We start from the raw sequence: 72,089 nt of genomic DNA on the forward strand, positions 1-72,089 counted from the left end.
TGTGGCACAAAAAAAAAAAAAAGAAAAAAAAAAAAAAAAAATCGATAATTTAATATTAATGTTAGGCCGTAAACTTAGTTTAAAAAAGACATTGAGATGCGTCACAGACTTATTTCTTGAACGCTCCCTGGTCCCATATTCCCATCCAAAGATGGAACGTTGAACTCTCCCATCTGGGAATGGACATTCCGCTTGGGTCTGTTTATTCCCCCTCTCCTTGTTACGGCGTCTCTTTTTTGGTATCTCTGGAGAGGGGTGGGCGGTTACCATCCATTGATGATGTGATTCATGTAGTCCTCGGTTGGCAGGCGTGCTGTACCCTCTCCTCCGGCTCCGTCCTCTCGGAACGGGCTGTGGAAAGACGCCTGTCCTCTCAGTAGTCTCTGCTCCCGGCGGTCCAGCATGTGCTTGTATTGGTAGCGCTGCTGAAACAGGTCTTTGGCATAGTCGTACAGCTTCATGTCCAGGTCGTTGAGCTCCTCGATGCGCTGTATTGTGTCGTTTTCCAAGTCCACGCCGGCCGCCCGCGTGCTGTTGTACTGCATGAAGGGCCGGATGAACTTGAGGTGGAAGGTGCGCTCAAACAAGTACTGCGTCTTCCGCTGGAACTCCGTCAGGCCGAAGAAAGCCATGTCTCGTAGGTTTTTCTTGGCCGATTCGAGCAGCAGCTGTGAGCGCCTCTTCTCAGGAACCGTGGAGAGGTTGTAGCATCCAACCAGGCTGAGGTCGGCCAGCATACGTACTTGGCGGTTATTGGCGAGGTTGTAGGGGCAATCCATGAACTGCTGCAAAGTGCACCCTGACCAGTCTGAGCCCTCGTAGCAGGGCGGCAACTCTTCAGGCGTTGGTGTCCGTCCGTCGCACATGTGCAGGGACGTCTTCCACGTCGCCCCCCGCTGGACGTGCCTCCATTCGCTAAGGTAGCGGGAAACAGGGTCTCTCAGTAGAGTGATGTAGTAGAATTTTCTGCAGGAAACAAGATAGGAGAACTATTTACGAAACAAGCCAATCATAGGCTATGATAATATTTACATTTAAGCATTTGGCAGACTCTTTTATCCAAAGTGACTTTCATAGCATGGGAATTGAACCCATGACCTTTGCTGTTGGAGCTACAGTAAACTGCTGTTGGAGCTACAGTAAACTGCTAATATCATCAACAAAACATTCACAGTGGGACAAAGGAAAATCATCACAATGCAACCTGTATTGAGGCAGTCTACATGTCTACAACTTTATCCTACACTTAATACTTTGTTTCAAAAGACAGGATGTAACAGGTGTAAACCATGACTCAATAAATGCCTTTGCTCAGAGTCTTCCCAGCATGCCCTGGGGCACCACTGTCTTAATCCTTTCCCACGACTTCACATCCTGTCTGTTTAGATATTCATTTGATTTATGGACCTTGAAACATCATTGTAGATGCACCAAAAAAAAAAAAAGGTGGACAGGAATACAAGGAACTAGGAACATTCCACAGTCACGTATACAGTGGATATTTGGATATTATTTTTTATAAAATACATTTAGTATAATATGTATTTAAAATGTATAATAGTTTATATTTATACGAAAAATAAATTGCACATTCTAATTAAAAAACAAACAAACAAAAAAAACAAGCACTTATTAGGTTTACCTAGCACATATCAGCTCATGTTGGATAAAAGCATCTGCTAAAATGCAATCAGATGAATCCGTTCCAATTAATGATTCAATATATTTTGTTAATGCATAGATGTAAAATGCATAAATTTAATAAATAGAAGTAGCAAAATACTTGGTCAATGGTAAGTTTCAACGAATCGATTAAAAACTCTGATTAAGTGATTATTTTGTCATCACTCAAAAATGTTCACAAAAGTGGGCTTTTTTACCACACACAATACAAAATCATGTATGCTCATGCACACTTCCCTATTTAACAAAAGAAGGAAAAAAATCCTTATACCGATACATCTGCAAAAATCTTTAACAACCATTATATGGAGCTGAACTAAGTGAAATAACAGGCATGGCTCAGAATCTTTTAGTGAAAGGCTGTATTGAAGTGAGAGCAGTCAGATAATGATGGTGATGAAACCACCTCAAGAAAAATGCGCAGTTCTTATGCTGCTTACATGCACACTAAAGGGACCTTTCCTGAAAATACACAAAAATAGTGTTCTGCCACTCTGAGAATGCTACAGAGACACAAGCCACAGGGAAAAGTGTGTTTTGTCGGAACCACTCTAAGGATTTGTGGAGTGGGAGGAAGACCAAGCATTGCCAACAAACTAGCAGGTGGTTTTCAACAGATTAATCTCAACCAAACGGACGACAGAGAGATTTAGCTCTCAGTTACAAATTCAACACCCTCCGTCACCACCCGCTCCAGCTGTGCTTCACCCTACATTACCTCTTCACACCCCTGTGACCAAACATGCCAAGGAGCCAGATTCCCTCCAAAGTGCCCGAGAGCTGGTTGCAAATTCGAAAACCGCATGAAATCACTTATTAGACAAAAACAGTGGGCGATGCTTAAATTCATTGCTAGTGACCCACATGGCACTTCCCAAGGTAACACTGGGTACTGAGATACACGGTGCAATCATCTTGCCTCTAGCCAAGAAGCGGCAATCCAGCCAACACTGTGCACTCAAATGCCCTTTCACTGTACATGCAGTGCCCTTACTGCCCACATGGTGGCAGTGTGCATGTATTAAATAGGCCCTTACAGAAAGCACAGGACAGTTATGAGCAGCATTTCAACACCTTAACAACAAGAAAACTCAGACATGTGAGATCAGAATTTGAGATTTTGAGCTCATTGCTAAAATGATTTTCTGACTTCTGACTTTTGTTGATCTTTTCTTTAATTCTCCATCTAAATTAATAGAATCATTTGAATTTTAATGCATTTTCTGTATCTTCAAATCGTTATATTCTCTCTTCCTTTCTCACTATTTGGTGACAAAGCTGCAGGCTTATAATCATTAGTGAGCCTGAGAGACATCCAAGATCCCTTTGCAGTGCCAAGTCTTCCCGTTTTAATAACTCTCATGTTTCCACAGTGATTAAACTCGGGGCCCCATCAACACATGGCAGATCCAAATCCCAGCCAATAACTGGCTGCCTGCTCTCTGCAAGGCCGGTCAATACTAATAACACACACCGAAATAACCACATTATTAATGAGAATGGACCCAGTACTGAGACTTGGGGCACCTCACAAAGTAACTGAGGGTCATACTACGAGCTTGGACTGCTGCAGTGTGGAGACTCATAAATTAAGCTATTGAACACAAGTCTCTTTTATAAAAGTCTTTCATAATTGAATTAAGACTCAGTTGAGGCCAGCTTGGGTAGAAGCATTTCAGTTTGTGTATGTGTGTGTTTGTGTGCAAGTCTGCTTTGGCAAAGTCAACGGGAAGCGTAGGAATCTGGCGCCTGTTGTTTGTAAGTATTTGTTTAATCCTCTTGTACTACAAAACTACAATGTCAGAAAGAGTATACATTTGTAAAAATATATATTTTCCGAAATCAACTAACAGGTGGTGTGCCAAAAAGACAGACTAATCCCAAGGCCCTGTAAAAATACAGAGCTGACCTTGACTGGATACATTCTTGCAATGAAACAATAAAATGTTTTTTTTGCAACTTCACACTGTCTTAGCTAGAGTCTGTTTGTTGAAAGAGTAACACAAAAATCCTGTACCAGGAATATAACTACAAATGTAATAGTCTAGGAACAGCGATTGAAAAACAATAATACTAATGTGAATATTGGGGGGATGCTACCCTGAATGTGGAGGTTCATTCCAAAGCACACTTAAAAACATTAAAACAATCCACAACTTCATTAAAAATCTCATTATTGAGGTTAAAACCCTGCTCTCTCCCACTGAGACATAGGAAAGGAAATGTGGCTCTTGAGAGAGACGCAATGAACGGCCCCGCTGGAGAGTCTGGAGTTCAAGGTCAGAGATGAAGACAGAGCATGCTGGAAGACTCCTCCTCAGGCTGACAGCTCACTATGGAGACGTCACAACTCTCTGTCTGACACGACTCCACATGCAAATCAGCCTCTCAAATATATGATGACTGCACAAAGACCAGTCACCCATTCTGACAGACCAAACACAAAACAGCTGTGGGGGCATTATTTCCTCTTTAAGATACACTCACAGAGAGGAAGTGGAAGAAAAATGGAGAAAACAACTACCAGTGGTTAGTTTGGATCAGTGTGTTAACCCCCATGTTGTTTGTCGATGCCAAGATGCTCTCATTCTCACACATGCACATAGAGAAAGCCATTTCAATCAAGATGTTGGCTACCTAAGACATTTCACTCCCAGTGCCACCCTCCAAATGGTGCGTTTAAACTAGGGAAGTGGAGCATTGCTGCATTATTGATGCAGGACTCTTTGCTGACTTGTTCCCTCACCTCACCAGAGCTTCCGACCTCCACCAGTTTGACGCACTAGTACCCCTGACAACCATCTAAAGGTGACATGACTAGAACAGGTCAGGTGAATAGGTTCCAGACTGGTTTAATTTCATCAGGGATGCTTGCTTGCTGCTTCTGAGTGTGGGTTGGGAAATTGAAGTCTCCTCATTTTTTTGTCAGCAAAAAGCACCAGACTGTGCAAAATGACTCTAGTCTGTCATCCTGGAGACGGTCCACTTGAAAATCCATTTCTTTGTAAGAGCTGAGTACAAAAAACTTGGACAAAGAAAAGCATTTTTGACAATTCAGTGTGGACATTTATGTACACACATAAAACTTTCTCTCACACACAAAGGAAAACATTACCTTTTCTGACCACACAAAGATGACACAATGACATATCGATGGCACTAGAATGGTTATGATTACAAGTACTTGATCCACAACATTAAAGTCATTTTGAACCTGCCCACTGTATGTGTAGTGACATAATTATAACTTGGATCAAAAGATGTAATTCTGCTGACATGCTATTCGAGGGTTGGTAGGCCTGGTTGTTTCTTTAACAAGTTGTTTTGCAGGACCATCTCAACTGTTAAGAAACAGCTAATAAACAAATAAATAAATAATTCTGTCATCAATTACTCACCCTCATGTTGTTCCAAAATCGTTAGACCTTTGTTCATCTTTGGAACACAAATTAAGATATTTGTGATGAAATCCGAGAGCTTGCTGACCCTGCATAAACAGTAACACAACCACCATGTTCAAGGCCAAGAAAGGTAGTAAGGATATCGTTAAAATGGTCCATGTAACATCAGTGGTGTCTATGGAGGGTCAAAGCTGTCGGATTACATCAAAAATATCTTAATTTGTGTCCTGAAGATGAACGAAGGTCTTTAGGATTTGGAACGACATTGAGGGTGAGCAATTAATGACTATTTTAATTTTTGGGTGAAACAAAAAACTTGTACTTAAAACATGAATAAAATGAAATTAAAATGGACACATAAATGAAAACATTTCTTTGGACTGTTTCACAATGTACACACACAAGATAAGCGAAAGCGAACCTCCACGGCTCAATACAAAACCCAAGTAAATTCTGCATTACAACACTGACCATTTATTTCACCAATGTACATAAATTATACCACAGTTAACTGAAGTGAGCCACTGAGAATCATTACAAACTCTGATTTGAAACTTCCTCATTAAATCTAATTTACACAAAGAGAGGTCCACAATTACCTCCTTATGGTAATGAATCTACACAAAATGAAACCCCAAAGCGTAGCTATAAACTTAACTCGTCTGGAGCGCCTTGTTGCAAAAAAACCAGAGTGAACCTGTTAATATGGCCTTTCATGTGTGGTGTTAAAAATGCCTTAGGTGAAGAAACAACAAGATCTAAACTTAGCAATCTGGCAGAGCCCCTTATAACAGAAAAGCTTAACTTTCATGCAATGGTGTCAGTGACTGTTTTTAATCTTGATTTAGAAGATTCTTGTCTTGGAAGTAGCTGGAAAGCTATTATAGTATTATGAGAGTTCTGTATGAATCACATTAGTTTAGTTTGTTCACCATGATAAAATGCCATTCAAAAGTTTGGAGTTGGTATGATTTTTTTCTCTGAAAGAAATGCTTACCAAGACTGTATTTATTTGGTCAAAAACAGTAATATTGTGAAATATTACAACTGAAAATAACTTTGAGTCATTCCTGTGATGCAAAGCAGAATTATGGCTTCAGTCACATGATCCTTCTGAAATCCTTCTAATATGCTGATTTGGTGCTTAAGAATAATTTGTTCTTATTAATCAATGTTAAATAAATGTGTGCTGCTTAATATTTTTGTGGAAACTTATACATTGTTGACAGTAAGCAGGCTAAAATGTGTGACCCTGGACCACAAAACCAGTCATAAGTAGCACAGGTATATTTGTAGCAATAGCCAACAATACAATGATTTTTATTTTATGCCAAACATCATTAGGATATTAAGTAAAGATCATATTCCATGAAGATATTTGGTAAATTTCCTACTATATCAAAACTTAATTTTTGATTAGTAATATGCATTGCTAAGGACTTAATTTGGACAACTTTAAAGGCGATTTTCTCAATATTTAGATTTTGTTGCACAGTCAGATTTCAGATATTCAAGTAGTTGTATCTCGGCCAAATATTGTCCTATCCTAACAAACAATACATCAATAGAAATCTTATTTTTTCACTTAAAAAATTAAAAACAAAAGGTTTTTACATTAAAATTATAATAAAATTCCATGAAAAGCCAAAGACATCTGATAAATGATCCTTTACAGTATTCTTTCAAACAAGACGACAAGCTATTTTTACTTTGATCTGTGAATATACACAAATGTGATGGAGTGCATTGGGACTAAGAAGTAAGAGGGTCTTCCCCATGTCTTTTTGAATGCGAGCGGAGGCAGCGTTCTGCCTAGAGTGCAGAGACAAGCAGTAGGTGGAAATTTCACCCGTGACAGCATCAAACCTGTTAAAGTACAAGTGAGGTGGAGGATTTCAACTAGATTTCTCTGACTATCAAAGGCGGCACAAGTGCTTTCACTAGGATGAATGTAAATTCCACCTTATTCCTGGCGCTCGCTGCCACGTGCTAGCTGTAACAGCTGAGGGAGCGTGACTAACAAGAGAGCGGCGATTCTTTCGTCTTGGGATGTGGGAGGAAGAGACACAGATAAAGACGGCAGTGTATGTGAGAGAGAGGGAGAGAGAGGAGGAAAGGAGGGAAAGGAGAGAAGTATAATGAAATAGATTTTTATAAGGAAAACGTGAGTAGTGCCTCAAGTAGATGAGGAACTGCAAGAATCTTGGAAATGTGGTAAATAAGTCAGCAAGGATGCGTCGACCCCCTGCAGGTCCTGGGATCTACCTGGGGGTCTCATAAACTAGCCATCTTAAACCCGCACAGGTGTTTCGCTTCAGAGTGGGTGATAAATAACATGTTGAGATGCTAGCAGGAGGAAAGACTCCTGGCAGGTTTAAGATCTGCCAAATGTGCAAGGGCAGAGCAAGCACTAAACCAACACACTGAAGGAACCATGCACGACCTCTTGGGTGTCATTAAAAAGCAGTGAGGATGTGAATTGTGACGGGTATCATGGGGAAATCAGTAGCCTGAAGATTACAACATCGGTGTTTTCACACACACCAAAACAAGCATCTTGTGTTACCACCTTATAATGCAACAATTCATTTGTTAAACAAGGTCTTAACAGATAATTACGTGTCAGAATGAAAGATTGAATCTGTGAAATATTAGTAGAAAGATAATCAATCCTAAATCTGACAAAGAATGACAGACAAACCTGAAATGAGCAGAGTTGCTGTGCAATTTAAAAAGGCGTGCATTAAGAAAAACACTGAAAATTGCAGATGAACTCCACAGGAAAGAGAGAGTTCTGGTTGGAGAGACAGCAGTGATACATGAGTTCAGATGGAGCAAAGGCTTTAATAAAGCTAGAGCTTACTGTTGCATGCATTTCTTTATGTTTATGTATGACTGAAGATCCAGGAGGGACTAAGGCAGGACCGGAGACTAGAGAGGGAATAATGCAGGATTTCATAAATCCTCCTCATAATGTGATGCCCTCTTGAGAGAGTCTAGGACGACCTGGCCTTTAACCTTTGATCTAGAATATTTACTTCTCGCTGATGTGCTGTGGGGGTGGAAAAGAAGTGCTTTATTATTTCAGGTCCAAGAAATTGAGTGATCAAACAAAAAAAACTGCAAAACAAAAACAAAAGCAAAGGAAATCAAAGCAAAACAAAACGAAAACAAAAACAAAACTAGCCAACCAGTCTTTATGTAAAATAAAAAAACATTACTATAAGATTAATTTTATATTTCCAACATATAACAACGTCAATGACTACTACTAACAATGATAAAGAATAATATTTTTGTGAAAACTATTTTATTAGGTTTCACTTTATTATTATTATTATTATTATTATTATTATTATTATTAATGTCATAAATATTCAATGTATCGCCCACGTGCAACCAAAATCTGATGAAACTACCATGTGCCCTGAAAAAACAGACCAAGAGACCAAATAGTAGCGCGTGAGAGAGAAGAAACAGACCACCATCCATGCAAGACTCTAAAAGCACAATAAAGGAGCTGTCCACCAGGAACTCCATGGTTCTGATCCAATTAGCAGCAGGAATGTGAGGAATGTTTATAGCAAAGAGACCCCCCCCCCCCCAACAGCCTGAGGAGGAGCTCCCTCAGTTTCACCTTCACTGACTTCTCACTGACACACACCGCAATTCTAACAACTCCACCATTCCTATAAAACTGCTTGAGATGAAATAGAAACGATCTCTTCCATCCTGGGTATATAATGCATACAGTCAGGACTAAAACTGAATTATTTTCAGCTATGCCTTTCCTGTCTGTTGTGTTTAACAAACTAATCATATATACATTTTTTTAGAACAAAGGTGTCTGTTCTAGAGCTGGATTCCTGAGTTAACAAGGTTAAAGTTTAAACAGTGAGTGTCTCTGGAAGAGGAGGACAGAATGTGTTTAACCCCAGGCTTTTAGACCACTTGTCTTATCAGACAGACAGAGAGAGAGCTTACAGAGAATGAGAACGAAACAGAGGGGGCTTGGAAGTGAAAGACAGAGACCTTTGTTCTGGTCCATCTCTCTGAGAGAGATCCCTCTCACTTTCAGTTTGAGCCTGCTTTGATTGCATGGTAAATAACACTACATTTGTGCTGCATGATAGCTGCAAGCAATAAAACAAATAATAATAAAATATCTTTAAAAAATGACCGCAAAAACATAATAGATAAATCATTAACTAAATAAGTAAATAACAAAAATAATGAAAATTAAATAATAAATTTGGTAGTAAAATTTGGATTAAATACAAAAGAATACATATGTAATTTTTTTTTTTAAATAAGAAAAACTAAATATAGACAAGACAAAAATCAATTAATGTGTTAAAACAATAACTGGAAATATACAAAGCATAAAATATGAAGCAGAAATATAAAAAGATAAAAATAATTAAACATTACCAATAAACATGGGTTAAAGACAAAAAATAAAACATAAGAATAATAAGGTCTTTGCGCCTGAGTAGCGAGCCAGACTACTACGTTCTGACGAAGTTTAAGCTCTCTAGGCCTTACGGTTTGTTCTGCACGATCAGTTTTAGGGAATAATAATAATAATAAAAATCTTAACAGTTACAATAGGGTTTCGGCACTGCGTGCTCGAACCCCTAAAAATGGCTTAAAAAGACAAGGTCTGGCTGTGTTGTGATGCTGACAGGTAAATCACCCCAGCTGAAGCGATCTTTCTGCAGTCTCGTTCTAATCTTCACCGCTGAACTGTTTTTGAGCTCCTGTCTGTGGCGTATCTAACCAGACCCTGCCTTCATCCTATTGCCCTTCTAATTAGGTTGCCATGGCGACACCCAGACAGGTGTACTCTCAGTCAAAGGCATCCAGCGTTTTTTCCCTCTGCTTGTTTTTTTAAAACTACTGAGGCGCGATGCAGATGCTGTTCCTCTCTCTGCTCCCCCCCATCCTCCCTCTCTCTGGCTTCTCTTTTTCAGGCCGTTTGGAAGGAGGCCAGGGGCTTTTCCTCCCTTTTTCCTGGCTAATGCACATCACTGCTGGTGTTGCACTTCCATCCATCCAAGCTAAACTGTCTATTTATTGTGCTTTACTTTATTTAATACTATTTGTTTATATTCAACCAAGCATTCATTTTACTGTCATGCTGAAAAATGAGACCAGAATGCATTGTGCTGCTAGTTTGGTTTGGTTAATGCTAATCACAATACATGCTGGTGATTTCAGCTGCCTAATAACCAGATAGATATCCAGAGAGGCTTGTTATGTGTTTTATATATTTAAACTACTAATAGTTAACAAATGAGAAATGCAAGAAATTAACATGAGTAAACATTTTTCTGCACAAATAAATAAAGAATGCCTTATTTAGCGTTCCTAGCTGCCACTGAACAAAGACAACAAACACAGAAGGCAGACGTGACGCACACTCACACAGTTTGAAGTTAATAATCGTTTTTGACCTCCTCAGGATGCCTGTCACACATGAGATACTCCTGGATAATTGCAGAGTCTATTTTCTCTCAGTGTAATGAAGATCGTGCTAATGGAGACATTTCTGAATTCTTTGAACACTTCTGTCATTTTAAAGCACCGAGAGCCTCTTTATCAGGGTGATGGCTGAGAGAAACCAACTGAAAGATAAAGAAAATAAATGAGGGCTCAAATGAAACACTGGCCTTGTTATAATGCATCGAGGGTCCTTGGTAAGAGGTCAGACAGAGACCTTCATATGACTGTAGGTTGATAAAAGCAGACGGGCCTTGGAGAGCCTTCAGGGCCAGTTGTCGATTGCTCACACTTGAACTAAAGCAAGACACTGATATTCTCTCTCTTTCTCATACACACACACACGCAATGCAAGCCAATACACAGTCAAAACCAAAGGAGCAGAACTCTTGAGAATATTAAAAGTTGGGAGTATATAATAACTAATAAAGAATATATTAATTCTCAATGCATAATGCTGTCAAAGGAAGAAAGGAGGACAGAAAGAACAAAAGAAGCAAAGAAAAAAAATGGAAAGATAAGGAAAAAAGAGAACTAAAAAGGACAAAAGAAAAGAAAGTAATGATTGAATAATATGAGTAAAAAAGAAAGAAAGTAAGGAAGCAGCAAAAGGAAAAGAAAGAAAAATTAGACCGAAAGAAAGGAAAGGAAAAAGAAAAGAATTAAATGGAAGAATAATAGGAGCTCAAAGAAAACGGTAAAAAAGAAAAGGAATAATAAAAAGGATGAAAGGAAGAAAACAAAACATGTAGAGGTAAGTAAAAATAAAAGAATGAATGGAATAATAATAGGATATAAAAAGGTAAAAAAGTAACAAATCAGGAAAGAAAGAAAGAAAGAAAGAAAGAAAGAAAGAAAGAAGAAAATGATGAAAAAGAGGAATAATAAAAGTAAAGGAAGAAAAATAAAAGAATGAATGGAATAATAGGATATAAAAGGTAAAAAAAGAAAGAAAGAAAGAAAGAAAGAAAGAAAGAAAGAAAGAAAGAAAGAAAGAGAAAGAAAGAAAGAAAGATGTAGATGGAGAAAGGTGGAAAGATGAGACAACAAGGGAATGTAATATTGTCCGATTTACAAATGAATCTTTCCATGATTCAGTTCTTTTCATTGAATCAGTCAAACTAGTTCAAAATTCAGTCTGGCCAATTCTTTCACTGATCTGTGATCTGAATCACAATCAAAGAATGCATTAATGAATTAAAAGAAAAGAATGGAAAGCGAATAAGACAAGTGGCCACTACATCTAAAATCCTGGTTTTCACACAGACAGAGTTCAGACTGTTGATCAGTAAATCAACTTGATTTTTGCGACTGGTAACTCAAGCAGAAAAAATGCCTATTAGTGCGGTTTAATCACTTCTGCATTAATGGTTTCCGCTGTGCTGACCGATGCACTGATGTCACAATGGCGCGGTCGATCCGGATCTAGACAGATACGGTCCACACTGATCAATATGGATCTGTCTGCAGGGAGCAGACCGAGTGTGAGAGAGTGATACACAGTGTTTAGAATGGCACCACCTTCATATCTGATTAATATTTGAACACTTTTCTATGCTACACCTGGCAACCAAACTTGTTTCCCTATCAGTATATTCTTCTCTACCACATAAAACTAAGGGGATTGAAACAAACAAGCCATATAGTCTCATTCACAAACTTTGTTAGTTGATGAGAGCGTTTTAATCAGCTTATTATTTGTCACAGTGACTGAGCTAATCCAGAAAACATATTTACTCTTGTGATGGTCACATTGCTCTCTGTAAATAAACGGGTTTGGTACATAGCCTAAATGTACATCAGAAGATACTTCTGCAAATGAATACTTCAGTGAGTCATATCCTAACAGTCTCTAGTTCTCCACCTCCAACTGTTCAAATGGGTTTTATACTCAAGTATGGCTATGTAATTTACAGAAAACTAATGCAGATTTTCTTCTGAAAAAGAAGTGACTTCCATATTAATGAAGATGTCTGAGAGGCTCTTGGTTCCGCTTCTCATCCGAGTTAATTATTTCAAACCTTTCAGAGAAATCTCGGTCTGTGTAATATGAGCATAATCTAACACCCGAGATACTAAATCCTGGAGTGAGTGAGTGAGTGTGTATTGGAATGGATAAGAATAAGAGTAGATATTGTGTAATCGGCATTCAGACGACACCTCTTCACCTCAGTCCAATTTGTGTTCCAGTGAATCTTGATTCAATCTTCTCAAAATCCCTCCATCAGCCAACCTTTTCTGCTAAAATGATGCTAGTTCTGCCGGGAGATATCTGAATCTTTAAGAATTGACCCACATTATCACATTTGATTTGACAGCCAAATGATGCAACTATGTTACTACATAAATGCTAAACAGAAATGCCAATTCAGTATCCTTACATAAAAATGTAACATCAAAAGCGATAAAATAAAAGTTTACAGCAATCAATTCACACATGCATATAGGGTTGGGTGATATACCGACTGACCGATAGAAATTTGTCAACTGGTAGAAATTTTGGTCCATCGTTTCTTATCGTGATTTCAAAAAAATAGTAATTTTAAGCCGTTGAAATGCAATCAGCAGCGAAAGAGAGCTTAATTCGCTGTGTGTGTGTGCTGTCTGAGAGATGTGCGCACGTGAAGAAGGTGCTCAGAGTGCTGGAGTAATGAATGGACTTTACAGGCCTTGAACAGTTAAATACACACTTGTATGTGTTAAAACGCCCGTCTTTGCAAGTATCCTCATAAAAACTGTAATTTAGGTCAAACAGCTGAGAAGGAAAACACATGTGTAACAGTATATTCTGTGTGTATATATACTGTGTGTGTGTGTATATATATATATATATATATATATATATATATATATATATATATATATATATATATATATATATATATATATATATACATACATATATACACACACACACAGACACTCTCACACACACACACGCATACATACATATACATGTGTTACTGTAAAATTAAATTATTTACATCGTGATTTTGGTCATATCACCCACCCCTACATACATACACATATATATATATATAAATAATCTCTCTCTGTATATTTTATACACGTAAATGTATATATACAGTATATGCAGTGTCACGCGCAACCTATACAGGAACAGGATACTTCCTGATTGAACTGAACATAGAATAGAGGCCAGAGAGGAAGTGGATTTAATGAACAATGTGATCAGGTTTCATCTGAGTCACTTTACAGTTTCAGTTCGGTCCCTCACTTCCACCTGTATGAGTATGAGTGCACCATTCAATCAATCCAGCTTTCAGCCAGACAGTTGTTCAGCACCAAGGACAGTGGTCAAACAGCGATTCTCCACTCTTAGCAGACTACAGCGAGACACGGCCACACCACTGAGCGAAGAGAAGACATATCGTCAAAGCACTCAAGAAACGTCACGGACATGCACCGATACACAGGCACACAGTATGGGAAGGCACCGTGCACGCCGTCCGTCTATGCCTCAGCGGGTCTGATAGCCGGTCGGGTTTTTCTGGCGAAGTGACAGGTGACATACGGCCTGCTCAGCGTTTTCTTCAAATCACAACACCTTGGAGAAGCAAGTGACATGTGAAGTGTGTTGGGTCCTCCTTGTGATCCATCAAAACAGCCAGTGGGCTTTAAAGTGAAGCTGAAATCACGACACACAGCTATTTGTCGGTTATAGTGCCAATACAACAAACATATCAAAAAGAAGGTCTCTTTACCACTTAAATTCAATAAACCAGTATCTTTTTAGAGCTGAAAATCATATTCACTCTCAGAAAATATGGTACAAAAGCTGTCATTGCTACAGTAAACTTTCAAAATCTACCTATTTTACCCTTAAATTGAACATATTAGTACTTTTTGAAAGAGTACAGTGACAGCTTTTTTAGCATTTTGTACCATTTTCTGTTTTAAATCAGTTATACTAGTGCGAAACAATATGGCGGTAGCATTTGAACATACATGGCACGGTTTAAAAAACTTGAACACAAAAGAAAAAATACAGTAATTTCTCACACAGACAGCTTCATGGTTATGTAATATATAAAATATCATACTGTGATAAGATTTAGGTCATTCCGCCCACCTTGTAATCAAATGTTTGGCAGAAAATACTAAATCTTATTCAAATCAAATTTACCGGTACACACAATAAAGTGTAAACAGGCTCTGCTGGTTTCATATAAAAGATTACAGATAAACAACAAAAGGCGAAACATAATGAAGCCAAAGACAGTAGATATATTGCACTGCTAATGACTCATTTCCATGTGCTAAAAGAGTAATGATACTATTAAAACTGAGTCATAATTTCAGCTAGAGCTCTTGGCAGCACACAATAAAAGGTAATCAAATTATATTCTCATTAGCTCTGTTGTAGCCAAAAGCATCTCAAATAGCATCTCTTTAGCTAATAATAAACAGAACTGTGTTAATGTTTATCACATTTTTTGACAATTTACCAAGTCATAATGTTAGTTTCTAGAATTAAAAAAGTGTGTTTGATAACAGAAAATGTGGAATGTTTTAACAACATGGTTTGAATTGTTAATATTATTTGATATTGAATTACAATGAACAATACTTCTAAAGCATTTCTATATAGGCTACTATTTGTAGTTTACATTAATTTCAACATTTACTAATACATAAAGTTGTATTTATGTGTTAACATTTCTGCATTGTGAACTAAAATGAATGAACAATGAACACATTTCAATGTATTCTTACCTAAACTAACATAAACAAGGATTTTAAAAAATGTTAAGTTTAAAGTTAAATTTATTATATAAAAAAGTAAAAAAATAAGATTTAGATTTTAAAATATTAAAACAAAAGTTGTTTTAAATGATAATTCAATATTTTTATGAACATGACAGATATCTTGCAAAAACATTGAATCTACTAAATGTGAATAGTTAGTTAATTTTTTTTAACACTTTACTTAAAGCCTTTATGTATAATGCATTATACAAGTAGTTTTAATGTATTAATTATGCTTTGCAATGCACCTTTTAATGCATTGTACAATCTCATGAAAAATTGCAACACTTATTCATTCATTGTTACACTACGCTCTTTAAATTCGGTTATAATTATTTACGACAAGATATGAATTACAACAACTTATCACACAGAAGTTACAAAGAAATGCTATTTTACAACATTTTTAAAGTTATGTTAATTTATAAATTATGAATAAAATAGTTAATTCATAATAAATTCAATCTAAAATGCTGATTTGGCGTTCAATAAATATTTATTATTATTATCAATGTTAAAAACTGCTTAATATTTTTGTGGAAACTGATGCACTATTATTCAAAGGTTTGGGAGCAGTAAGATTTTTGTTTTTTACTTTTACAAGGATGCATTAATTAATTACATTTTAAAATATATTAAAATACAAAGCAGTTCCTTTAAACTGTAATGTTTCACAATATGTTTAGATCAAATAATCCAGCCTTGGTGAGCATTAAAATACATTTTTCAAAAAAATAAAATAAAAATAAAATACATAAATTCCAAACTTTTACTGGTAGTGCATTACTACCATTAATGAAGAGTAATAACGCCTCTAAAAGTATTGTTTATGTTTAATGTTACCCTATCAAATAATGTTAATGAAATGAATTTACTGTGAAGCATTATTGAATTCTTTTCCATACTGGCCAGAAAAAGCTGTAGTAGACCACTCTTAATTTAAATAATCAAAAGTCTGGCTACTACAGACTAAAGAGAAAGGAGTTTGAGCGCTGACATTGACTCTCCTTCACAAACTATTGCACCATTGTGCATCATATCAAACACCACCACTCACTTTCTTTTATCTCAGTCTCTCTCCCTCACCCTTTCATAATGTAAGAAATATTACAGCTAGGCTTCTGATATTGAAGCATCATGCAGCAATGTGAAAACAAAACATGGTCTCAGTCAAATCCCGCTAAGCCTGTCGCACTTGCCTCAAAGACACAAACTTCCCATCCTTGAACAACCCTCCTCCTCTACTTCCTGCTCCATTGTGCTGGTGTTTCTAATCTCACGCTCGGTGAGGATTAAATAACTCAAAACGCTGTAATCTTGCCCACTTCAGAGCGGAGACAAAAACATCTCTCAGTCTGAAGTGCTTCTATCCGCCCCGATTCAACACGAAGAGGAGATTCCTCTAAACTTCAAAGTCTGTCACCGGATCAGCCCTGCCAGCGAGCGAGAAGAAACTGCCCTTCACCTGTCATTTGCGCTGCGGTAACACGCTCCACTAGTCTTATTTCCCAGCTGTTCATCCAATGTGGAAGAAGACTGATCAAAGCAACAGAGCGAAGGGAAAAGTGGTTTCATTTCAGCAGCGTTAGAGAGAATATTCAGCAAAGCCAGACTGACACCGTTCTTCAGCTAAACTCCGTTAACAAGAGCATAGAAGCTCTCGCTCACAAACTGATGGGAGCACTTCCTCATCCTTTCCTCCCTCGCTTTCATTTTTTCATCTTCTTCCCATCTTCGGTCTCTCTCTCCTTCTTTAGTATGATAATGAGTCTCATTATTCCATTTTACCTCCCTCTAAGGCTCTGACACAATTACCTCCCCTCGCTAATGTTAGATTCGACTGCTGGTGTGAGAGACAGAGCATGAGAGAAAGATATTAATACAAATTGCAGTTTCAATGAAACAGTTCCTCAGTTTACTATTAAAGCAGCATGATTTTAGCATTTCAAGTTTTTTTATTCATAGTGGATGCAGATACATGACAAGTAATGGGGAAAAGAGAGGGGAATGGGATCAGGTTATATCACGGGTCAGATGTGAATCCACATACCCCATGTGAGCACCACAGTGCAATGTTTGATTACCATATAAAAAAAAAAAAATTATATGTAGAATTATAAATACATAGCATTTTAAAAATATATAGATAAAATATTTTTTAAAAAGAAAAGTAGTCTGAATACATTTCTGTGAAGTTTATTATTTTGACCATTTTTAAAATAATACTTTACCTTTTTTACATTTAGACAGTCAAGTGTGTTTTGCCATTTAGCAGCTTCATTCATAGCAAAAATAATGGGATTGGGATCTATTGTGGGTTAGAATGGAACCTGCATACCTAATGTGAGCACCACAGAGCAATGCAAGATGATTATAATAATAATAATAATATAGAAGTTTTGCACAATTTTTTGCATGTAGTCTTTTTTACATTTAGACAGCTACGCAAATCTGTATGAAAGTTTGTATGGAAGGGACGATTCTCCCTATGGCATGTGTGTGAGAGATGGTCTGATTGACCACATGATTTCTATCGATCTGACAGTCGCCTGCGTTCATTTGTAGGACTATTTTCAGAAAATGATTCAACAGAAATACTCTAAAAGATGGCCTTGGCCTATAACAACCCAATTATTCTCAGACTGACTGTTTTTTGATTTATGGGTGCAAGAGGAAGGGAAAGGAAGAAAGGAGAGAGAAAAAAAAGAATCCCAACAGTGGACCAAGCAAAGCCCTGTGCACATCTGGAGAAGTCTCGTTTTCACACACTAACTGAAATTCTCTTAGAGGAAAACTAATAGTGACTGAATCTGAAAGGAAAAAGTGCTGTAGTGTTGTAACACCTGAAATCTAACCAATCTGACCTGCGATAAGTCCCAATATAACTCCCCTACTTCAAAAAATAAATAACTCATCAAGGCTGCATTTATTGGAGCAAAAATACAGAAAAAAACACTCTTTAAATAAATTAATAAAATAAAATTATAAACTTAAAACAAAGGTCTCACCCAAAAATGACTATTTTTAATGGTTTTTTTTTTTCCAGTTAGCTAAAGTAGATGAGCCTGAGTCTGTAGTAATCCTAATTAGCTTAATTTAAAAACAACAATCTTGTTTATGTAAATAAGCACACTCGTTTCATTCGGTTCCAATGGAGGTTCACTGTTTACACTGGAGAGTCATTCTCCTTCATCAGATAATTAATGAATGAACCGGTCATTATGCAGCTCTCATCCCTGAATCTATATTTCTCCCAAATCCTCTTGAGCTGCACTCTGGGATTGAACCACCACGGCAACTCCATTAGAGCGGGTGAGAGAAAGAAAGGGGAGGTCTTGCCCCTTTATCCAGTTTAAAAAGAGCACAGCGTCTATGTGGCGGCTCACATGCATTCTCTGGGAATTTCTCAGGAGACTGTGCTCCATTTCGGTCTCTAAAGCCCCGGACGGGTGGGTGGCACAGGGGGTGGAACACTACGGCATGTCACGCTCCGGGGCTCAGGGCGGGCAAGATCCCTGCGTGCCAGTCTGCCTGTGAGGAGCAGATGACAGCTGAGAATGAGAAACATTCGCCTGGGCCACAGAGCAGCTTTGGGGTGGAGATCCTGCCACAGTCAGACCGTCAGCCCGTCACCTCCACTAACAGAGCTCACCAATCAGGCCTGGAGCTGATATACAAGGCTTTGGAGCATTAACACCTTCAATCACACTTGCACACATGCATAACTCCACTTTCTTCAGGTCCCATGAGGCACGTCAACAAATTATTGTGCTGGCCGGAACACCCTCCCCCTCAAACTTACAATTCTATGAGAAAGATAAAGAGATCTGTTCATGACAAGCATAAAATTTCAGCATAGGATTTTAAAATGAAACCACATCTCTGTGGATTACATTCACAGGGCATTTTAGAAGCTACAACAACCAGAGCAAAAGAAAAAGTAAAACTGTATGCAAATACTTTCAGAGAAGAAAGAAAATTTGCATAGGACTAGTTTGGGCGAGGAATATTGCTTTATTTTGTGATATTTTGTGCTGTTTATTGGTGTGAACAGTGCTAGAGAGGGCGAGAAAGAGCAAAGTTGACAGTCAGAGAGACAAAAGCACAGAGACAATGACAGAGACAGATGTGCAGATGCAGTCATGCACCTGAGCTAACAGACACTGCACTGCTGCGTGCAACAGAAGCGACTGTCGCCAAACAGAAGTGTCTATTTTTGCCAAAACAAATTAAAGAGGGTTCACACAAAAAATTAAAACTGTCATTATGCACGCACCCTCATGTTGTTGCAAATTTGTATATATTCCATGGAATACAAAAGGTGGATTTAGAATAACGTTCATGTTCAGAAAGTGTTCATGAAATAACAAACAGAATTATAGGAATAATGTAGCAAGCTTTGCTGGACATATTTTGGCTGCTTTTCCTTCACTACTCACTAACCATTCATTATAATTTAATTTAACAATTAGATTTAACAATTAGATACAAATTGTATTAAATTGTACAGTAAATACATAAATTAATAAATAAATATTTGCTAAAGAAATTTATTCATACAATACTGTCCAGAAAGGTTTGTGGCTGGAAAGATTGAATTTAATTAGCTCACCCAGGCTAGATTTATTTAATATTAATAAACAGTAATATTGTGAAATATTATTATAATTTAAAATAACTGTTTACTATTTTAATATATTTTAAAATGTTATTTATTCCTGTGATGCAAAGCTGAATTTTCAACAGCCATTCCTCCAGTCGTCGGTGTCACATGATCCTTCAGAAATCATTCTAACAAGCTGATTTGGGGCTCTGGAAAAAATTCTAATCAATTTTGAAAATCATGATACATTTTTCAGGATTATTTGATGTATAGAAAGTTAAACAACATTTACTTGAAACAGAAATATTGTGTAACATTTTAAATGTTGAATGCATCCTAAATTTTAAACATTAATGGTGGTGTAGGGTATTTTATTTCTTCAGATTTGAATGTAAGCTTTAAATCAAAAGGTCTTCAAATATCATGTCAATAGTTTTCAAACTATACACTATTAGCGACACACACACACACACACACACACACACACACACAAACACACAGCATAACTTAAAACATTCCCATACATTCACTACTACTTGACAGGCTGACAGCATTGTGTGTGTTTGGCATATGCTGCATGTAAAACATTTATGAGCAGTTAGCACATGAGGGAGACTGCAGTTGCTCTGTGTGAGTTGGGTGGGACTGTCGAAAATGTACAAGCTTCCTCCCATAATGGGGTCACACGGTCACACGGGGTTCAATTCCGGCAGCACCGCAGGCTTCAAAGTTCGGTGCTTCTGTTGTCTCGTTTGAGGGATGAGGTGCCACATTCCCTCGGGTCACATACACATAACACACAGCTGAATGTGACTTTTCACAGACCACTGTGACAGACTTATTAGTGCCATGGGCTGCAGGGACACAGTGGCACACATGAATGGACAGAAGGAAAACTCCCTGCACAAAGGCATTGTGCGAATGCAGTCTCAATGTCTATCAACTTGATTGACAGCTCTCTTCAGGCTACTCAAAAAACCTCTCAAACATCTACACAAACACAGTGAGTTCTCTGAGAAGGACATGGTACTTATGAGATCCAATGATCCATTCAAAGAGATGCTATTTCATCAGTAGAGAACACGAGGAGTAAACATCTTGTAGGATGGTCTCAACTGACTAAAATGTAAGAAACAAGTTCATCCTCAAAGACACTGCAGCCCTGTCACTATACAGTCTCAGTTTTATAAATGTATTTACTGCAGATCGATGCTTCTCTTAGGGCACAGGAGATACCATTTCTCTGAATCAGTAGTGTAAAAATAGTCCAAAAGTTAAGTCATGCTAACAAATTTGACCACTCAAATAGAACAAAAACAACAGATGAGAATCAAAAATGACTTGCCCAGACAAAAGATGGGCAAACAAATAAATAAAAAGATATAGCCTGATTTGTAGGATTCCTTGCTTGATTCTCATAAAGCTTAAATGAACAGCCCCCTGCCCCCAAAACTGATTTTTTTTATTTTTACTTGTGTTGTTCCAAACGTCATATCCTGGGCGTATCTTCTCAATATAACAAATGTGAATAAGGAAAGGGGCTCTGAAGCTCCAAAATCACTGTGAAAGTATCATAAAAGTTTTCTGAAATCATAAATTAGCTTTGTGCGATTAAAACTGAAGCATTACACACTGAAAACCTTCACATTTAGTGAAAAAAATTAAATTCTGAATTAAATTTTTCAATGATTCAATATCTCTGGCTCAGAATTATTTGTTTTAATCTTTTGGAAACATTAAAGTTAGTTCACAAAAATATTAAAATTTTGTCATACATTTACCGTTATGTGATTCCAAAACCACAATACCTCTTAATAAATTAAGAGGTTTCTGTCCCCCGATTGAAGGTCCAGGTAACCAAAACTTTGTAGATCGAAGAACATCGTTAATTTGTCATCAAATCCATAAAAAGCAAGCTGTTTAATACATTTTGTACAGAGATCTGATTGCTTTATATTAATGTACAAATTGAATTCATGCTTTTCCTATCTTTTTTATCTTCTAAGTTTCGATTATCTGTACTTTCAATGGAGGAACAGAAACTTCATTAAGTTTTATTAAAATATCTTAATTTTGTTTCAAAGAATAACGTAAATTGAATGGGTTTGGAACAAAATGAAGATGAGCAAATTACTTCAGTTCTCAGTAATATGGACAAATCCTGAAAACAGTAACTTAAAATGATCTCATTGTGTGTCGTGTGGTAGAAGGAAACTAATATGGGTTTGGAACAACATGAGGGTGAGTAAATAGATGACAGTTTTTCGGTTGGTGAACATTTTGCAATTACCAGATTTCTCATCTCCATGTGAAGAGAAAGGCAACAAAAGCAGAGAAACAGTGAGAGTACGAGAGAGACACGGATGGCAAGTCAGATAAAAGGATGAATAGATGAAAACTAAGCAATAGCAAAGAGGAACTCCTGAATTCCTTTCTCAAATGTTCACTTTCTATCTAACAGTCACAACATAGCCTTTGCGAACCTGAGACAAACGCACTGACACTTTGATCCTTCAGTGAAAAGACTTGTCTCTTGGCAGAGATATGGTGTTGTAACGCTGTTGTAACTTATTTCAGGAAAAGAAAAGACATTTTTAACACCAACTTGCTTGCAGAACGTAAATAAACTGTTTCAAAACTTTCAATTAATCAGAAAAGAGCTACCAAATAACTAAATTTCACTTGCTCACACCGATTGGCTGCCCAATATGATGGACAACTGTACTGTCCAATGAGGAGAGCAGTTTCTGGCAGGAGCCTACACACACATTTCACTCGAAGCAAATCAAACCTTCGGGCCACTGTTTTTTGGCTTATTTATGGCTTGCTTTGCATTAACCAAATATGCATTTGCATAGCAACAGAAACCTTTACTGTAAGTCAAACCCTTCCACAAAATTTCACCATTTGCCGACAGCAAAGGGAAGGGCATACTGGAATGCAACAGAAGTTTAAAGCATTGGGTGGAGATCATCCAGACTATCATCTGATATACACTTGGATCAACCGTTGTATGCAATGAAAAGGCCTGATTATCTGTTATAATAATAGTAAGCTGTAAATAATAGTAAATATACTGATCTAAGCAGTCTTTGAACAGCTTAAATTCACCACAAGGGGTGCTACGGCTAAAATTTAAAGTAAACATCTAGCCTCAAAAAAGTTTGTTCTCGCTAAGTGACAAAATCTCAATTATTTATTTGTCTAATATATGGTTATGCAGTCAATTTTGTGACAAATTATATTTTAATGTGAAGAGAGCTACAAAGAATTGTCTTTAATGAAATTAAATAAATAAATAAAATGGTAAAAATGCTGCAAAGCCAACTCAAGGAAACAAATTACTCAAAAAATAAATACAAAAACACTACCGTTCAAACATTTGGGGTCAGTAAAAATTATTTATTCAGCAAGGATGCATTCATTTGATTGAAAGTGACAGTAAAGACATTTATAATGTTACAAAAGATTTAGATTTCAAAGCTGCTGTTCTTGAACTCTGAAGGATCTTCTGACACTTGTTTAATGACTGTGGAAAAATCAGCTTTGCCATCACAAGAATTTCTTTTTTATATATATTAAAAGAGAAAACGGTTATTTTAAAATTTAATAATATTTCACAGTATTTACTGTATTTTTGATCAAATAAATGCCGCCTTGGTGAACATTAGAGAATTCTTACTATTATAAATAAATTAAAATGTTACCGAGCTCAATTTTTAGTGTAGATAATTATTTTAGGCAAATAAAAAAAAAAAAAAAAAAATTATATATATATATATATATATATATATATATATATATATATATAAATATAAAAAAGAAAAGGAAGAGGAAAAATTAAATACTGAAAAAAAATCCTGTGCATGTCTGTCCGCAGTCGTCCGAATCAAAGAGCTCTGGATAATCTTAGTCTTTGATGACAGACAAATGCACAGGCAGTAAACTAGAGACCCAGATGGTCTCAAGGCAGGACCACTGACACAGACGGACCCTGGCATCCCATGAGACACCTTTATTGGCAACATGATCAGAGATACCTGAAATATCTCACACTGAGATGACACACTATGAAAAGGAATGAGGCTGAGAAAAATAAAATGTCCTTACCTTGAGCCGAGATGGAGAGACGGTCAGCATGAGACATGAGAGAGAGAGAGGGGGGGGTGAGAGAGAGTTAGTTTTAAATAGGCAAGCATCACTTTTACTATTACTCATACTTAAAGTAAATGATTTGAATAAAGCTGGCTAGGTAGAGCAAGATTAAACCAGCAAATGCAATAAATAAGGCCTTTTCAACAAAGCTATAACGACACAAAAGTAGAGTAGACACAAAAACAGTATCTGATTTGTGAAATTAGCTATTTTATACCATTCAAACAGACATTGTGAAATGGTGACAGGTTCATTTCAAATCTTTTTTCCCGATCTGTGAGATACAAACTGAGACGCAGACAAAAGGAGAAAACATGAGAGGGTAAACGCTCGCTGCAGAAAAATAACATCATCTGATGAGGTCAAATGAAATCTTTTTTCCTCGTCTCGTATCGCAGCTGTGATCTCATGAGCAGGTGGCCGTGTGTGATTTGAATATGAGATGTGCTGCATGTTTCTGGCTCAGATTAGCAGTGTGAACATCACACTAACAGGATCTACAGGGATAATCTGAGAACTGAGAGACATCAAACACACAGACCTATGAACTCCGGATTACCGGCAGTCGGGAGTTAACCGTCGTCATCACCAGTTTATCAAAGTGCCATTAGTCTCGCAGACCTGGTTCACACTGCAGGTTATTCTTTTCTAGATCCAGCCATTCAGACAGGAAGACCTGATTATTAGTAGCAGTATATTTTTAAAAGGCACTTTTTACAGAAGTTACCTTTCAAGATGCTAAAATAAACAAATAAAGTTTATTATAAATATAATAATAATATTGATAAATATTTATCAGTAATATATTATTATTATTATTATTATTATAATTATGAAATAATAATAATAACATCAATTAATATATAATAATTGTTATTCAATAATACATATTGTTGTCGTTAATAATAACAATAAATTAATTATTATTAATATTATTGTTGATGTTATTATTATTATCATGCATTTTCTGTAAAAAATGCTTTGAAACATTATTTTTGCAAAAACTGTTAATTATACAAAAACAACAATAATAATAATAATAATAAGCATTGTTTACATTAGAAAACAAAAAGTAATAAAACAAATTATAAAAGGAAAAAATAATAAAGAAATAAAAAAAGTAAAAATTGAAAGCAAATAAATAAAAACGTAAAAAATAGAGAAAAAGGAAATTAATTAAAAATGAAAATTACTATTGAAATCACATTATCAAATATTAATATTCTTTATTTTATCTCAAGAAAACATTTTTTTATGTCATTTGTTGGTTGATTTTAATTTTCAGTGCATCCTTAATATCAATGCAATATGAATATAAAACATGAAATGTTTTACTAACAATTATGATGGATGTTAGAACTTAAAATGAGATTTGCATGCTATGTAATGTAATATCCGATTAACATCCTTAGAGTTATTGAGATGTACTGTATATAAACAGGGTTCACTATTATTAACAGGAAAAGGGACAGACCGATTTTGGGGTTAGTCAAACACACCTAGAATTCCTCATGAACCGCTTGACATTCAGTCAGACAGAAGAGGCATTCTCAGCATCTGTTGTTTTTCACAGGGCTGTGTTTCTGCCCACTCCAGCGCTCTCAACCAGTGTTGTATTTTTTATAAAAAAAATAACAGGTGATGAACCAGTGGCTTTTGGGTAATTCAACCATATGGTGCCCCCCAGCCACGATGAGCCTCCGCCAGCCGCCTGGATGAAAAATGAACAGATGTGTGAACCTTTCTGGTAGATTAAAAACGGAGTTTATGAAAAGGGGCACCAACCCAACACTGCCATTTACCATAACACAGACACAATCAATCAACCTAATGGGCTTTAAATGGCAAAGCTCATCTCAGAAAAGCTGAATACAAAAAAAAAAAAAGCAGCATTAGTCAGCATCTCCACAAAAACTGCAGCAAACTAAACATTTTTGCTTTGTAGAAACTAAAAGCTGTCATTTCAACAGTCACAAATAAGGACATTGGGTAATAGATCTCAGCCACTGATTCACACAATTTACAATAGCATCACAATCCTGTCAAGCAATTTTTAAATTTACCTAATATAATTTATAAATTAGTTATGTAATGTAAAATATTATACATTGTTTTTATTTTAATTTTTAAAATTACTATAATTTATATCATTTTTTTATTATAATTATGTATTAACAATACAAAATATTAGAATTCTTTATTACTTATTTTACTTATATAAAATTATTCATATAATTTTTATTACTGGTATATATTATAATACATAAATAATAGTTATATAATACAAAATTACAATTTAGTTTTTTTTATTAATAATTTTTATTGTTTTATTTATTTTATTAATTATTAATATAATTAATCACATTAATTCTAATTTTAAATAAAAAATATTATAATTTTGTTTTTGAATTAAACGTTTGTCTTCATTTGCCAATGATTTATGTACATTGTTGCTCATAAAATTGAGATGCATTGAGAATTTTAATTGCTTTATGATTGAATTGAAATCACGATACTTCCGCTTCTGGCCATTCAGACTTGATGTCTTTCTGGAAAAGCAATAGGATCAATCTGACAAGGAGTCGGCACGCCATAAAGCAAGAATTTGCTTTTATCCCCCTACAGGGACTAACCCCATGTCTGACCTTTGACCTCTACGTCTAATGTTAATGGTGGTAACCAATCTAGACCACATGCAGGCTCAGATTCCTGCTGACCACTGACCTTTAAACCGAAGAATAAGAGGTAAAAGACAAGAGTGAGTGGCTCCAGATGGCTCTAAAACAACTAACGTAGGAACTCACAGAGAGAACCAGTGGAATAATGTAATAATGGACAAAAGAGTCTCTCTGAGCCATGGTGCCACCTGCCACTCTCAGCTCCGGCCGCTGTTAAAAAACACCATGTCTGTACATCATGTCATCATGGCCGCCGTTATCATAATGTTCAGCTACAGATCATGATGACACAGTGATTTGTTAATCCAAAGTCTCGGCTGTCATGCTTCGTACCAAACCCACACCACAGACCACAAACAGCTGCTCGCCGAAACGCTTTCTAGTTAATTACATCCTTACAGTTAGCAGCGTATTACGTGCATGTAATTAAGAGAAACCAAGAATAAGACACAGCTAAACCAAAATAAACCCTGCTATAAAAACAAAGAGGAAACAGAAATGCTTTTTCAGGACAACTTAAAAAAACTAATTGACATTGACTTTCTAAGTGTTGCTGGTCATAAAGTGCACGATTCAGTGCATAATATTCTAATAATATTTTTAACAATGTAATTTTCTCCACCAATAATATGACTAAATGCCTGTAACATAACCACAGATGTATGAAACATAATATTAATCAAATATATTACAGCTGAATGAGTCAATTAAATCCAGATGGCCTACTATAAGTTCTGCCCTATAATAATACCTGCTGAATACACACAAAAAAGTGTTTTCTTCAGCAATAATTGTCTTATTTTCCAGTGAAAAAAATAAATAGTAAAATAAAATTTAATATTTTTGTATGCATGTATTAGGGTCTCTTAACCAGTTGCTTATTAGCATGCATATTACTAGAATATTAGCCATTTAATAGTACAAATTAAGCACATATTAATGCCTTATTCTACATCCCTAATCCTACGTAAGACCTAAACTTAACCTACCTTCCTAACTGTTAATAGTAATAATATTAATAAGCAGCAAATTAGGAATTTATTGAGGGAAAGTCGTAGTTAATAGTGAATAAGTGTTCCCTATTCTAAAGTGTTACCGATGTTTCAAACAGAAAAGTCACTATTTAAATGTATCGTGAATGCCATTTCAAGCCTTTATTCTTTTAAAACTCAAATGACAAATGTAAACCAAATGTTTAAAGGTTATCAGAGTTCCTTGACCAATGGAAAAAAATCACTCAACGTGTGTCTACTAATAGACCACATGATGGTAAAGTGATTTCCATTGACTTTCTGTCTTTCAGAGGCCCGTTTCCAAACAGTGTTTGATTATTGACAGCTACGAGGGGGAAGACCCTTCAGCCATCATTGAATTTGAATTGCACTTAAAAATAAAGCCTGTCCCTTGACGTTTCTTAACATGACAGCTATAATCGATACTCTATCCATTAGTATGGCATACTGAGTGAAAGTGAATAGCATTGTTAGCATGTGAAACAAAAACGGTCAAACGGTCTATTCAGAGTTCAGTTATAGGACAGAGGACAAGCAACTTTCATGCAACATTACTGGATTAACATTAAATTAATTCAATATAAAAAAACAGACAAATAAAAATGTGTTATGTTCTTAAAGGAAGCTCAAAGCAGGCCTGATAAGGGGGTAAACATCCACCCTCTGTAAATCCTATTTGACCCAAAACCTTTAGGAAGAATCCCAGATGAGCCGTTTTCCCTTTCTCAATGCTTTGAAAGGCTACTGCTTCCCTGAAAATGCTTAAATATGATCCTGTCTTTATTCAGTCCACCCTCAGCTGCTGTTAAAAGCTCTGGTCTGAGGGTTTAATGAAACTGAAGGTGAAGGGAAGGCGGCTTTGGCTCATTCTTCCTTTAAACACCTGCTAAAAGAGGCTAAAGCAGTCATTCAAAGACTCACAAGGTTTGCTGACCCTAGTAAACGATGACAGGATGCAGCTGCCAGCATTAGGATCAGCACAGACACACGTATATGTGTGTGTACACACACTCTTCTGCACTCATGTACAAAAGATAAATCAGTAGAAGAACAAACATAAGCAAAATGCCTAAAATTGTCTTATAAATGCCAAATAAATGCTTTGCAACCATCTTCAAATAGCATTTGTCAGTTCTTTACATTAACAAGAAGGTTTCCTTTGACCAAGTAAATCTGTTTTATATTTTTTCATAAAATGTGCAAGAGAAAGATGAACATTTCATTTAAGAAGGCATGTATGCGCATACAGAGTTCTGGAATGACTCCATTTAAATGTGTAATTTACACCTCTTAATGACATGACCATCTGGGCAACAGCTACTGGGGACACAGAAGGTGATAACTGACACAATAAATCACCTCGTGTTTCACTAGCACAGAGGGACCCAGACCACGCTCATCCTGTACTCTACTCCACACACATGCAACACAGACTGACAAGTACACACACGCATCATTTTTAGTCGATGTATGAAGTCATTTCCTTAAGTTCACACAGATGTCCTAGCAGAATAAACACAAACGTACGTACGTATATATATATATAACCCTAAAAAAAATAAAAATGAATAGAAATACAAGCTATATAGAATGTTAAAAAAAACAAGAACAAAAATACTAATTGAATTTTTTTTTGAGGAAACCATATAAATAAAAGGGAAAGTACTCTATGTCATGCTGAAAAAGACACAAAACCGGTTAAAGCTTCACATATCACAGTACCATTAAAAAATGAAGTCAGCCCAGCTATGCTAGAAAGACGGATTCTGTTACAGAAATGATTCTGTTACAGTTCTCCCTGTCGCAAATCTGTTTTACTGGCAGAGCTCAGCACTTTTTATTTCTGCTGAGCTGCGTCATCAATTATAATTCTTTGGAAAAACCTGAACACTTCAAGAAAAAAATTAAAATAAAAACATCCCCTGGTCAGAGCCACCGTTCTTCAATAGGGCTATCAAACTCCATGCAACACTGGCGAACAAAAGAGAAGTTGGAGCAGAGTTCCTTCGAAATGACGTAAGAAGCAGCAAAGTAAATCAAGTGGTTTCACTCACATCCTGCAAATCACATCCAGTTTCCTCCACCAGTGGCCATTAAAACAGCCTGTAATAGTATGTGAGATATAAACGGATGTCTTTGAAGTGTGAGGCTTGCAATGAGCACTGCACCTACTCGCATATTCAAACCCCTGTACATCAGCGCTGAGCCAAGGAAAACACAGTGCACTGGGGAGTTCAAGAACTCATATCATTTGATCTTCTAGAAAGCCTGCATGTTTAGCTTTCAATCACGTCATCATACAACAAAGGCCTGTACACAGCCACAGCCGCTGCGTTTCAAAAGGAAAACCACCTTCAGCACTTTTTTCAATGAACAAACTTTCCAAAGCTCCTACTCAGGAGTTTTGGGAGAAACGGGCGGCTTGGAGACATGCTTGGCTGATGAGAATGATGGATGTTTGGATTTACTTGTGTTCGCTTCGACTAGAACCTCGCTCAAGCGAATACAAACAAGTTTTATAAGAGAATCATTTAAAGCACTAACTTAAAAGGACGGCGGTAGTTTATAGCAAAGATGTTCTTCTGTTGATCACAAAAGAAGATATTTAAAAAAAAATTATGGTAATCAGACAGTTGACGTTAGCCACTGACATCCAGTCAAAAAAAAAAAAAAAATACCATGGAAGTCAATGGCTATCTTCAACTGTTTGGTTAACAACATTCTTCAAAATATGTTGTTTTGTATTCACTAGAAGAAAAAACTCATACAGGTTTGGAAAACGTGGAGGGTGAGTGAATGACAGAATTTACATTTTTGGGTGGACTATCCCATCTTTAGGAAATGTCAAAATGAATATCTATTTTCAAAATCCTAAAAACCTTTAATATGGCATCAACACTGACTAAATCTACTGAAAATGAAAGAGTGAATGAAAGAAACGAGCGCAAAGATTGACAGACTTGATAAGTCTCAACCTCTTTGAGCTCAGAGAGAAAAGACTGAATATAGTGAAAAGACACAAAAAGCTTGCAAAGATTCAAAGGGTCTTTGTCTGCTTGCAAAGCAATGATTACCCACAATTCCCTGCGCATGCTCACAGCTTCCACAGGTGGATCTTCATTTGCTTGCAGCGGTCATTGTCTGCAGATGCCATTGAAACGGATTTGCATTTCCAACAATTCAATTATCACGCTCGTCGAACAGGCCGGCTTAGTTCACATGCTTCCTGACTGCAAGATTCCTGCACTGCCTACATCTATCAAGTTCCCATAATGCCTTTCCCTCTTTAAACTCATTATAGCAGCTCAGGACAACACCTCAGAACATTTAATAACCGAAGACTATATGTTATTGTATTGGGAATGTTTGTTCCCTTGGTTTCTTTTCATTTCATTCTGAGGAACAACTTCAATAGCAGTTTGGTCGTCAAGAGAAATGCATCAGTTTATGGGAATTCTTTTCCTCTGCGGAACAGCTGTGAGGTGACGAATTGGTGACAGTTCTTCCTCAAGTGAAGCAGTACCAGGACATGTGGGTGGGTGCCCCGACCCATCTGCAGCACAAAGGAAAAATTAATATTTCAATAGCATTTCATCATCCATTGCACAAATTCAATCTACTTGTCAATTTAGACTGTAGTTCACAATAGCTCTATCCTTTCCCAACGGCAATAAAAATCCAGACATATTAAAAACCCACAGTCAGGGCCACACCAAGAAGTTTAAACAAACACACACACACCACCAAACAACTCTCTCTCAAGCTCCTTAAAGGGATAGTTCACTCAAAAATTAACCTCATGTTATCATTTACTCGTCTTCTTGTCATTGCAAACCTGTATGACTTTTTTACTGCCCACATGTCTCAGTATCAAAGGTAAGGGGCCTGACAAGTAAAAAAAAAAAAAAAAAAACACCATAAAAAGTTATATCATCATGGTCCATACACGCTTGTGTTCAACAGAAAAGTCAGTTACGGGTTTGTAATGACATAAGGGTGAGTAAACAATGACAGATATTTTTATTTCTTGGTCCTCATCCCTTTAACGTCTGCATTCTAAGGTAAATCTCGCTTATAATCTCCTCTGTGGTCAGATGGAGATTCTAAAAAAGAACATATTATAAAGAAATACTGAATCCTTTAGCTGCTTTGGAGACCGATGTTCCTGTGCTGTGTTTAGTTATATAAAAAACTTTGTTACCTAATTTAAAACGGCTGAATAATGCAGAACAGAGGAGAAGATGAAGAAGTAGACATGGTATTCCATCATCCCTCGATTATGACGTGCAGTCCATGGGTTTGTAATTTACTAGCCTTTAAAATGTCATTTTAAATGTATTTATATTTGCAATACTCGAGGCAAAACTCCACAGAATGACTCTCAGAATAAATAACTGAAACTTTTTTTAAATCCCTGAAACTTCAATCAATAGAGCATGACCACATATAGCAGATAAGATGTTTTCCTGTTGACGTTTCTGCCACAGACAGACAGACAGAGAGATAGACAGATGGTATTGCACCCAATCCTTTTTTGTGATTTTAAAAGGAGGCAACAGACCATTCATCTTTTCCCACGATTACTCTTCACAGACAGTTTTGGAGGTCAATGTAAATCTTTTCATCAATGTGGCTGGATTTATCTATTTATCACTCCTCTCCCTCTCTCTCTCTCTCTCTCTCTCTCTCCCGTTTCTCTTCAATTTCAACACCAATAACAACCCCTGGGCACGCTCACGGAGCTCAAACCTAACCCTGGGTCCAAACCACTGAAAGCCTGTACGGTCCGTTGCCTTTCTGATCCATGTCCAGGTAAGCGCATAAACCGAAACTCACCCACATCCCCCAACTCGCTGCAGGCAAACCGGTGCTCTCAACGCCTCCTCCACCACGCTGGATATGTGCAGAAAAGTGCCTGTTACCGACCTCCATCATAGTATTAATAAATAAAACATGTTCAGGAGAATGTAAACCAGCCTCCAGCAATCTCAACATATATGACCTCACTTCCCCTCGGTGTTCTGCAGGCCCAGCGGAGATATAAATAGTACCATAAATGGGGAATAATATCTCTAGTGATGTGTGAGTCGGTTTTCCTTCCCTCCCAATCCCGCTAGGTTTATGTTTCAAGATCAAGGAGGTGGGAATCAAGGAGTTTAAGCTTTTGTTTTCCCAGCATATGCTCCATCTCCCTTGATTTCTCAGATGTTCCTTCTAACGTTTAGCTGTTTCTGCACTTTCAACTGCAGGTGTAAGAGGCTCAAAAATCGAAAAATTAGCTGGTTTTAAATCCCTCAACTGCTGCACAGCCAAATATCAGGCAACAGCATCCAGATGTCTAATAACACAATGACAGCCCAAATTTCACGGAACCCAATTCTCGCTGGCTGAAGACATCTGCTCAGCAACAACAAGGGTGGAAAAAAACAAATCCTTTAGAATAGAGCCAAATGATCGGTTTCCACATGCTCAGCCTTTCCTTTTCTTTATTTAACATCTTACACTGGGATAACAGATGCGGTCTGTGCTGAGAATCGACTGTGCCATGGATTGGTTTGGATGCCCCGCTGTTGGGGTAATGAAGAGCCGTCTATCCCGGCTCTGTTCTCAGGGCATTAGCAGAGGTGCGGGAAGATTTACAGCATGCAGAAGGAATCAATCTGGTGCAGTGTTGCGGTATCTGTGTCCAGGACTTGCGGTAAAGCCAGAAACAGCCGGAGGGAGCCTGGAATTACCGTACGCATGTTGACAGGCTGAGCGTATCAGAGGCAGTGGAAGGTGAACGTCTGCAGAAGAGTGAATCCAATGAGCCAACCGTGCCGCTCTAAAACAACTCTACGCAAACTCTGTGACCACCTTGTTTTTCCTCATTTTTCTCAACTCCTGCACATTATCCATCCTCTTCCTCATTATAGAAACCTCATTATGAACATACTCATTGAGTTCCTTGTTTCTTCCCTTTACAATGATCTCTTCCTTCAGCTGACCCACAGCTTGGCCAATATATATCAAAGACCTGAACTAGTGATAGATACATTGGCCAATTAAAATTATTATTATAGTATTTTATTCTGTTTTTTTAATAGTAAATAATACATTTTATATAGTGTATATATATTTTATATATTTAGCTTCATTTTTTTTTCCAGTAATTTTAGTGCTTCAAATATTTTGTGTAAGTTAGCTGCCAAGACATTATTTCTAATTTATGTTTATATAGTTTTTTTAATTTATATTTTTCCATGTAACATTTTATTTCAGCATCATTTTAATTAACAAAAATATTTTTAGTTTTAGATTTAATGTTTTTATTTTAGTCAGGATAACACTTTCATTTAATCAGCCTGATATTTATATCTGTTAAATAAACAGCTTAATTGCACAGTTTGGGCTCTGTTGTTAATTTAAAAAATGATTGTATTACTAGTTTTGTTATATTTTAAAAATGTTTTCAAATGTTGGATAGTTCCCTGTATCAATTACAGCTACGGGTATAAAAGTATTTCTTTCATATGTAAACAAAACAAGCATCATAACCCATATATAACCAAATAAATCAGAATCATATAGCAATACAATGTGAAACTGAATCATGGTGCTCATAAGCGATGCATGTTAGATTGTGGTCCTTTCCACAATCCAGTTCTTCACACTGAAGAAGAAAAAAATTGGTTTAAAATTATCAAATTTAACTAAATGTAGAAGATTTATTCCACAATCAGTCTGGAAAAAAAATAAAAATAAAAAAAGTGTGCAGATTCTGTGTGGGCACAGTTGTGTGTAACACAGCCTGTGCTGCCCAATGTCACCAATGACGTCCAAATGTAGCCAAAAAAAGCCAAGCAAAAATATCCTACACACACCACTAAGTGTGCATGTGCAAATATGTTGACATGTGCTTGACAATTCGATAATGAAATCCCACTGGGAACCACCATTTGGTCACAGCTTCGATTCTGTCATCGTTCCCGCACAAACTGCTCTCCTTTTTTCACATGTTTTAATAAGACCACGCTTTAATGAGGGCATCTCAGCTAACATGAGCCGAATCTCCGCAGTCTGCTTGTGCCCTACCAGCCGTTCAGGAGAAAGAGACAGATTGCACGTCACTTTCATAATAGGCCCCCGGGCTATTATTAGTCCGCCTTGAGATGGGCCTCCAGATTTGGAATCGACTAAAAATACAAGAGAAAGTGCGAGACGGTGACCAGCCACTACTTGAAACATCCAGACATGCACAAACAGGCACACAATAATCCATAGCTGTCCTTCAGAATCACTCGAGACCATCAAGCCATAATTAAAGAGTGTCTCTGGCTAACCACTCATTACCTTGTAATTTGCCCTTGTAGAGCATCAATCTAGTGCAGGACAGCAAGACGGCCCATTTCCTGTGCGCACCGGTATAGATCTGAAGACGTGCTAAGTGAGATGTCATTCACAGCAGACATCTCACACACCAAGACAAACGAGGCCTCCGAAAATCAAAGCTCATGGCAAGACGATTGAATTAAAACTGAAAAAGCATGTGTGTAATGATTGCCAACACAAGAATTCCTCATCCCCCTCACGTCCTTGATGCTAGATGAGGACGACAGGAACAATGATGGTGAGAGACTCTTCTAATCACTTTTATTTGACAGATCGACCGGCGAGCTTTCGTGTACTTCCTGTGTGGCGAAGTCAGTGTGCGTTTGCGTCGGTTTAAGCCTGCTTTTCCCGAAGGGAGTAACTGATAACATTTTTCTCCCTAGTAGAATTCAATGATCAGCTTCTAAATCCCCATTTTGCGGTCTTCGCTTTCCCTGAATTCAATTTCATACAGCACTGAGTCCCGGCAAATGATGTGAAGATCAGTCATCTAGTCACTGAGGCGGCACGGGACATATTCAAGCAGGACTTTTTGCCATTAAAATTATGTTCATGCTGAACAAGAAATAAAAGTGTTGCACGGTTTGGTATGGACAAGGAGTTTCAAATTTAAGAAATTACTTTCAAGTTTCCTCTTTTCGTGACACTGTGGTCTATAGGAAATTGTACCAAAGGTTCCAATTTGAAGTTATTTAATGGTTTCATTAACAAATCTTTCAGTGCTTGTAAGAAATAAACAATGTGCTCATAATATGCATCTTTACTACATCAGTCAGTGACTACATTGATTTAAGTTGCATGCTGTATGTGTATGAAAAAGCGACTCAGTAGAATCATTTGTTTGGATATCAGTCCACACTGGTTGTGCTGAATGTTTTTGATGGACTATAATGAACCAGCTCATAATATTTATTCATTCAGGAATTTGTAATACACTAGTTGCTCTGTATGCTTATAACTGGCTAAAATGAACCAGTTCATGAGATTCATTCATTATGGAATCGGATTACACTGGTTGGGCTGCATGTCTTTGATTCACAAAAAAGAACCAGTTTATCAGACATTTTCGTTTAGGAATCGGATTACACTGGTTGGACTGCATGTTTTAGAGTCACTAAAAAGATACATTCTTTCAGGAAAGGGATTACACTGGTTGCGCTGCATGCTTTTGATCTGGAGGAAAAATAAATGGTTCATAACATTAATTTCTTCAGGAATCAGATTACACTGACTGCACTGTATATTTTTGATTGACTAAAATAAACTGACTCATACTCAGTCATTTGGAAGTCAGTCTACACTGATCGCGCTGTATACTTCTGATTTACTAAAAAGAACTGACTCATTAGAATAATTATTTCAGGAATCAGACCACACTGTTTGTGCTGCATGTTTTTGATTGACTATAATGACCAGCTCAGAATATTTATTAATTCAGAAATCAGAATACACCAGTTGCTCTGTATGTTTCTACTTGACTAAAATGGAGCCGCTTGTAAGATTCATTCATTCAGAAATTGGATTATACTGGTTACGCTGCATGTTTTTGATTCATAAAAAAGAACCAGTTTATAAGATGTTTTCGTTTAGGAATCGGATTACACTGGTTGGGCTGAATTTTTCTAATTGACTAAAATGAACCAGCTCATAAGATTCATTCTTTCAGGAAAGGGATTACACTGGTTGCGCTGTATGTTTCTGATTTGGAGAAAAAGAACTGGTTCATAACATTCATTCCTTCGGAAATCAGATTAAACTGACGGCACAGTATATTTTTGATTCACTAAAATGAACTGACTCATTAGAATTATTATTTTAGGAATCAGATCGCACTGCTTGTGCTGCATGTTTATGATTCACTAAAAAATCCCAACTCATTGGAATCATTCATCCACATCAATTGAAACATCATTCAGTACTAATATATACAAATATATATAAATGTAAATATATATATATATTTTTTTTAAATGAAACTTCTCAATCAGGAAGTTCTTTGTTCCCAGCCCTAGTGGTCCTAAAACATGCTACATCATATGTTCTTTTTTGTATGAAATAACCCTCTCAACACAGGTACCAACTATCTGTCTGCATCTCATGAGAGAGAGACGCTCTGGCCCCAGCACTCATCGCTAAAGAGATTAGCATAACGCCATGGTCTTCTTTGGAGACAACGGTCTCTAATCCCCCGCTGATCTGATTGGATTAACACTAAGGCTGTCCCGGCTCATAGGGACATGGCTGTGTGCTATGCTATCATGCCATGTCGGCCACTGACAGCGCTAACGTCCCGAGGATCAGGTGCGTCCCCTGACCAACTGACCTTTATACCGAGAGACCCACAAACACCTAAGGCTTTGAACTCTGCAAGCACCACCACCAAATCAATGTATAACCAAGAAATGCACAAGCATACACTTGTGCTAGACTGCCTTTGATGAGTGCAGTAAACAAATCCAAATGTGACTCGATTATAAGAAATAGAGGCATTTGCAATGTTTTAAATCTTATGATGAAAAAAACACATAATCTGAAATTAGAGTGTTCAGATTGAGATCCATTGACAAAATCAGATTTCAAAACATATTTTAAATCTGTTCAGACTACAAACAATTGAGCCAGTGTTATTTTAGTATTATATTTTTATATTTATAATAATAATAATAAATTATTATTATTGTAATAATTTAAAATATATTTTAATATTTTAAATTAGATTGTTATATTTGTGTTTAACTTTTTTTTAATATTTTGTTGTTTTTTTTTTTTTTTTTTTTTTTAAATACGTCTATATAGTTTTTTAAATAATGTTTATTTATTAGTTTTAGTACCATTTTATTTTAGAAAATGTTGGTGATTTTTATACACGTTTTGTTTATTTTATACATGTTTTATTCATAACATTTATTTCAAGTAATTTATTTATTTATTACTCTTAGTTAACTATAACCCTGACTTAAACAACCATATAGATTCCAGTTTACTGGAAAAATTACATCCAATGTACCTCAAACATCACATAAATCAATGTTTGGTTCTTGGAAAGAATAAGCTTCAATGTGGACTTCAAAAGGCTATATGAGACTTCAAAAACAGCAGTCCCAGAAGTGGGTTGAATGTGTGATAGCCATGTAAAATTTGAATAATATCAGCACTAAGGTCATATCTTAAGATAAATTACCAAAAGGACGAGTGAGGTTGAAAAGAAAAGTCCTCCAATTACCTCCAAAGTGTGTCTGAGTGGCTCTCACTGAACCGTGAGCCATCACAGCCTAACAACATCTGATTCAATTTAGCGACGAACCTCCTGCTTCTCACCGCTGCTACAGACCACTGCTCATCCAGAGCTCATCCAGTTTCATGCCTGCTACAGGAAATCCATGCCTTCACGGGTTCAGACTTCTATAGTTTTCCCTAGAGTGCCGGCATCATTTACTTAACAAGCAATACAAAATAAGAATGTTAGAACTGTGCAGGTCGACATTAAAAGAGACACTTCAGTCACGCTCACAGAAGGACAGGGAGAGAGACGCTATAAAGTGAACGCTACAAAAAGAAAGAGGAGTAGATACAATGAGGGAGGAAATGAGCACAACGAGAAAATAAGAGCGGGGGAAAGTCTGAGAGAATTTGGCCCTCATTTGTCTCTGTGGACAGGTAGTTAGTGGCTTACCACTGGCCTGTTCCCTCACAGGCTGCTGTCCTGTCTCACAGTAAATCACATCCTGCAGCCAGAACCACTATTATTACGGGTCCGTGCACCTTCTTCAAGATTACACCAGTGCGGCAAAGAGGCATTGAGAGTCTATTTATAACCGCTGATCCTATGGTTTCCTGACCCCTTGTTGCCATTGCTCATTGTTTTAATTGTTGGTTGGCTATGTTTAGCAGTTAGCACCTACTGGAAGATGCCAAAACACACTGAAGGATATTAAGAAGTAGTCATGCATTCTGATGCGATGCATTTTTGCTAGCAACATATAAACTTGAAAATAATTCATTTTATTATTGCAGATGTTTTACCAGTGCACAATTCCTTAAAAATTCCTCATACAAGTGTAAAACTGATGTAAAAATCTCATAAATATCTGTTTGTATAAGATCATGTGACACTGAAGACCGGTCTAAGGGCTGTTGAAAATTCAATTTTGCCATCACAAAAATAAATTAGATTTTAAAATCTATTAACATAGAATACAGTTAATATTTCACAATATTACCACTTTTACTGCATTTTTGATCAAATAGATACAGCCTTGGAAAGCATAAAAGGCTTCTTTTAAAGACATTAAAATCTTTATATATTAGTTTAAAAATTTAATGATTACTTTCAAATTATGAGAATTGTCATAGGTTTAACATATTCAGGCTTAACTAAAAAGAAAATCCTTTGAAAAGAGTTGAAAATGGCATCTGAAAGCACAAAGAACAGCAAAAAAAACATTAATAATGTCAAATTAGGTAAATACATTAAATGTGATGGTACTGAACAACAGACTGAATTATTCTTGTTGATTACATATAATAAAACCAATCCATCTATGAATTCAATATCCTATTAACATAAATTATCCAACATTGTACATACCTAAAATTCTTACATTTTAGATGCTGTTACATTGTTGATAATGCACTTGTAATTATTAAAAACACACATGCTAGAACTACATCTTACATAATACCTATATTGTCCATTAAGAACTGAGAATGAAAATAGACAGCTTTCTCCAGGTATTACAGTTTAATACACAAAGCAATTTATTTATACAGTACATCCTTGACTAAAGCAATTTTGGTGGTCATTTGTCAGTGAAAGTCTTCCCGAAATAGCCATTCGACTCAATTTATCGTAAAGTGTCACAAGCACCATGAATACAGCAAAGCAATTCATAATCAACCCATGCTGCACACAAGTTTCATTAAAGCTGTAGTAGAAAATCAGGCTGAAGATCTGCTGTACTGATTATCAGCATTTATGTCCAGAACAAATCCTCTTATAAACATTCGAGCTACAAAGAGACCTTACCTAGACATAATATCCCTGAACAGTTCCCAGTGGATCCCAAGACCCAAATTTAGCACAAAAGCAGCTCTGTCTAAATCTATGTCACCATCCCGCCTGATCCAGATCAATGACGGCCAGCATTTCATGTCATCCCCACTATGAACTGCTCATCAGCCGAGGTGTGGTGCTACTTAACTAACACAGACTAATAAATAAAATTACCACAACAATCTAATTATCTGATAATGGGAAGGTTTATGGTTGCCATCACAGGCTTTTAACTGCAGTTTCCTGCATAATCGTTAAGATAAGCAACTCTCATGACATGCAGACGAAGTAAACATTCTGTTGCCAGGAGCTACAGACAGATTGGACTTAAAGCTGTCAATAGATGTTTGCTTAGGTGAAAACTGGTGTGTGGGTGATGGGTTAGACAGAAGAGTCTTCTTCAAAACGCTCAATATAAAACTTGCGATGTTCACATATTGTGCTGTTAACATGATTGCTACCCAACTAAGTTTGGCTTGTTGATCACTATTCATCTTTTATCAGACTTGAGAAATTTCCTTGGAACTACAATAAAATGAGTGAATAAAGTCATAGAGGCTGACAGATGGGCTCTTTTGACTTGGACAACCATCCAAAACACTGTAGAAACAACCCTGGCATCAACTTTGCATTGTGGTGGAAGGTTTTGTCAAGTCACCCCACTTACATTTTCTTCAGATTTCTTTAAAGACAGTCTGTGAAATCTGCTGAGTTTGCTTAAATGTTTTCAAGGCTGTCTGGATCTGTTCTGCTTACTAACTTGTACATGCATATCCTGTATACACAAAGAAACAGTCACGAATGCAATTCAAATGAGTCACTATGAAGCTAAACCCTTTGACCTGTCATTTAGATGAGTCCTCTCCATGCAACTGCATGCTGCAACATCAATTCGGCAGTGCACAGACCCCATCCTAACTATCAGTTACAACATCTTCCTCAAGTGCAACTAACCTTATTCTATTTCTGGTTGAGAGTCAAATTGCTCTCCCTCTCTCGACGGAACATATACACACACCAATGTGTGTGTCATTGAGACATAACCCAGGCCTTTACGATAATCTTAACGAGCTACAGCCCCCACCATAAAACACATTAGAGCAAGAGGTTCAAGTACTTCTGGCAGAATCAACAGTCAGTCGACTAGACTGGAAATCTCTAGAAGATCTCAAACTAACACTGAAAATGTCAAAATACGATTTCAGTGAACTCTAACTCTCATGCACAGGCAATGAAAACAGTTAAATCATGAAAGTTTACTATGAAAAAAGTCCTTCGTAACAAGAACATGCCTGTCTGATACCATAAAGCTGATAAATTAATTTCATGTTACGGCTGATAAATCACTAATTTATGTCAAATTAAAATTATTTTTATGTAAATAAATTAAAAACAAAACATTGAAAACATAAAATGTATATATTTTTTTAAATACTAAAGTGAATCTAGGCATCATAACCTTATTATGTACCGTATGAAAATTGACGATTACGTTTAACAATGCTTTTTTATAAAAATGTAGTTCTTTAAAGATTAACTTTAAAACAGTGGTAGATGATGGCAAAGGTAGTCGGAAAAGAAAGAAAACTGAAAAAAAAAGAGCATGCATAATTAAATATTCAATATATTTAAACCATTCATGGTACAAAAATAAATAATAATAAATACTGGCCAATATGGTACTGATATATTTTAAATGCCATATTGGCCACTATATTTATAATTAAAACCCAGTCAATCATTTACTATAAAGGACTTTGTAGTGACTGAACACATGGTGATTGCATCTTGAAAACACGTCAACAGCAGGGGAGTGTGAACAGCGCTCTACTTGTTTAAGTGTAACTGTGGCTGATGGTGTAGGGCCGTTGAGATCAGCCAGTAACAACTGACGGCTCTCTTGGTAGTGCGAATCACTTAGGCCTGTGCGTCAAGGCATGTGTGATGCACTCAGCCAGCGGGGTACCTATTAGGCTAGTTGGACGAGCTTTTAAACCCTCTTTCTCAGTGATTGAACATAACCATCCATGAAATTCCCAATTTTCATCAACCAAGCCTACAGCTGACAAAATGTGGCCATTTAACAGTTGCACTGTGTGTGGATCTAGAAGGTTTTTACTGAAAAGTGCATGTTTGTCCCTTCATCATCATCATGAATTAACAGGTTGTCAGTTAAGAGGTTTAAGAGGTTAATTGGCCATTTGCTAAAAGCACACTGGAATGCACAGGCATTCCACAAAGTTCCCCGGCAGAGTCAAAAAACTCCCTAGAAAACCACCTGGGAAAGTGAAAGGTAAGGAAAGTTCTAGGATGTCTTTTCCATGCACTTAGTAACTCTGAAACATGAGTCACGGTGTCCATTATCACATTTTGGGCCAGTGATTTTCAAAAGTCTTGAAAGAAGTCTTTAAGTTGTCCAGAACAGCAAGATATCAGCATGTTATTTCAGCTCTCCCTGCAGGCTTGCTAAAACACACCCCGCTGTGTGTCTGACTAGTTATCTGGTTACACAGCTGGAGAGCTTCCTTGTGTATAAACTGAAACTGCTTTGGTTTTCTAGTTGTTGTGATAATAAACACGACCGAGCCACTTAATTGTGTGGTCAACTCAGAGAAATGGCATGCAGGGTAGAAATAGGGGTGATATAGCATGGTGTTTACAGATCCAAGCTATAAACTGACAGGTTGTAGGTTCAAGCCCTCCATGGGGTGACTCATCCTCTAAATAAAAACTGAATCAAAATTACCACCAGAAATACCATAGTTACTACAGTCAAATACTGCATATCAGCCGACTGAGTCAAAAAGACTGAAATGACATCATAGAAATTATGGTTCCCATGTTCATTTTTTGTAAGGATGGAGCGATAAACTGTTACCACTGTGCCATTCAGTAAGAAATTCAGGGGACTAAGTAAAAGTGTCAATAAAATGATGTACTATTCCATAAATAATAATTCAAAGCAAATCTGTCATCATCCTCCCTTTATGAAGTACAAATGTCAGATGAGTTGGTAGCACTGTCTTATTATTATTTATTAAACAACTGATTATTGACAGATGGACATCTGTTAAAAATCATTTAAATCTTTTTAACAAACGCCTTGTAGTGCCACTACCTTGAACAGAAGACTACTGGCTAAATTAGCCATAAAGCTGTCAACTATCAGTCTTTTCAATACAGGAACATCGTGGAATGACCCTTTGGACTTGTCCAGCATAACTTCAGTTCAACTAAAGGGACTCCCCATCTCGCCCTGAAGCAGTAAATGAAACAAAAATGATACTGTCTCACCGAATCATATTTGACTTCGATAACAATGTAACGGATTCAATTCTTTAGTGAAACTTACACTGTAATCTTTACCGAGTAAACAAACACTTAAACTGTTTTTAAACGAGAACTATTGCATGGAGTCTTGTTTGTGCACAACTGAAAATTTGCTGAGGCGATTTTACACAGGAAAATAGTTTAAACCCGTAATATTATCAATACAAGCAAAGCCAATCCCAATATCTGAGACTTTGATGATTTCCCTCACTACACCGGATCTCTCAGAGGTAGGCTGTTTAAACTCCTCGCGACACTGAATGTTTTGAAAACCTTGCTACTTCCAGCACTTGCAGGTCAAACAAACAAACTCACCTCAGTTTTTTCGACTTGCTTTCTTTCTTGTTGAGAACTCCCGGGACGCAGTTGGTGAGCTCGGTCCAGTCCGCGTGCAAGCCGCAACTCCAGCCGGTGGAGAACCGAGAGAACAGCCAGGTCTCCTTTCGGTTCGGACGGTAGCAAGTACACTTCTTCTGGCCCGGTCTACAATCACAAGGAAGCTCCAGTCGCACATTTTGGACTAGATGCCTCCCGAAGGTGGTCCCGCCGGTCTTTTGGATGTGGAGAAACACAATCACGTCTTCCCCCTTGATTTCGAAATCTATGTTGCGCTCGAGATCTTTAATAGGGAAATAGTACTTTTTCACATAGTGCGGATCCGGAGTGGGGAAAATGGTCATGTCCTCTTCGCCGAGAAGGTACCCCTGCGGGGAGCCGAAGTTGATCACCCCGGGCGCCACGTACTGGTACAAAATCAGCATGAAGAAGACCGATCCGACGACGATCAACAGAAATTTACTGGTCCTTTCAACCATGTTCCTTTCCGTGTCGTTCATTTGTTATCATTTCTCAGACAACAACAGTCCGCGGTGCTTCTGTGGTGGCTTGCACCTTCTCGTCTCTCCGTATGCAGATCATCATAGGTCCACTTAAGAGTTCAGAATCTGTACACAGTGTGTGTTTGGATACATTATATCCACATTTCGACCGGTCCTACCTGTCAAAAATCCAGCTCGAATTGGGACCCTTACAGCAGATGAAAGCCAGAGCAGTCCTCAAACCTCGAGTTGTTGAGTATCCTGTGAAGCCACCCGTCAGAAAATACCTCCCTTGTCTCGCACAATTATTTCTACACAGCGACACCCACTTTCCCCCCCCCCCAGACACACATCAAGCTCACACTCGTAACTATGAAGAAATGCTTTGTTTGGAGTTCTCGCGTGCAGTGTTTTTTTAGAGAAGCGCTAGCTTTTTGATGCCGATCCTCAAATATACTCAATATAAAGGTGGCCTCTTGATAAGATATAAATAGTTTATATATAAAGACCAATTTATACAGTTTAAACAAAATTAACGGAATTAATTTTATTTAACATACTATCTGGGAAATAATTAGATTGTATTTAGTTGTATAAAAATATGTAGTTTTATACACACTTATCGTGATCTAGATCTTTAATTTTGAATTCATATATTTTTTTTGTGGAAAATGTCCACATACCCCCTAATAATATATAGATGGTATTTAATAACTAAATAAATTATTATTTAATGTTTTATGGTTGAATTGCACAAGTAACTTCAAAATAAGTCATTCGCTTCATGCCAGTGCGATAAACAAAACATCAAACCTGTAGTAATTGAAGAGATTTAAGTTAGTTCCTTGAGTCCACACAAGACCGACAGGGGGCGACACAGAAGAGTACGAGGCCTGACAATGGTATGTAATATTTCTCCATAAAAGATATTTATATGGTGTAGATATATTAGACACACACACACACATATATATACCAGTATACATATTAAAATATATATATATATATTCTTATATCTTATAGTTATATCATATAGTTCCAGCATTTAAGCTTTATAAAAGTACATCTAAAAGCAGAGGCAGTAGTGATTGATGGAATTGAGTGATTTATGACACAGGAAGGCTTTTTAACCATGGAGGCTTTCAAATTTAAGCCTAAGTGCAAGTAAAGCAATGTATTTGGGTCTTAAATGTTCCATTTCACAACCCGCTATCAAGACAATAAGGCTTAGATGTAAGCTTATTTCATTTTATATGTGGCTGTCGTGACTGTGAACGAACCTGCATTGACCCTGTACAGTTTTTGAATGATGCTCCATTAAAATCTTTTTTGCCTTCAATTTTCCCCATAGTCATTTACTTGTGTTCCAGCTCCATTTGTCAGTCTAAAATTTCGGTAGGAAGCCTGACCTCAACCCCTTTTAGCTCAAACATTAATGATAATATGAGCTTTAAACACACCTTTAGTGTCAGCCTCACAGAACAGTTCACCTGACTACATACCCATTGGAAATTCCACATTTATGTCAGCACGGCTGAAATGGATCGCTTGATCCCGGGCGTATTTGTTGATAATACAGAGGTGAACTATCTCTCTCGTCGCTTCAATGAAGCAATCAGCAATGTTTTTCTATGCGAGAGAGTCCATTAGCAAATAAATGAAAGTATATCATGCAGTGAACCATCAAAGCATTTTATATTGTTAAATCATGCATAAAAGAGTATGAATTTTTAAAAGGAACTAGCCTATTGTCAGCAGACATAAGTTCATTAATGTTTATAGCAAATGTTTGTGAAAAAAAAGAACAGATAGCCATGCCCTCGACTCCATTGGTGAACTCTGTTTTGTTATATCCAAACTGACAGATTTCTCAGTACAGGAATAAGTGTAACAAAGACACAACATTTATAGTTTTCAAGAAAATTAACCAATAAATGCCTTATGTATAGTAGACTGTGCATATGAAGTTGGAATAGGAGAAAGTTTTTTGTGTGTTTTTTAAACCAAAAAGTGACATTCTTCAGCTTTAAATCTAAAATAATAAATAAAATTATACATATAGTGTGTGTATAGCAAAATTATCCATGACAATGAAGTGGTGTGAGTATCTTGAATCATTTTTGATAGAGATGAAGCACTTATATTTATATACATTTTACATAATGCTACAACATAGGACAAGCGGTTTGGAGAGTGAATAGATAAAGCACTTACTCTGTTCACATGACCTTTAGGAAGTCATTGTCCACAGTAACCTGATTTTCGAATACTGCCTGTATAATATTGATTGTGCAAACTACATTCATCTTCAGTCTTCAGACAGAATATAGTGGTTAATTGAGTTTCTATTATAGGCGACTGATGTCCAGTGACTTGACCTCATGTGGACTGCTGTAAAGTGAAAATTATATTTTATTTTTTCTTCCCGTTTCAGTATAGATCTTTCATAACACCACCCAACAAAGTTATTACTGTAGGTGTAGTTCAGGGATGTCTACACTGTAAAAAATAAGTGTAATTTTAACTGTAAAACTTTGTAAAAACGCTACTGAAAAAAAAACTGTAAAAGACATTTCATGTAATTTTACAGTACAATGCTGTTAATTGTACAGTATTTAGAAGTAAAAATAACAAATTGATGTATAATTTACAGTCAAAAACTCTAAACTGATATTCTGACACTCCACATTTGAAAGTATTTTGTTTAAATAATCATGTTTTTTTAATAGTTTTTGTTATGATTTGGGCTTTATGTTACATCTTCTGTTGTTTAATGAAAGTTTATTGCATTATTTAAGTATCATGTGTTACCATGAAGGTGATTTGTGTTTGCAGGAACCACTCTGTGCACCTTCTATATATTAATATTAGTATTCTGCTTGTGGCAAAACTACTTGTGATGAGCTTTGATTCTTCATGTGGCTTTCTCTTTTACCACCTGCATTATTGTGGTGGTTGTCAGTATGTTAAAGGTACAAAACAGATTTTAATAGCAGTGTGTGTTGTTGAATTTAGTGGTTTACATTCAAATGTCCTTGTTTGTAAATTACAGTTTTATACTGTAAATTTTTACAGCTTTGTTCTGTAAATGTTTTTTACAGTTTTCTGTATTTTTTACTAAATTATTCTGACAACCACAGCTGCCAAAAATATTTAGTAAAGACTACAGATTTTTTTACAGTGTATTCTACAGGTAACTCTTTTAATTCAACAAAACCAAATGAGCATCTGAGCATGAGAGTTTAGGAGCTTGTTTAATTAAATGTTTTTTAAGAAGGACCTGAGATTGACAATCGCCGTTGTTGGTGTAATTCATCACGTCTGACTTTGCCTTGCTCAGAACATTGTCTGAGTGTCCCTGGCTTTAACCTTAGTTATTTGCCTTTAGGGGGAGAAAGCATTGAAGCAAGAAAGTGGTTCAAGTTCCTATAATGAGCAAGGACACAGTAACCCAACTTCATGTTAAACCGCATTAAATTATTCTCCTTATTGACCAGTGATCTTAGAGTCTGACCCAAAACTGAGATGATCATTATGGAAAAGGATTGTCGTGCGATATGTTTGGTGTCACTTTTGTTCTGTTTTGTAATCAATGTGCCTCTTTGTAATGCAGATGGTTTGCATTTATTGGATTAAATGAGGAAATATTTCAAATGTTTAGAGCATATGCAAGGCTATAATGTGTGCCTTGCGTGTTTCACTGCTGTTGTTGAGATTGTTTGTCACCAAATAACACATTTTCCGCTGCATAGCCTATCACAGCATGCCATTTTGTACTTTTTAGTTCACATGTGCATACGTTTTCCCTGATGGAAGTTAAAACTGCAGATTCAGACCATGGTTTTCTACCAAAACCCCTTATTTAATTTAAAAGTAGTTCAAAATAGTAATTGATAATCGCATATAAAATACAGAAATAAAATGTATTAAAGGCAGTACATTAAATAATATGAAACAATACTAGCCTATATTGTTTTGCAAGTGTCTAAAAAAAAGAACCCCTGTCCCCTTCATCTGGTACACTTATATGACATTTAGTTACGTAACTGTTATCTTTGGGGTTTAACATTAAAGTAAGGTCCAAATTATTAATCAAATTAGTAGGTAATAAAATAGAAAAGCTTGCCCCTTGATATTTTGCCAGTATTGTTATCAACATTAAAAGTAAAGTCGTGAAGTCGTGGCCTAATGGTTAGAGAGTCGGACTTGTAATCCGAAGGTTGCGGGTTCGAGTCCCCGGCCGGCAGGGATTGTAGGTGGGGGGAGTGAATGTACAGCGCTCTCTCCACCCTCAACACCACGACTGAGGTGCCCTTGAGCAAGGCACCGAACCCCCAACTGCTCCCCGGGCGCCGCAGCATAAATGGCTGCCCACTGCTCCGGGTGTGTGTTCACGGTGTGTGTGTGTGCACGTTGGATGGGTTAAATGCAGAGCACGAATTCCGAGTATGGGTCACCATACTTGGCTGAATGTCACTTCACTTCACTTCACTTAAAGATTACAAGGTTCCAAAGCTCAGAGTGAGAAGTTAATACAAAAATTAAAAAAGAATAATTTACATATACATTTTGTCATATTTAAATTTCATATTTGAACCAATTGCTGTTACATTATTTAATATTTATGTGAAAGATTTTTGGAGGACACTTTTTTTAGAAAATGATTTATTGTATGAGAATTTGTCACTTGTATTATCTCTGGACATAAAACCCTTTCTTCACTCATAAAAAATGAAATATAAAAGCCATGTTGTCCTTTATGACTTTTAATAATGCCAAGATGCTAATAAATACCTACCATCAGTTTTTAAAATCAAATCAAATCACTTTTATTGTCACATCACCACAGCACATGTGCCTTCGTGAGTGAAATTCTTGAGAGCGTGCTCCAGACAGTGCAGAAACAATTTACATATAGACATTACCATACGTACAGACTTATACAGATGTACACATACATATACTCAGTACACACAGTGTACTATTAGACAGACATACAGTTACCGATACACATTATACACAGTATGTTGTACACATTCTACGTTATATACACACAGTCGGCGTTTCTTCGGTCGCGATCGTGCAGCCCAGACAATGGGCTCTGATGCGGTGTCTGTAAACAAGGCGCCGGCGTTCAGGAACTCAAAGTCCGGTTTGCGTTGCGCAACGAAGGAACCGATGTTTAAAAGCGTGTGTCTATCGTAGACAGTTATACTGACAACATCTAACACGTGAAACAACAAAATAACAAATAAAACATAAGAAACATAAGAAAAACTGCAGAGTTTTCTTGGAGCTCGCAACACAGCTGCCATGCTCGGCGCCATCTTGGTTTCATGGGAGAGAACTGAACTTTCCAAGTTTTGGAGAAATTTTGAACTGAGTTTGCAAGTTTTGTTTCATTAGTCAGTATTATTTATTAAACAGCAGATCATATTACATTTTTTGTGCATATCCAAATGAATAGTTAGGAGACATGATGTGTCTCTGCTTTTTAATACAAAGTGACGCCCATACAAGTGAAAGGTCTGCAGGCGTTCAGATGAATTCCTGATGTACAAGAGTACGTTCAGGACTCCTCCACTCTTTTTTTTTTGAAAAACAGAAATCTTTCGAATGCAGTTGAGCACTTAACATCTACTGACTCACAGAACAGGAAGCACTTCCTGTTCCATTGCATTCTGCATACTTGTACTGCCTGTATGATGTTGTGCATGTCTTTAGAAATGTATAACAGCCATGGAAAGTGTTGTCTATGAGAGACAAATGCTTTTGAAGGTGTTTTCCTGTTATCTGGTGTTAAACCCGTCATCATTTGCGTTCCTTCAAAATTAAGTAAATGGCTGTGAAATGGTTCTGTTAATCATTATGTCTACTCAACTTTTTTATATATATACTATTATTAGCAAAGTGACAGATAACAGGGTATGCTTTCACGTTTTGGCAAGGTTCTCTCAAAGTTATGAGCATGTTCTTCAAATAACCTTACTAGAACATACATGCATCTCGAACAAAATCAGGCTAAAACTAAATTTATTTGGAGTTCTTTTTGGGAATTCTGAACCAAACGTTCCAGAAAAGTTCACTCCGGTTTATAAATACCTTCAAACTAGTTCTATTTACCCCTAGTGAAGAATGAAAAAGAACTTCACCATGAGTATAGGGGCTTTTACTGTATCTTCAAAGAATGACAGAAATTGCCTCACATTATGGTATATCAATGGTTAAACAAGTTTGTTCATTAACCAGACATTAAAAATTCCATGTCAGGGTAACTCATGTAAGCAATGCGCATGTGAAATTTGAACCATGTTTTGAGGTTGAGACATTAAGTTCACCTTGTTTGCAACCAACCCAACAACGGATCTGACCAGAGCACTTTAACAATATGAGACTCTCTCTGTTAAATGGACTTTTAGTGCCACTGTAGGGTTACAAATGTTCCATGATGTTCCCCAGCATGATTAGTTTGGTCATTTAAAGTGACAAATGAGAACGTATGTCTCCTCTGACTCAGCGTGCCTGAGCGCTGGAACATTTCAAAAAGCTATAAAAGGCTGTAAGTGCAAAGACACTGGCTCCAGCGTATCAGTGTGAAAATTATGAATTTGCTTGGTGCCATGGATTCTTTGTAGCAAAATAACCCCTTCCATATTTCCCTGTCACACAGTTTCTGTGGGTTCACCTTTGAAGCACAAAGGGCTGACGTCAGAGAGCGAGGCAGCTGCAAAGCAAAATTAGATTAGACAAAGCCACAGGCCTCCCAGAGACAAGGTGGCTTGTCGAGCTGCCGTGAAAGCAAAGTGTTGTTAAATTCATACTTTCCATCATGACCTCGAACAGCACAAACATTCAGATAAAATGAAATAGCATGCACCTTTACAACCACTGACACAAAAGGAGACTGAAAACGGCTAAAAATCTTTCCAGCCAGAGCACTTAAGTGCTTTCATTTTAATTTTGCTTTTACAAAAGAACATTCTCAACTCTCTTTTTTTAAAATTAGTGTTTCATTTCTTATTCCAGTTTAAAGTTTTTCAAGTGCTTTGGTATTTTCAAAATCACATTTGAAGTACTTATTTGTTCAGTCTCCACACTATCTATTCACTTGTACACAGCATGAAAGCAATTTCAAATTTTTTTGAACAAATTGCCAATGCTTAGTACTGTACATGCATGCAACCGATTGTGTACAAATGCATTATCAATTGTTTATGCCATGTTCATCAAAACATATTACACTGGTCTTCAATTGAAAAGTCTTAAGGTCCTTGCACACTGAGTCCGAAATTTTCACCTGCTAAAAAATAAGTACGACATCATGTTGCATCAGTCACGTTTACACATTGCCTCTGAAAAATTTCAGATCGGTTTTAAGTTTCTGCAATTTTTCTGCATCCATATAAATAATTTTGAGAGGTGTTTGTGCCTGATGAATTTTTAGGATGACGAATACAAAAAAATGAACATTTCAGACTCAGTGTGCAAGGACCTTTACTCCCCAAAACATCTAAGCATTAGATTATTGCACAAGTCATTAAATGCAAAGTGGTTCAACCAGTTGTTATAATTTTCTATTAGATATTTTTGTAAATGTGTCCTGAACTGAAATTGCTCTCAGTTGAATCAGGACTTTCACTAAAGAAGGGGAAAGTGGCTGATTTTACGTTCCATTTTGTATACATTTTTCTGCTTCGCGATGACATTGTACAGTAATTTGCTGACAGACCTAAAGTAAATGTGTAAATGTAAATCCTGTCCAATGTATATACCACGGCACATACAGTGATGTACTGTATACATCCCACATACAGTAATGTATCTGATCTTTGACATTACAGTTTTTCTCAGTCGCTTTGATGCATTTCTCGAATTGTCCTTAATATTTGCAAAGAAGTATGTGCATTTCTCAAAACAATTCGTACAAACAGCACCACACAATATATTACCTGTAACTTACTCAAAATCTTTAGTTCATCTCTCAAAAGTAAGTATTCATGTCAATTAACAAATCAGTGCCATTTGTTCTTTCAGTCCTTGTGTCATTGTTCACAAACAAGATCATCAATGCTTAGTCATGATGTCAGTATAATAGCGCATTCTGTTAGTATTACCTGATGTAAACTATGGCAGCGGTTTGGATGATAGTTACTGTACTGAAATGTAGAAGGCTGCACTTCTTATGTATGCCATATTTCCTTTCAAAAGTACAAATTTACGCATTACTGTATGTGGGATATTGATTGAAAGTGACTGTTTCGAAATGTTTGAATTATTGAGAATATGGATATCTCCCAATATTTAGCTGCACCCTTCAGCCATTGTAAGGCCATGATTGACAACATGGTCCACAATAGTGGCCCTTATTTCATCTGATATGCGCATTGGCCTCTTCCTCTGTTTTGCTTCTGTACCCTTCCATGCATCCTTACTCCTCTTCTTCCTCTAGGCTGTTGACTCTGATCGTTTCTTGCTGTCCATCCATTGTCAGAATTAGAAACTTTTGTGCTGTCCTCTGTCTATATATACTTTCCAATTGAAGGTTCATGAGATGCACCTTTGAGCTATTTCAGAGAACTGGTATATAATTGGTTGATCTATATTCTCTTCATTAGGGAAAGTCAAGATTCACTTGCACAATTCATAACAAATTTACAAAAAGTCCAACAGAAATGTGTAGAAAATATGCTTGACAGTTTATGACAACTAGATCAACCATTTTGCATCTAATGACTTATACGATGAGACTATAGCACAGAGAACTATATAATACATTTTGAGGAACATGAAAATAGCAACTGATAATGTAAGAAACCGCAGACAAATGTACTGTACATAATCAGTTGCATGAATGTACCAAAGCAATCACAATTTTTTCAAAAGAATGAGAGACTGCTTTTATGATGTGCACAAGTGACTAGATGATGTGGAGGTTGAACAAGTAGTTTTGAATATTTCATTTCTGATTTGACTTCGACTGAGAAAAACTGTAAAACGTAGCCATAGTTTATACCAGGGCTATCCAAACTCGGTCCTGGAGGGCCGGTGTCCTGCAGAGTTTAGCTCCAACCCTAATCAAACACACCTGAAGCAGCTAATCAAGCTCTTACTAGGCATACTAGAAACTTCCATGCAGGTGTGTTGAGGCAAGTTGGAGCTAAACTCTGCAGGACACCGGCCCTCCAGGACCGAGTTTGGACAGCCCTGGTTTATACAGTACACAGTTATATTGACAACTGTCTAGTTTGTGTACAATGACACTAAGATTTGTCATGCTAATGGCGCTGATAATGCTCATTGGCATCAATATTTACTTATGAGATGAACTAAGGATTTTGAGCAACTTACAGGCTTTTGCAGGTCATCCATTGTGTGCTGTTTATACAAACTGTTTGGGAAATGCATTTACTGCCTTGCATATGTAAGGATGATTTAAGAAAAATGTACCAAAGCGACTAAAAAAAACTGTAAAATGAATTGAAATTTAAAGGTATTACTAAGACATTCATATGTCACGTTTAACTGTTTACAAAGAAAGTTTTGAAAAAAAAAAACATAAAAAACCTAGAGAATTGAAAAGTAATTGAAAACACAGAGTACTGTAAACGTTGTTACTCTTTGAAAACCTTTTTTTATTATTATTAGTTATTTATTTATTTGTTGTTGTTGTTGTTGTTGCTCCCAGACAGTTGTGTAACATGCAGAAAGACAGCAAAGTGTCTCATGACCGGCTGGAGTTCGTCTCTGACCCCCTGAGGGTTGTGAGATTGGTAGAAACACACCTGTGCAGGTTTTCTCATCAGCTCATGACCAATCAGACCTCTCTCCATATGTGAGATCTCACATATGTTCACCAGGCTCCGAAGGTGCCCTCTCTCAGAAATAATTGCTTTCTTTCACTTCTTCACCCTTCACTTTCTCTCCCTCTCTCTTTGTCTCAAGGACAAGGCAATCTTGTGATAAAACTGCTCATCAAGGTACGCCTTTGACTCCATTGGTTGTCCACTGGTTAACAAAAGACTCCATCACAGAGGCCCAGCACCTGGTGCCCTTCTCCACTCCACTCCTACAAGTCTCTCCATATGCTCTGCTACCCACAAACACATAGTATTGTGTGCCAAAGTGTTTATTGTCTTTCTAAGGGCAGAACTTATCATGCCTGCAAAATCACAATTAAAGCCATCTGTGCTCAGCCGTGGATGCAAAGAACAACATTGGAGGTCAAAGACAAACATGTGCAGTTATTCAACAGAATAGATCATTTGAAATGCAGTGCCCTGTTACAGCAATGAAACACGAGACTGACCAAAGTTTGGATCAGAGAAAGAGGCATGCTAAAATGCTAACAATTCATTCTGCAGTGTAGCTGTTGGCTTTTGATACATCTCAAATGATGTATTGACTTTTATAATGACAATGGGGGAAATTACATATTATTTGGAATAAATTTCCTTGCTGCTTTGTTTTGCTAAACCTAATTTCATTGCCAACTTTTATGTACCCTAAATATACCTTTTAAAAATTTAGGGTTGGGGTTGTGTTGTGTTGAAAACAGTTGCTTGAGTTTATATATATATATACACACACACACACACACACACACACACACACACACACACACACATACATACATACATTCACACACACACACATATTTATATATATATATATATATATATATATATATATATACATACACACACTGTATGTATGTATATATATGAACAATTATGCTCCAGGTGTATGTTCTCTACTGTGTGTATACTTGGATGGGTTAAATGCAGAGCACAAATTCCTAGTATGGGTCACCATACTTGGCCACACACCACACCACTTCCCTTTCCTTTCCTTTCCCTTTCTCCATCCCTAATTATGAGCAATAGTAGAAGTGATGTTTGCCTTACCCAGCTTCACAAATATATAAGTGAAATCACAACATTATGCAGCCTAATTACAGAGCTGCTATTTTACAGACGTCAGATCTTTGTACCAAGAGCTGCCCTTCTTAACAAGTGCTACAGTATCTGTATGAAAGTCCCTGATATGACAAGCACCTGAAAGCTCAGATCCAACAGATCACAGGGTTTGCCTAACAGGTTAAAGACAGAAACGTCCCTCCCGCCGAGCCACAATGAACCGAGACGATCTCCCCGAGCCGATCAACCTCAGCGTAATCGACAAACAAACAAGAAATATATTCTCCCAACACAGCAAACCTGCTGAAAGATTTGCATCACCTCCACCAACTCCATCAGCCACAGCACCTCTGCACATTGCTGACGTGAACCTCAAACTAATGAGCTGAGAAAATGTGCTAAAACATTTTACAAAATGAGCACGGGGGAAAATGAACAGGCTGCTTTAAACACAATGAGTCATACTGAAGCAAGCTGTGCATTGAAAAGGTAATCAATGCCTCCCAAAAGCCCCAGTCCCTTTTTGCATCCCAGCGTTACTCATTTGATATGTTAATAAGCTCCAGATGCAATAATTGCAGGGTTAATTAAATGTTACATTCAAGGGGCCACAGTGAAGTGTTTCCTGATTACGATGTAAGAATAGAGACCAGAGATAGTGAGAGGGAAAAGGACAGAAAGGTAATAGAAGGGACGGAGTGGGCGATGGAGTGAAAGAAAAGATTAAAGAGGCATTAAGTGGGACAGTGATGCTCATGTGGCAGTGCACATCTGTACGTCTGGAGCCCACCCATGTGTCAGGTGTGTGTGTTCTTATGGCCTATACTTGGAAACACAGCAGATGGAAGCCGACCACATGTGAGTCCTTGGGGATCGTTCACACAGGATTGATGGGTAAGATTCTACAGTTTGCTCTCATCAGTCCGGCCCATCTGTTCTCTTAGTCCGCATTTCCTCTACAGTAATCGTCATGCTGAGCATTCTAGTGGAGAAATGGATGATATAAAATAATGAATTAGCATCTTTAGCAACTGGCTGTGAATTTGCCATTTACATTATTTCTTAAAGGAGAAGTGTTTCATTTCTGTTCCATTAATCGCACCAAACGCTTTGCAAAAATTCTGCTTAAGTTTATGTCTATAATTTATGTTATAATACCCTTTTTCCAGTATATTGTCTGTAGGAAATAAAAAATGAGAACCACAAATGGGATTTATTGAATATTTAAATTTAAAAAATATATTTTTTAAATATCTTTCAAAATATACAAAAAAAATTGGCAAAAATGTATCACTAACATAGATTTAAAATATATATTTGCAGAAATATATTTGATACATTTTAGTTCCTTATATTTCCTTTTTTTTTCTTGAAAGCATTTTTTTCTCCAAAATGCATTTTAAGATTGGATTTTTTTCCTGGGGAAACACTGGGTATTAAGTATTAAATATATTCTCAGTTTTCAGTTTAAACATGTATTTCATATATTTGATATATATTGCCATATGCTTCTGTGATTTTTCTCCTAAAATAATGTTACATGTGTCCCCTCCGGAGTTATAAAAAACAACCTCAACAGTGTCTCAAACTGTGCTCAAATTAATCAAGACCAAACACCCAAAATTAAGATTTCATTATAAAAAAAAAAAATTATTACATTTTTCAAGGACCAAAATAAATATACTCTCATATATGTCAACAAATTTATTTAGATTTTAGTTCAGTTAAGAATTATTAAGAAGAAGCATCGACAATGGAACTGCAGAAACAGTGAACTTCTGTCATAGGCTGCATCCAAAATCGCATACTTGAGTATTTACTTTGCGACTGCAAGAATAAGTACAGTCTATAGCAATAATGTGTTGTATGAATGTAATCTGGATGCACTACATTCGCCATGTTGCCATTGTCATGTGACGTACCTGCGTCAGTTGCATCACGTCACTGCCATTAATAAATCCTCTCCGATGGCCTCATGGGATAGTATCCATCCTATGCACACTTCAGAATCATGCCGGAAGTAGTAGTTCCTCCAGGATACTTTTTGCCTTCTCTTTTATGAGTACTGTAATCTGTTGTTGCATACTGTTTTTAGCCTACTATATAGTAGGGAAGTATGCAATTCCAGATGCAGGCATAGATTTTCAGATTATTCTCTCTGTCTGGCATTGGTCAGTCAAACAGAAAGCCCCTTAAACTCAAACTATTGGTTGAGCCCATATTGTTGTATCAGGCTGGCTGGAATGTTTGTTTTATGTTTTTGAGCGCTATAATTTGCATATTGAGAACATAAAACCCACATAAATCCAATGAAGAAGAACAGAGAGGGGTAGATTGAAGCAACACAAAAGGTATTCAGTCACTTGGGGGGAGAATGATCTACTGTACTGTAGGATGCTGTTATGTAACATTACTGGATTTCAGTTCATGCATACCGTGCTGCAGTGCCATGTGGGAGGCATGGCTTTTAAAGAAATAAGTGCTATCCGTCTGGGCTGAAAACTCCATTTCATCATCTTTAACAAGGCAGATTTTATTGTGCTGATTATGTCAAAAACTCCTGCACCTATGGCAAGCCGTTTTGACTTTTATTCCTTCACATTATATATTAAATACATAAAAATCTGGTTGGAGATTATTGTTTACTCATGCTAATATACACCAATATTATGCCTTTGGAATGAATATGTTTATTCACTTTAGCCATTAAAAATTGATTTAGCTTAAAAAAAAAAATCTGTTAATTAAGCAGATTAAGCGGGGTGACAGTTATTTCTTGACTCTTGACTCTCGAGACTCTATAATGTGCTAGATTAGATATAAATACTTGACTGTGTCAACTAATGGCAGCGCTGAACATATGTGCACATTACAGGCTGACAGATTGTGCTTTTCTTGTCATGCAACCTGCCACATAAATGAAAGACATAATTTCCTCCAATTGCTCTGAGAAGCCTACATCATTTACAAAATCAAAAGTACCTTTTAATATTCATTAAAAGAATAAAACAGTACAAAATTAGACATTTGCTGACATAATGTGCTATAATGCAATGCTCTCTATTTAATCACATTGCTAGTACACAAACATTCAAAAGAAATCACTTGTGATTTTTCTTCCCTAAAGGCAATATGGAAAATAAATGAAACAAAACATACATGAGGTTCAGCTCTGAAATCCCTGGATGACAAATGGTAAAGTCTCAGAGGCAATTCAAGAGCAAGTAAATCAGTTGAGTGACATGCAAGACCAGCAGATAAACCTGTACAAATCACACCCAATCTCCCATCCTGTCGAGAGGTGTGTTTGAGGTCTATTTATAATATACAGCAGAAACAAAAGTTGTTGGAAGAGAGGAACTTCTGTAGCCCTGAAAACTGATTCAGAACGTGGGCTGAGAATAGAGAGATAAAGAAAGCGTCTACAGACTCCTCAGCGAGGTGACCCACACCCACTGCATTAATGCAGGGAATAAGTGAGAGCATGTGATATCCCCTCTACACTCCTCCACGCACTGCAGTGGAAATGGAGATTAATCAGCCCGGGTGCATGGGCAGGAGTCACCGAGTGGGTGGAGAGAGTCATACACAGTCTTCTGAAGTCCTACTGTACACACCAGCCCAGCCAGAAATGCCCAGAGGCGAGCTGACCAAACTGGGACAAACGGGGAGTTCACCTTTCCCCACACTCCAGTATAATGCACTCGTACATGTTCTTGAGGTACTATATTTAACTTCAAGTTTCTCTTTATATAAAGTTTAATTCTTGAAACTCTTTTACATCTGAGCTATATATGATTCAGATACTGGAGAGACTAATACCTCTCAAACAAGGCGTTTAAAGCTGAAGGGTGTTTTTTTGTTTTTTTTAAATACACTTTTGCTATCACATGTTGAAATGTACAGACTATATGTAAGACATAAGTAGGTTGATTTCCCCAAAAAGTGAAAACACCTTCAAAATCTTGTTCTTTTTGTCTGAACAGCCCAATCATCGTGACATAATAACATAGGCTCAATGCTACAAAATGAGTTTGGGGATGGGACTATCTGTTTGTCCAGTGTCCAGTGTTCATTATTTTGTGGTCTGTATGGCGAAAGCAGATGTCCCACATTTAAGCTTTAACTCAGACTTGATACTACAGTGGTGGCCAAAATTGTTAGAACATCTGACAGATCTGGAAACATTGACATTTTTGGTCAATGGATGAATGGATGGATGATAAGACATAACCAGGTTGATTTCCCCAAAAATAGATAGAGATAGAGAGGAAAGACAGACAGACAGACAGACAGACAGACAGACAGATAGATAGATAGATAGATAGATAGATAGATAGATAGATAGATAGATAGATAGATAGATAGATAGATAGATAGATAGATGGATAAAAACAAATGGATGGATGGATAAATGGGTGATTGGATGGATGATAAATACATACATACCTACAAACTACAATTATTTAACTGACACTGTATGGCCGCAGTTGCTAAACGCAGTTGTTGATGTGAATGTGTGTGTGTGTGTGTTGTACACAGTACCATTTTAACTTTCAAAAATGGGATTTTCTGTGATATGACCTCTTTAAAGCCCTTACACACCAATATGTGGATCTGAAGAACCTTTGAAACATCAATAACTTTTTTAATTCTCCAAAGAAACATATAGCCAACTTAAGAACCCTCTATAGCAAAACGATTTTTTGATAAGCAGCTACGAAGAACCCTTTTAACCTCTATTTTTAATCTAAGCGTGTGGTATAAACACTCTATTTGGTGTATAAATATGATAAAGAATCAGGAAAATATAAAATGAACAAACATGCTAGCTATTTGGGAAACAGCATATCAATTTATGATTGTCAGTAATGCATGATGTTTTTGATTTGATCCCAGATAGCCAAACTCCATAACAAACATTTTTCAGCTGCATCTGTCAGGATATTCAGTGGTTTCTATAAATAAATTAGTAGCACAGACACATTTGAGTTGTTCCATACTGATATATTTCCAAAGGCCAGAGAAATTCCATTCACAGCATTAAAATGCCTTTGGCTTTCATAGGAGTAGTTTGGCGACTATGCCACATTCACTGAAACTTAATTCCTCCATTGTGGACACATGGGAGGTTGCCCTAATTAGTGCCTCTACAAAACGTAGGTGGGGTCACTGCCCTGTCAATAGGGCAGTTGAAGGTGGTGTCCTTGGAAAAGACATATTGTTGCGATATAAGGGCCTTCTGGATTGACGTTGTGAAGCACAAACCGGCTTAATTAACAGCTGTGGAATAGCATTTGACAGCCACAAGGACCTTGAAGGAGACGGGAGAGGGATTAAGGGTCATTTAAATTGTGAATCTCATGACAGTCCTTCGTTTAAATAACACACAGGTAAAAATACTGTAAGGAACAAGGTTAAACAATGCATGTACATCGTTGAAAATACCATTATGGAGAAGAAAATTCTCTGGAAATACTGCCGATCATCTGACCATCTATAGACATCATGATACAAGTATTTTTACAAGTTTTCTTTGTGTTATTCTCTATGCTCTTGTCTAAATGGCTCATCTGCAGATATGCGCTGTATCACCTTTATAACTGACCCCGATGCAGAGAATAAGACAGGAAAATAAATTATTCAGCATGGAGAAATATGACCTCTGAATGGCGTGACTCACGAGAGCTCTCAACCAATAGGGACACTGATTTGAGGAAAGATGGGGAATTCAGGAGAAGAGCGAGGCCTTACTTTCATCCGCAGAGAATAGCACTGATAGAATCACAGAGGGGAAGATGCAGAGCGTCAAAGTGGGATTCCTTCAATTGATTACAATCACACAGTCAGTCCAGAAAGACCAACTGAGGGTTACATTTACATTTACTCATTTAGCTGACGCTTTTATCCAAAGCGACTTACAATTGCTATATATGTCAGAGGTCGCACGCCTCTGGAGCAACTAGGGGGTTAAGTGTCTTGCTCAGGGACACATTGGTGTCTCACAGTGGATTCGAACCCGGGTCTCTCACACCAAAGGCATGTGTCTTATCCACTGCGCCATCACCACCCGGTTGAAGAATCACTGCACAACGGTGTCCCTGGACTGAAAAAAAAGACAAACTAAACTAAACTAAACTAAACTAAAATTAAATTAAATTAAATAAAAGTGAAGCAGCACAATATACAAAACAATAGAAAATACAAAAAGTTCAATTTAACAATAAAATAAAATAAATAAAAGTGAAGCAGCACAATATACAAAACAATAGAAAATACAAAAAGTTCAATTTAACAATAAAATAAAATAATAAAATATTAAGTAACACAAAATAAAAAATGGGAAATAATATAAATAATATAAAATACTGGAGTGAATATTTACAGACTGAAGTAAATATCTGTTAAATATAATAATGAAATAAAATAAAATAAATTATGAAGCAACACAAAGTACAGATATGGAGTGAAAACTCACAGATTGAAAAATAAGTTTGTAAAAAAATTTAATTAAATAAAATTATAAAATTAAAGTAAATTAAATGAAAAATTATTTTAAATAAATAATAAAAAAACACAAATCAGACTTGATTTTACATGATTTTTTAAAAACAAAATAGAGAATTTCTGGTTTGACAATGCTTTTCAGCCTGGATGGAAACACCTTTGTCCTGTTTCATTATCTTACATTTATTCCACCCATAGATCTGATACAATGGCTTTGGAATGACCCACAAAACTACCACTGGAGAAATGTGATATTAACATCTGAACCCTGACCACAGGTTTCTAGCAGAACTGGCAAAGAAATAAACCCCACATAACATTGGACATCAGTTATATCAATTACATGCAAAGCAGATGCTTTTAACCAAAGTGTCATTCAGCATTTTATAAGAAAAGTCTTCCTGGAAAAAAACAAGGGTTAAGTGTGGGGTTCAAACCCAAAACCATTAGGTCATCAACCCAAAACTTTAACCACTATGCCACACCACCACTATTTCTAGGTTAACAGTCAGCATTCCCTGAACACTGTAGACCAGCCAAATACAATTTATGCACAAATAAACTGGAGGTGCCTGTGTGCTGTCTGATGTCTGGCATCATGCAATGAACGACAGCAGTGTGACTGACTGACACACACACTCTTGGTGAGAAGAAACACAAGAAACTTCAGAGAAGTGTGACAGAAGCCATCTGTGATAACTCTTCAGACATCAGTCAGTCACTGCCTGCAACGACAGCTACTCACAACAGCCCTAATGGGATATGAAATACTGCTAATGTATTGCTGCTGTATTACACACATAACTCAAGCTCTTGTAGTTTGCTAAAGCAGTGTGATACGTCAACTATTTCAGAGATAAAGACATCTAGGGAGCTGACCACTGTCTAAGGACTGCTTCACACAACGTACTATGTAAGCAGCTAAATTTCATCACACAGCACATTTGTATGAACGCTGCAAACCAAGCTCAGCAGAATATGCATTATCAACCTATTTATTAACACACTCTTTTGAAATATTTATGCTTAAATAGATACTTTACAGAATTAGGGTCACAGGACAAACAAAACCAGTCATTTAATATAGAAAGTTCAAAAGAACAACATTTATTTAAATCTTTTTGTGACATAATGAATATATTTATCATCACTTTTAATCAATTTTTTTCTTTCTCTCTTTTAAAATCTTACCTACCCCAAACTTTTGCTATGGCAGTGTTTCACATGAATATTAATCAGCACTGTATCAAAATTGATAATGATTCTTGAGCATCAAATCAACATATTAAAATGATTTCTAAAGGATCAATGAAGACTGCAGTAACGGCTGCTGAAATTTCAGCTTTGCCATCACATTAATATTACATTTTAAACTTTATAAAAAAATATAAAATAGCTATTTTAAATTGTAATAATAATTCACAATATTACTGTATTTTGGATCAAATGAATGTAGCCTTGGTGTTATTTCAAAAACTTAAAAAACAAAATGATTCGAAACTTCACTTGACCTGTAGAGTAGAACACACAAACATCAGGTGAAATTATCCATTTTGTTAAATAAAATTATTTCCTTTTTTCCCCCTGATTTTTGTGGCAAAGAAGTTTGATACCGTTTTATGAAACATACAAAAACAATTGAAAGCAATGTATTTTTAGATTGTTTTATGAAAGACTGATGTTGTCTCAAATTCTAAGCAAAATTAGGTATACCAAAAGGTATTTGAGACTACAATCTGAGACAGCGTTTGCACTGTGAACATGACTATGATGGCCAGAAAAACTATTTAGGTAAGCAACTTACCATGTTTTGAGTGTCATGTCATATATTCTTATTATTTTAGCTTACATATACCGGAGTTTTTCAGCTACACTCATGTCTTTAGGGTATTCGTGACTCGAATGAATTAAACTGGCCTTCACTGTGACCGGTTTCAGACATTTTAAAAGGGCATTTAAGCCACCACCCCTGGATTTCATTTCATCTCCTTCAGGCCAAATAGCTGCTCTCATGTCAGTTTCAACATTGCTCAACTATAATAAACAAACCTGCATCGACTGCCATGAAGTCAACAGCACTCCACAACCCATGACTGTCAATCATCTGTCAGCTAACATGACATTCTGAATAGACAGTGTTCAAGAAGATTGACAGCAGGTTGAGTCTTTCTAATGTAAGAAATCATCAAGAGACATATAAAACTCTAAAGACTGGTTTAAAAAAATAATACATTACTTAAATGCATTATAAAGGGTATAATGCATTATAATTATTCATAATGTGCATTGTAATACATTATGTCTTGTCATATAAATAAATAATTACAACCAAATGTAAAGTGTTATAGCATATTAACTGTGGTTACAGTTATTCATGAGATTGTACAATGCATTATAAAGTGCACTAAGGCATAATTAATGCATTAAAACTACTTTTATAATGCATCATAAAGGCTTTGTAAAGTGTTACCAAAATAAAGGGAAACAATAATGAATAATTCTTCAATAATTTAACTGACAGTCATTTAATTCATAATGCTCAGAATGCTCACAGTTAATTAATAATTTATAATATTTTTTATAATAATTTCTTTAATCTGCTTTTAGAAAAATACACATAATTAAACCTGGAAAACATTCATCAGAGAGGTCTACTTTGAATTGCATGCTGAGGATAGTCTTCATGTTTAGAAGGTTTGGAAGTAAATGCATGTTTTTCAACTTTTTGCTTCTATGACTTCAAATAAAAATGAAAAAAAAAAAAATAGATCTTTGTGACAGTATAACTTTTAGCATTGTGCTGGATATTATGTAAAAATGAAAGAAAAAGTCTCTTTTGAAATGCCATTCAGTGATAAATTGTGTGGTTACTCTGTACCATTTCTCAAGTTCTGCCTTAAAACCGAGAGATAAAAGGTAGTTGAAAACATAATTGTCATCCAGCAATAATCTAAAGTTCAACTAGATTGTTTTTCAAAGCATATGTTTTGAGTTGGAATGCAAAGGCTTCTTTTTCTCATTCCGCGCTCAGTGGTCATCAACTCCTTCAGTCTGGTTATTATTATTTTCAAACTCTGTTTTGTTCTTTGGATACGACCACAGGTTCGTCTTGGAACTTAATGGGGAAATGCAAGCCAAGTGTGAGTGAATGTTTTCAAACTAAATCAAAACTACACACTGGGGAGCAGCCAACAGTCTTCAATAGATAAACACGCTTAAGTATATGCAATCATTCTCTCATTTAAGAGTGGATTGATGGATATGCACGAGTGAAACGCAAAGCATTGGTTTTTTATCTCTCTGCAGGGAAAAATGCATGCATAAAACATCTCCAAAAATATTTTGGAGTTTATTTTGTGTGACAGTTTAAAAACTCTCTGATTTCATTATCTAATTTTGTTTAATATGATCAAATTCTTGTCAGCCTCAGGTGAAGAATTAAGAGGTTTAAGCAAAGACTTGTGTAATGGTCTGTGAGCAATTGTTCTTAGGTTTGAGTAATTTGGTTAATGGTGGTAAAATGTAAATTAGAGTTTAAAAAATACAGCTGTGGGAGGCAGTAGGACGGGAAATAATAGTGAAATGGAGATTGGGCACAAGCTGTGGGGTCTTACGGTGCCTCTATCAATCTCCATATTTATATAAATCACTTCTGTCATTTTGAACACATTAGAACTCTGAGCATACAGTTTTCTTTTACCGATTTGCCATAGAGTGGAATCGAGGATATTTGACTTTTCGTCTTAGCAAGATTTCTGTATGCTTACATAATAACCCTCAGAATTGTTTTTTAAATAAAATCCCACCATCAAACTGGTTGAGGTTATGCATGGGGTAGAGCTGATTTATAACACACTAAGCGATGGGAATGAAATAACTATGTTCCCTGACCAATTTCTCATGTAAATTTCTGACCTTGAACAAACAACAGTGCAATTTAGGCTCATTAAGAGCATCCAATTGTTTACTTCTGGAAAGAGTGAGCTCCTCAGGAACCCCACTGTTTCACGAAACATGATAAATCACGCTTCATTTTGGCACAGTGAGCTACTCTCTTACTTTACAGAGGAAAATGAAGGACAGCATTTAAATAAATGCAATTCTCTTTCCTCTCCTTCCTGTTTGCCTTTCTTAAGTCTCTTAATCAGCAATTTAACTCCCTTTCTCTCTCTGCAGTTCTGCTGAGTGGAAACAAAGCTGAATTCATATACAAAGCCAAAACAAGTAGAGGTAATTTTCCTCATTCTAGATCAACAAGCAGAGCAAGATTAAATCAGCTGAGAAGATTGAAGAAAAATAAACGTAAAGGTAACTACATGTAGTGTTTAATGAAATGATATGACGGGATGTGAAGACAATACAAGCACTATAATCAAAGTATCATTCAGACAAAGCAAACAAAATTGCAACTGAGAATGTGTGTGATAACTTTCTGGGTGATAAATCATGCAAAACTCTGAGACATGTTGATAGGGTGTTACTGACAGTTGCTTAATGGCCATAAGAGCCCATCCGTATGATAATCTTGTCAATAAATATTGTTTGAGATCTTTATTTAATGTCAATAAGATTTTATTGCCCACTAGGCCAAAATCATATGTCCAATCAATCAGAAAATGAATAGCACAATCCTCTTGGTTTCATTAATAATGAAAACAAAAACACAATATAGGCTACATGTTTTGGCCAATAAGCTCATTTACATTCTTGTGTGGAGAAATTGCAAGCGTGGTATATTGATTTTATACAAGAGCTCCATAAATAAGAAGTTAATATTAAGTAACTTACATTTCATAAACAATATTGCCAGTTACTTTGTCAATTTCTGCTCCATCAATGAAAACAGATCCAAACGAAGTCAAAACAGAATTAGCAACAAAGAGTGCTGTTGTTTCATTCCCGAATGAATGTTTGAGTAAAGGATTGAATGACTCATTCACTCATAAAGATATTCATCTGTTTAATTTCTGAATGAATCATTGCCTTTAAGCGAATCGTTTGAGTGAAGAATTGAATGACTCACTCACTCATAAAGTGTCAGAGAGTCACAGTCACAGTCACCGCCATCAACAGCAATCACCAGATCACAGTCACCTGAGTTCTAATCACCCGCACCTGCAGTCCCTCGTCAGCACTCCTATAAACACCACTCTCTCTCTGACACTCATCGTCCAGTCTACAGTTCACTATCTCGAACAGTACCTGACTCCGTATGCACTTACTGGTATTTACTTACCTTATAGACTTCCCCGCGATTCTCCAGCAAAGATTCCAGGATCCCAGTTTCTCCAGGATTCTCCAGCGTCGAATCTAGCTCTCTTGAGCTCACGGTCTCCACTCCCCTGTGAACGACACAGATATCAGTTCTTACCAAGACATTCGGAATTGGGCTAAGCATCAAGATACTCACCTGCTCATCACTCTCCTCACGATCTGCTTTGCCTGTCAATAAATCATCCTGTTGTTTCACTCACCTGTTGTTTCCACCTCTGTTTGTGACAGAAGACCGGACCAACACCGATATGGATCCCCGGCCTTCATCCCCGACGGAAATCCTGGAGGAGCTGGTCAACACTCTTCGTGCCTCGTTTCTACCAGCTCCTACCCCTCCGCCATCTGCCTCGGCCAGTCCCATGGCTTTACCGGCTGCCTATGCGGGTGATTCGGCTGGATGTGGCGGCTTTCTTCTACAACTTGCCTTGTACATCGAAATGCATTCACAAAAATTTCCCACCGAGCGCTCCAAGGTAGCCTTTTTGATCTCCCTTCTCTCGGGTCGAGCATTAACATGGGCGAAGGCCATATGGAACGCCAATTCTACCATAATTAATTCCTATGAAGCATTTACTAGTCATTTCAAGGAGGTGTTTGGATGTACTACCAGAGCCCTCTCGGTGGTGGACCAGTTACTTCACCTGCATCATGGCACTTCCTCTACCCACGAGTACACGGTACAGTTCCGCACTCTTGAGGCAGCTAGCGGTTGGAATGAGGCGTCTCTTCTCAGCACTTATCGGCAGGGATTAGATAACAGCATCCGCGCCCAGATGGCGATATATGACGAGTTTCTGCTTGAAGAGTTTTATGCAGAAGGCTAACCGCATCTCCCAACACTTATCAGCCTGCCACCCCATTGAAGCCGCTCACCAGCCTGTCTCACCCACCAATGGTTCCCCAGTACCAGAGCCCATGCAAGTTGACACGGCTCGTCTTTCCAACCGTGAACGTGCCTGCCGAATGGCAGCTGGACTGTGCCTCTACTGTGCTTCTCCCGACCACTTCATCAAGTCCTGCCCCATTAGGCCCCCACTAAAACTATAGTCAATTTGTGGTTGCCATGGTTTAACTACTGTATTAGTACATTCAAACTGCCCACCCGTGGTCGCTCCTCTTCGCTGACGACATCTTCTTGGCAAGCGAAGACCATCAACAGCTGCAAGACCAAACGCAGCAATGGAAGAACCGACTGGACAAGTACGGAATGCGGCTAAACATCAAGAAGACCGAGTATATGGAATGCGGGCCTCAGATAAACTGAGCCATCAGCAAAGACCTGAAAAAGGCTACCGATTTCAAGTATCTCGGATCTGTCATCAGTAGCAACAGCGACACCCTCCCAGACGCCCGAACCCGAGTCAACGCCACCTGGATGAAATTGCACCAGGTCACCAGCATCCTGTGCGATCAACAGATGCCCATTCGAATGAAAGCCAAGATTTACAAGACCGTGGTGCATCCCATAGCCCTTTATCGATCGGAGTGTTGGCTGGCAACATCCAAGCACGAGCAGGCCCATCCCGTAAAGGAAATGCGAATGCTGCGACGGTATCTCGGTCTGACCTGATGGGACCACGTGACAAACGAAGATGTCAGAAAGCAGATAGGCATTGCCCCAATTGTGGAGAAGATGCGAGAAGGATGACTCTGGTGGTATGGCCACGTCGTAAGAAGCGACAAAGGATCAGTGGCGAGAACAGCACTCCAACTAAACCCACATGACCAGTGACAATGCAGAAGGCCCAAGAAGCGATGGCTCGAGCATTTGAAGGATGATATGCGGCACACCAACATTGTCCTGGAGGATGCTATGGACCGAGCCAAATGGAGACGGGCGTGCAGAACAGAGGACCCTGCACCCATGCGGGAAAATCGCTAGGAGTTTTAATTTTTTAAGGGCTGCAGAGAGAGTAATTAAAGAAATGCACATGCCTACAAAGTGTTTTCTATCCAAATAAAAGATTCAAAAGGGGTTTGAATAATCATTAATGACAATATCATGTCATTTACAGTATTTCTGTTAACTAAATCCTCGAAAGAGTTAATAAAATGGTGTACACCACCAACCAGACTTGTCGTCCCTTTACATCCATGTACTATCTGCACCACTGTGTATGCAAATACTGGGTCACCTTGACTGTAATGACTGCAGAGCTCACTACAAATAAAGGGAGTCTGTGCAGTCGGGCGAGGAAACGAGGCACTGCCTCAGAAACACATAGGCCGATGTGAGAACACACGGAACGGCGGTGATCTGGGAGCTACACAACTCACGGGGGAATGAGGATGCTTTGTCAACACAGCAGTCCTCACACCCTACTCCTCTGTTAATTGGTTGCGCCATTAGAAGCGTGAGCACTGACGGAGAGAAAGTTCTGCACAGTTCTGCCTCCTCCTGTGTGTGACCTTCTGCCTCGCAGCGGAGGGTATGTTTCGTCGCCCATACTTTTCTGGGTATACAAGAAACGCCGCAAACATCCAAAACCCTGCATAGCTGTTGCAGACACCCAGTCTTTTATCTGTTTCCATACCCTCTGCCAAAAGTGAATTATATCTCGGGCGACAGTGCCAGAATGGATCCCGCTGAGAGAAAGGGATCATTTTCATTAGTGATTTTAGTTCTTCACACTGTTGAACTTATGAAAAGACATGTGGCTCTTTCTTTGAAATGAATTGATTTCTTTCTATTCTATGCGCTCTCACAAATACTCTCACTACAATTATTCTAAGACATTTGAAAGAGGAAAAGGGGCATTTTAAGATGGAAATGGCTACTGGGGAGAAAGAAAGAACTAGCAATTGTAGCCACTAAATCAGACAAACAACACCAGGACAAAAAGATCTGGATCTGCAAGTAGAGATGGAATTACAACACCCCTCTTTCCCTCTCTGTCGATTTATCTTGTTTGCTTCCTCTTTTATCAGAGTCTCTCGATGTTCCTAATTTATTAGTGCGCAGAGATTGTCGCATTCAACTTCTGAGCACAAATTGCAGCAAATTCAATTTAAGGCTTCCAGAAAAGACCAGTTAGAACCTGGACCAACCTAAAAGGCTCTCTATGGACCTTAGTCAGAATAGACACCATGTTTCTTTTTTCGTGAATGAAAATTAAACTGTTTGGGACAAAGGCACAGTCTGTTCTGTGGGTTGTATACTGTTGTGTATATTTCGAACAAATGTGACTTTATATTTCATAATTGTCACTTAATATCTATTAATTATGTGTTACTGTCTAATTATTCTAATTTAAATTATTTTAATTATTATTACTGAAAACGTAACTATGCGCTAGGTTTGTGTGTGTGTTTGTGTGTGTGTGTGTGTCTGTGTGCATGTTTATGTGGTTTATGAGGACACAAATTTGTATAATGACATGGGTATGACAGAGGTATTAAAATATGAAGGTGGTTTATGAGGACACTGCCTATGTCCCCGTAATTCAAAAGGCTTAAAAACATACTAAATGGTGTTTTTTTTGAAAATCTAAAAATGCACAAAGTCTCCTGTGAGGGCTAAGTTTAGGTGTAGGGCTAGTGCAGGGCAATAGCACACACAGTTTGTTGAGTATAAAAACCATTATGCCTATGGAGAGTCCCCATAAACAACAATAACCAACATGTGAGTGTGTGTGTGATTTTAGTGTTAATGATATACTATAATAGTTTTAGTTGACTATAATAACCCTTATACAGGGCATACAGTATTTTAGTTTTTGTTTTGAATTATAGCTTTTGTTAATATTTTGAATTATGTTGTATTTTATATTTTCTTATATTTTATTTTATTTTATATTTAGTTTAAGTTTTGGTACTTTTGTCATGTAAGCTGAAATCATTTAAAATATATATTTCATTTTTTATTTGTTCTTATTCTATTTTTTATGATTTTAGTTTTAGTTTTAGTTAACTATAATAACTCTGATTAAAGACAACCAGTAGTCTAGGTTTTGTTTTGTATTATAGTTTATGTCAATATTTTGAATTATATTTTATTTTAGTTAACATTTTAGTACTTTTGTTGTGTAACTAGCTGAAATAAAATGATAAAAAAAAAAAAATATATATATATATATATATATATATATATACATATATATATATATATTTATTTAATATATTAAAATTTAAAATTACATTATTTGTTTTTTATTTGTTAAAATTATCTATTTTTTATTATCTTAGTTTTAGTTAACTACAATAATCCTGATACAAGGCAACCAGCTGTCTTTTTTCATACACATCAATTTGATTCTAAATTGATTCTAAATTAAGTTATTATTATTATTATTATTATACAGTTTATTTTTATTTATTTGTTTGTTTTTGGTTCAAATTTGAATGTAGCCCATATTTTTTATGTGAGTACAGATAGTAAATGAGACTCTTAATGAAAAAAAAAAAAAACAGAGCAATATTCTGTGACATTTTCAGCTGAAAGTGATCTATACGCCTTGGTCCACAGAGACCTGTCAGATCAGCCTCAGTTCAGCTCAGATTCTGCATGTCTCATAACACAAATTATCAGTGGAGAAACCAAGCAGTTCTTTTTCAGATCACAGACCGTACCCTCTAGATCCTGAGTTCAAGGAAAGGAGAGAAAGAGAGGCTGACAGAAAGAAAGAGTTTGAGATTTAGCAAACTAAGATTCATAAACATTCTTATCAGGTCATGGGAACGGAACCAATCTCTAAAAAAGCCCTCGAAGAAAACCCTGATCCCATAATACATGTTTAAAAGTGGTGATTTCCTGAATGATGGATTAAACATTAAGAAAATAATAGCATCAGTCCTCAGAACAATCAAAGACTCTACCAAGAATCTATTGTAAGAGTTACAGATTAAATATTAAATGCCTGTTCTTAGGCCAGAGAGATGTAGCTCCATCACAACTCACATTGGCTGCTATCATCCTAAAAAGGATTATCTAAGATTAGAATTAGTGTGCCCCAAATCATAATTTATACTGCTATCTTATACTTTTTCCGCTGAATTTTTAAAGCGTGGACTACAAT

At 36.9% G+C, this 72,089-nt stretch overlaps 1 protein-coding gene across 1 annotated transcript; it reads right to left on the minus strand.

Moving 5' to 3' along the window:
* Positions 1–204: 204 nt before the first annotated feature.
* LOC306865116 (heparan-sulfate 6-O-sulfotransferase 1-B) lies at positions 205–44,642 on the minus strand. Its single transcript, XM_079409493.1, has 2 exons — positions 43,875–44,642; positions 205–966 (listed from the first exon to the last, which is right to left on the minus strand). The coding sequence occupies exons 1-2, from the start codon at positions 44,393–44,395 to the stop codon at positions 264–266; spliced, it is 1,224 nt and encodes a 407-aa protein (XP_079265619.1). The 5' UTR covers positions 44,396–44,642; the 3' UTR covers positions 205–263.
* Positions 44,643–72,089: the final 27,447 nt, after the last annotated feature.

Source organism: Barbus barbus (assembly GCF_936440315.1).
Source record: "Barbus barbus genome assembly, chromosome: 46".
In the NCBI taxonomy this organism is placed as follows: Eukaryota; Metazoa; Chordata; class Actinopteri; order Cypriniformes; family Cyprinidae; genus Barbus; species Barbus barbus.

Excerpts from the sequence above, each read along its gene's own strand:
- LOC306865116 (XM_079409493.1), bottom strand. The coding sequence starts at position 44,395 with ATGAACGACACGGAAAGGAACATGGTTGAAAGGACCAGTAAATTTCTG. Across the intron at positions 967-43,874 it reads AGCAAGTCGAAAAAACTGAG|AAAATTCTACTACATCACTC; the intron begins GTGAGTTTGTTT and ends TGTTTCCTGCAG.